The sequence below is a fragment of the Lygodium microphyllum genome, chromosome 17 (genome assembly GCF_053477565.2).
Source record: "Lygodium microphyllum isolate KBCC chromosome 17, Lygodium_microphyllum_v1.1.10, whole genome shotgun sequence".
In the NCBI taxonomy this organism is placed as follows: domain Eukaryota; kingdom Viridiplantae; phylum Streptophyta; class Polypodiopsida; order Schizaeales; family Lygodiaceae; genus Lygodium; species Lygodium microphyllum.
The window spans coordinates 135045471-135117559 of NC_141151.1; the positions used below are offsets into that span (position 1 = coordinate 135045471).

The 72089-nt window shown below is 42.4% G+C and overlaps 1 protein-coding gene across 2 annotated transcripts; it reads left to right on the forward strand.

Moving 5' to 3' along the window:
- Nucleotides 1-16215: 16215 nt before the first annotated feature.
- Nucleotides 16216-50770, forward strand: LOC148022391 (protein MANNAN SYNTHESIS-RELATED 1-like). Of its 2 annotated transcripts, none has more exons than XM_087696740.1 (6): nt 16216-16637; nt 16990-17140; nt 17402-17472; nt 48646-48731; nt 48855-49437; nt 50151-50441. In XM_087696740.1, the coding sequence occupies exons 1-6, from the start codon at nt 16515-16517 to the stop codon at nt 50295-50297; spliced, it is 1161 nt and encodes a 386-aa protein (XP_087552866.1). In that variant the 5' UTR covers nt 16216-16514; the 3' UTR covers nt 50298-50441. The 2 variants fall into 2 exon arrangements, with proteins under 2 accessions (XP_087552866.1, XP_087552865.1); XM_087696739.1 differs by having other exon boundaries at nt 16218-16637; nt 50162-50770.
- The last annotated feature ends 21319 nt before the right edge of the window (nt 50771-72089 follow it).

A 72089-nucleotide genomic window follows, 5' to 3' on the forward strand; every position in this document is an offset into this window, starting at 1 on the left:
ACTCAGGTATGTGAAGTCCACATTGCAGTATGGACTATTTTATGAGACTGGGGTTCAGATACAGTTGCATGGATACACTGATGCTGATTGGGCTGGTAGTATTTCTGATAGACGATCTACCAGTGGATATGTGTTCTCTTTTGGGAGTGCTGCAGTCACTTGGAGCAGCAAGAAACAGCCTACAGTTGCCTTGTCGAGCACAGAGGCTGAGTACAGGGGTGCAGCAATGGCTGCATGTGAGGTAGCTTGGTTGCATAAGCTACTTTATGATATGCATCAGTCTACAGATGGACCAGTTGTCATTTATTGTGACAACATGAGTAGTATACACTTGGCAAATAACCCAGTCTATCATGCTAGAACAAAGCACATTGAGGTGCATTATCACTATGTGCGAGAGAGGGTTTTACTAGGTCTTATTGATCTAGTTTATGTCAGTACAGAGGATCAGGTAGCTGACATATTCATGAAGGCATTGGGCGTAGAGAAGCTGCGCAAGTTCAGAGACCTGCTTGGTGTGCAGGAATTGGGATTGAGCTCGAGGGGGAGTGTTGAGATATCGAGCTCCACTCGTGATACGCCAGCGTGACTGTTGTGTATTTATGTCACCGACTTGTCAGATGCAGATGCGGTTGGTACACCGCCCCTGAATAATAGCTACATGATAGCTATCCTTATCTACTCTAGTTCGTGGCTCAGTTAGTATGCCACCTTAGTTAGTTGAGTTTGGTTTGAGACCCATATCTAGGGTTCTTCTATTTCTTAGTACTTGAGTTCTTTTGGCTTACACAACTAAGAAGAGGAAAACTGTTTTCAGCCTCCACCCTTGTGTGTCTTCTCTCATTGTGCAAGCAAGAAAGCTTCAAGCGAGACTCCTTCCTTCTCTCCCACAATCTTGACACTTCGAATAGTCTGCTTGTCGCTATGCACACCGTAAGAGGTGGCAAACACCACCACCACTACCATTCGATCTCTTCCACCACCTCCCCCCCCCCCCCCCATAATAGCCCTCCTCTCCCCTTTATAACCCCCACATTGTAAGGAATCAGGTGGACACTACTTCATTCTTTCCCCACCCACATAATACCCCCTTACCCTCATAAAACCTCCCTTAAGTGAAAAAGGATGCCACCTCCTTGCCCCCTTTGCTGCACGGGGGATTCACTAGTAGTAATAAGGAGACGTCACCTGTGTGCAAGAAACCCCTTACCTACCCCCTATTTATGGGACCTTACCTTATAAAATGTACCTTCCTTCCCTTAAATAACCCCCCTCCCTTACACTCACGTGGTACCATATGGTAAACTCTAGTGGATCCCCCGGGCTTTGTTAGAGAGAGAGAGAGAGAGAGAGAGAGAGAACCCTTGAGAAGGATCTCCTTCTCTTCCCCTCCTTAGAGGGTTGCCACACACACCTACTCCCCTTTTCCGTGAAATTATCCCCCACCACAGTTTATTTCTCTTCCCAAATTTGGCTTGCTAATCAAGAAAAAAAGCATAGAAGGCTTGTGTGATTCACGTCCAAGGAAGATGAAGATCGAGAATGGCCCCCAAGTGGAAGATGTCACATGCAAATGGCAATCCCGAAACAAAGGCATCGAGCGAGGACATCACTGCCCATCTAACAGCAGTACTGGTTGTAAGTAATGTATTTCCAAATTGATAAATTCTTGCTTTTATTCTTGCATGAGATGCATTAGACCCGTATTATGCCATACGAGAATAGGACATTAAAAAGAATAAACTGCATCGCAAGTATTCGAAAGACTGAATTTCCCAAATGCGCATATCAAGAGAAGTCCATTGTATTTAGATGCTATACGATGAATTCATAAATATATGACTCAAGCATTCCCGTCCTCACAATATAATAAAACATGGCATGAGAGAGCCAGGAAAGTTATGTATTGGCTGTCTATCAGCATTTCAGACTCTATGATTGTGCATATTCAGGATGCAAGTACGCGAAAGGAGGCATGGGATACTTTGTCAGAAATGTATAGCACAAATACGCAAGCCAGGAAAATGCAGCTCAAGCAAGAGTTGCATAATGTGCAAAGAGAAAATATGAGCATCAATGACTACCACATGAAAGTGAAGAAGATTGCAGATGCACTTGCTTCCATTGGGTCGCCAGTGGAAGATGATGATTTAGTTTCTGTGACCTTGAATGGTCTAGGAAAGGATTATGCACAGTTTCGGACATCCATTTCAGTTCGTGAAAGATTTCCTAATTTTGAGGAGCTGATTGCTCTTCTAATTTCTAAGGAGCAAAGAAATGGTGGTGCATCTTCTTCAGGAGGAACTTCAAAAGAAGCTGTCTTCTACTCAAATGCTGGAAGAGGTAGAGGCAGAGGTAGAGGAGGTCGATTTGGAGGCCGTGGCAGAAATCAGAATATGCAGCAAACTCAAGAAAACCAGTCCTATGGAGGAGGACGTGGTAACTCTAGAGGCAGGGGGAGCCAAAGAGGTCGTGGTGGATGGCAAAGAGGCCAAAATGCAAACAGTAATGTTGAATGCTACTACTGTGGTAAAATGGGTCATATGGCTAAAGACTGCTATAAAAAGCAGAATGACATCATGAATGGAAAACTGCAACAAGGGAATTATGCATCTTCTAGCAGACAGGGTGATGATAGAAATGAGCATTTGTTCATGGTGCAGCACATGAACAATTCTGTGACAAGTGCAGAAGAAAGCAATGATGTATGGTATCTTGACTCAGGTGCATCAAACCACATGACAGGTCATGCAGAATGGATGGAGGATGCAAGGAAAATGGAAAAACCAGGATTTGTGGAGACTGGTGATGATGCTGCACATCCTATTGTGCAGATTGGAAAAATTCCCTTGTCTATGCAGGATGGGAAAAAGAAATACATGTCCGATGTATTTCATGTCCCAAATATCACCAAGAATCTGGTTTCTGTCGGTCAAATGGTTGAGCAGGGCTTGCAGGTCAGATTTAATCCTCATGGATGCTTTGTTGAGGATATGAAAAATAAAGGTCGCTTGATAGCAAAAGGAAAGAAGAAGGGCAGAATGTTTACGTTGGATGCAGACATGTCTGAATTGAGTGCAGCAATATTTGCACATGGGACCGGTGTAGTTGCAGATATTGATATATGGCATAAACGCATTGGTCATGTTAATGTACAGCGACTTAAATCAATGCAGGCCCAAAATATTGTTGCAGGATTGCCAAAATTCAAGGTTGCAGAAATGCATAAGGTATGTGAAGCCTGTCAGTTTGGAAAACAGGCAAGGAAACCATTTCCTAGACATGTTCAAGAGAGTGAGAAGCCATTGGAATTAATCCACTCTGATGTGTGGACTACTAAAGCTGCATCTCTTGGAGGATGTCATTATTTTGTCACTTTTATTGATGACTATAGCGGAAAAGTTTGGGTGTATTTTATGAAAAAAGAAAAGTGAAGTTTTTGGGCATTTCAAAACCCTTAAAGCTATGGCTGAAAAAGAAACAGGTCTGCAAATAAAATGCCTAAGGTCAGATGGAGGGGGAGAGTACCTCTCAAATGAGTTTGCAAAGTTCTTGCAGGAGCATGGCATAAAGCAGCAATATTCATGCAGTCATATCCCACAACAAAATGGAATTGCAGAAAGGAAAAACAGGCATATTGGAGAGGTATCTCGTGCCATGCTCAATGAAAAAGACTTGCCAGATTTTTATTGGGCTGAAGCAGTTGCTACAGTAGTCTACATAATGAACAGGACTCCCACTGCAGCAATACATGGAATGACTCCAGAGGAGAGGTATACTGGTAGGAAACCAGATATTTCTCATTTGAAAATTTTTGGTTGCATTGCCTATGTACATGTGCCAGATGAGTTGAGATCCAAGTTGGATCCAAAAGCTGAGAAGTGCATCTTTATTGGTTACTCTCTGCAGCAAAAAGGGTATAGATGCTATAACCCTTCTACTCGTAAGTTTACAGTGAGCAGAGATGTTGTTTTTGATGAGATGAGTAGCTGGTATAAACCAGTAAATGCGATTGATGATGTAGATGCACAAAATGGTAATGCTGTACAAAATTCACAGCAGCAGTCACAAAATATTAGTGGACCTGGAGCGTCCTCTAGTAGTGGTTCACATTCTTCACCATGGACAGGCAGATTGAGATCAGGAGAATCTTCTCAAAGTAATGCAGATAGTGGTATGCAGGTATCACGAAAAGGAAAAGAGAAGGTTGATCAGTCCATGTTTGATGTGAATGCAGGTCATTCTTATGTGGATGGTGAATCCAGTGGCTCAGAATAGAGCATTGATGATGAGTTGGGTATTCCTTCTATTGTTACACCTGGAGTAAGGAAGACCAGGGATGTTTTGAGAGCACCTGGGAGTGAACCTACTTTGCGCAGGTCTACGAGAGCTAGGTATCCTGTGGATAGGCTGAAATATGATGGATTTACAGCCATTCACTATGCATATATGGTCAAAGTGATACAGGAACCAGAACCCACATCTTTTGAGCAAGCCATGGGAAAAGAAAAATGGGAGAAAGCCATGGATGAAGAAATGGATGCCTTGGAAGCAAATGCTACATGGGAGTTAGTACCTTTGCCTAAAGGTAAGAATGCAATTGGCTGTAAGTGGGTTTATAAGGTGAAGCACAATGCAGATGGTTCTGTGAACAGATACAAGGCAAGATTAGTAGTCAAGGGGTATGCACAAACATATGGCATTGACTATAAAGAAACATTCAGTCCAGTTGCAAGGATGGCAACTGTAAGAGCAGTCATTGCTATGGCTGCATCAAAGGGATGGTCTTTACATCAGATGGATGTAAAGAATGCCTTCTTGCATGGTGATTTGCAAGAAGAGGTCTATATGGAGCAGCCACCAGGTTATGTGCATGCTGTTCATCCTGAGTTTGTTTGCAGGTTGAAGAAAGCCTTGTATGGCTTGACGCAAGCACCTAGAGCATGGTCTGACAAGATAGGACAGTATCTTGTCACTATTGGCTTTCAAATTTCCAAGGCAGATTTCTCACTTTATGTGAAAAAACAGAGAAAGGTATTATGCTACTTGTCATTTATGTTGATGATTTGATTATGACAGGTGACAGTGATGAAGATATCCTTCATGTGAAAATGCTATTGAAGCAGAAGTTTGAGATGAAGGATTTGGGAGAGCTGCGTTATTTCTTGGGCATTGAGGTGATTAGATCACCAAGTGGGATACAGCTCTTGCAGAGGCAGTATGGATTGGACATGCTGTCCAAATATGGGATGACAGGCTGTAAGCCTATTTCAGTTCCTTTGGAGCAAAATGTGAAGCTGAGCACAGATGCAGGTGAGCTTCAAGAAGACCCTACTATGTACAAACGCATAGTAGGAAGTTTGATTTATATGACTATTACCAGGCCAGATTTGAGCTATGCTGTTGGATTGGTAAGTCAGTTTATGCAGGCTCCAAGAAAACCACATTTGGATGCGGCTAGACGCATACTCAGGTATGTGAAGTCCACATTGCAGTATGGACTATTTTATGAGACTGGTGTTCAGATACAGTTGCATGGATACACTGATGCTGATTGGGCTGGTAGTATTTCTGATAGACGATCTACCAGTGGATATGTGTTCTCTTTTGGGAGTGCTGCAGTCACTTGGAGCAGCAAGAAACAGCCTACAGTTGCCTTGACGAGCACAGAGGCTGAGTACAGGGGTGCAGCAATGGCTGCATGTGAGGTAGCTTGGTTGCATAAGCTACTTTATGATATGCATCAGTCTACAGATGGACCAGTTGTCATTTATTGTGACAACATGAGTAGTATACACTTGGCAAATAACCCAGTCTATCATGCTAGAACAAAGCACATTGAGGTGCATTATCACTATGTGCGAGAGAGGGTTTTACTAGGTCTTATTGATCTAGTTTATGTCAGCACAGAGAATCAGGTAGCTGACATATTCACGAAGGCATTGGGCGTAGAGAAGCTGCGCAAGTTCAGAGACCTGCTTGGTGTGCAGGAATTGGGATTGAGCTCGAGGGGGAGTGTTGAGATATCGAGCTCCACTCGTGATACACCAGGGTGACTGTTGTGTATTTTTGTCACCGACTTGTCAGTTGCAGATGCGGTTGGTACACCGCCCCTGAATAATAGCTACATGATAGCTATCCTTATCTACTCTAGTTCGTGGCTCAGTTAGTATGCCACCTTAGTTAGTTGAGTTTGGTTTGAGACCCATATCTAGGGTTCTTCTATTTCTTAGTACTTGAGTTCTTTTGGCTTACACAACTAAGAAGAGGAAAACTGTTTTCAGCCTCCACCCTTGTGTATCTTCCCTCATTGTGCAAGCAAGAAAGCTTCAAGCGAGACTCCTTCCTTCTCTCCCACAATCTTGACACTTCGAATAGTCTGCTTGTCGCTATGCACACCGTAAGAGGTGGCAAACACCACCACCACTACCATTCGACCTCTTCCACCACCTCCCCCCCCCCCATAATAGCCCTCCTCTCCCCTTTATAACCCCCCCATTGTAAGGAATCAGGTGGACACTACTTCATTCTTTCCCCACCCACATAATACCCCCTTACCCTCATAAAACCTCCCTTAAGTGAAAAAGGATGCCACCTCCTTGCCCCCTTTGCTGCACGGGGGATTCACTAGTAGTAATAAGGAGACGTCACCTGTGTGCAAGAAACCCCTTACCTACCCCCTATTTATGGGACCTTACCTTATAAAATGTACCTTCCTTCCCTTAAATAACCCCCCTCCCTTACACTCACGTGGTACCATATGGTAAACCCTAGTGGACCCCCCGGGCTTTGCTAGAGAGAGAGAGAGAGAGAGAGAGAGAACCCTTGAGAAGGATCTCCTTCTCTTCCCCTCCTTAGAGGGTTGCCACACACACCTACTCCCCTTTTCCGTGAAATTATCCCCCACCACAGTTTATTTCTCTTCCCAAATTTGGCTTGCTAATCAAGAAAAAAAGCATAGAAGGCTTGTGTGATTCACGTCCAAGGAAGATGAAGATCGAGAATGGCCCCCAAGTGGAAGATGTCACATGCAAATGGCAATCCCGAAACAAAGGCATCGAGCGAGGACATCACTGCCCATCTAACAGCAGTACTGGTTGTAAGTAATGTATTTCCAAATTGATAAATTTTTGCTTTTATTCTTGCATGAGATGCATTAGACCCGTATTATGCCATACGAGAATAGGACATTAAAAAGAATAAACTACATCGCAAGTATTCGAAAGACTGAATTCCCCAAATGCGCATATCAAGAGAAGTCCATTGTATTTAGATGCTATACGATGAATTCATAAATATATGACTCAAGCATTCCCGTCCTCACAATAGTAGGTGCATTTTTCATCACTTAGAAGGTATATGTCGCAACTCGCATGTTTGATGGATTACATGGCAAGCAACTTATTCTAGAAGAGAATCATTTTCTAAGCTCTAGACCTTTGCCCAAGCTCTCGCTAATAGCTCATGCTGATAGATTGGGAATCTTGATGTTGTACTTAACTAGTACAAACAATGATAATAAGGATTAAAGACTAAGATGCCTTGGGATCCGCCCGATAACCACTATGTTTATCAATCCAAATTTGGGGATTGGGCTAGATACAGATAACTCTGGGTCTCAAAGGCAAGCATAGAGCTCAATATGTTAGGGAAACCTGAGGCAAAGGAAAGACTGATGCTTTCATACTTGCTGAGAATAAGGTTAGGTTATCAATCAATATAAGTGCTCAATAGAATTTACATTCTTGCATAGTTTTATGAGACCTTAGCATGTGCCTTAGCCAAAGTAAGTAAAATTTGCATGAAATTGCTTAGATCCCAAGGGGGAGATCAAATACGCGATGGAAAGGTTATCGCGACTATTCCTGCAATGTTTGGAAAAGGATACCATTGTTTTTGATGATTGATTAACATCCTAAATACTTTTTCATTAAACAGATTGTTGGATGTGATTTGGATGGTTATTCCAAGTGCTTGTGTTTCATGGTAAATGTGTGGTAAGGGTTAGTGATAACAAGTTGCCATGGGAAAATAAAATAATGTTTTCTTGGAAGATGATACTAGGCTACTTGCCTTGATTGTGCTTAATTGGATTAATAAAGAAAGGATATTTTGCATGGGTGGATCATCTCCAAGATTGCACCGTGGATTAATCCGAGAGGGCACTGCTCGATTCACAGGCTGAAGGTCCAGAGGTGAAAAGGCCAACCACGAAAGTTGTGTCTCACTCCTAGGTCACTTGGGGTGGTTAGGTGGAGCTCTGGACACATCCCTTGCCTAGTGCGGAATGTAGACTGCCATGAGCCCAACGTCTAGGGCATTGGAAGATCCTATTCTAGATAATGGATGGAATTTATTTGGACTGGGTACTTTTGTCAGAGAGAAGGGAATACATAATTTCTCCTATATGGGTAGGAGACAAAGATTACGTGAAGATAAGTTAAGGAATTTGATTGAACTTATATTGAACTTGTATTCGTGTTTGTGCCATAAATTACGTGAATAAACCCTATTCCCTAAAAGGCCTAATTAAGGAAGCTGATTTTGAATGTCACACATAAATGTGATAGGACCTAATTAGAAACTAAAGCTATCAAAGGAAGCGGGTGGGCGGAACTCCTGACGGGTCCATCCTATGGCAGGGTGGTCCCAAAAAACTAGGAGGCTTCTCACAAGGTTTTACCATCGTTTAGTGACCTTTAGGCAGTGCTAGGTTAGAACCCAATTCATGCCATTTTAGGGGATTGGAATGGGACTATGCAATATGATAGAGAGGTTGAGTGGTGCATCCCTCTCATTTTCCATTCTCTTTGAACCAAGTGTAGCATGGGTTTGCTTCGGCTTGGGTGTCTTTGCGCAAAGTAGGATGTCCAGGACCAAACGCTAGAATACTGTCAGGAGACCTTGACCACTAGGAACTAAGATTTCAGGTCGATCCTAGTGGGTTTGACTACGAATGCTCTATTGCGAGGTAGACTCGAGAAACCTAGGCGACAAACCCCGTAACATTCCATGGAGTGCTGGGCGGTGTCGCTTAGATTCATCTCTCAATGGACCACTAAAAACGTGCCTGGTATGTTGACAGCACGCATGCTACATCTCTCTCCCCCCACTATCTCTTTTCCCTCCATGTAAACTACATGGTAGTGGCCCAACTCTTGCTACACAGGCTGGAGGAGAGGGCCCCCATCACGGCCCCCCCATAGTAGCCCCGTGCTACTGATGCCATCAAATAATCACAAAAGGCCATTAGGGCCACTTGAATCTGGTCACTTCTTGAGGAAATAGTGAGGAAGGGAGGGTGTTCATGACTCCTCTCCAAGAAGAGGAGGAGAGGAACTCCTTGATCCTTCTTCTCTCTCTCTCTCTCTCTCTCTCCTTCCCCCCTCTCTCCCTCCCTCCCTCCCTCCCTCCCTCCCTCCCAGCAGGGGGAAAAAAAGGTGGCATCCTTTGCTTAAAAAGGGGGGGTTTATAGGGGGAAAGGAGTGTTATATGGGGGGGAGGGCATGATGGGGGCCCTCTCCTCCAGCCTAGGCGGCAAGAGTTGGTGGGCCACTACCATGTAGTTTACATGGAGGGAAAAGAGATAGTGGGGGGAGAGAGATGTAATGTGCCCACCTGTTAGCATACCAGGCACATTTTTAGCGGTCCATTGAGAGATAAATCTAAGTGACATCACTTGGCACTCCCATGGAATGTTACAGGGTTTGTTGCCTGGGGTTTCTCGAGTTTGCCTCACAATGGAACGTTTGTGGCCGATGAACCCACTAGGATCAACTTGAAATTTGGGTTAAATTTATGGAGGGCATGCGCCAAACCACCCCCAGCTGGCTGCCAACCCTATACAAGGGGGTTCTAAATAAGCGTGATGGGAATATGGACTGGACCCACCACGAGAGGTATCTCCGTAGATTAGTTTGAATGTAGGAGGATGCTTGGATGCCATGGGGGACTTTATGGCTATAAATTCCTTGCCTCTGGGTCCTACTCAAATGATCTATGTGAAATTGAGATGGAATCTCGAGGCCTTGTTACTAGTGCAAGGGAAAAAACTTGGAGGAAAATAAAATGCATCCTTACGGATCACGAAAAAGGTCCTATGGATGGAACTTGTATCTTAGCTAAAATATTAATATAAAGTTTACTTCCAAGGAACTTGTTGGAATTGTTTTCATGTTAGTGCATGAAATTACGTAAAGGAACATGTGGCTAATAGGTTAATTAAAGAAGCTGCTTATATGTATTACCACTAATGTGTCACGATTGTGGGAGAGAAGGAAGGAGTCTCAATTGTAGCTTTCTTGCTTGCACAATGGGGGAATACACACAAAGATGGAGACTGAAAACAATTTTCCTCTTCTTAGTTGTGTAAGCCAAAAGAACTCTAGTACAAAGAAATAGAAGAACCCTATATATGGGTCTCAAACCAAACTCAACTAACTAAGGTGGCATACTAACTGAGCCACGAACTAGAGTAGATAAGGATAGCTGTCATCTAGCTATTATTCATGGGCGGTGTACCAACCGCATCTGCAACTGACAAGTCGGTGACATAAATGCACAACAGTCACCCTGGCATATCAGGAGTGGAGCTCGATATCTCAACACTCCCCCTCGAGCTCAATTCCAATTCCTGCACACCAAGCAGGTCTCTGAACTTGCGCAGCTTCTCTGCGCCCAATGCTTTTGTAAATATGTCAGCTACCTGATCCTCTGTGCTGACATAAACTAGATCAATAAGACCTAGTAAAACCCTCTCCCGCACATAGTGATAAAGCACCTCAATGTGCTTTGTTCTAGCATGACAGACTGGGTTATTTTCCAAGTGTATACTACTCATGTTGTCACAATAAATGACAACTGGCCCATCTGTAGGCTGATGCATATCATAAAGTAGCTTATGCAACCAAGCTACCTCACATGCAGCCATTGCTGCATCCCTGTACTCAGCCTCTGTGCTCGACGAGGCAATTGTAGGTTGTTTCTTGCTGCTCCAAGTGACTGCAGCACTCCCAAAAGAGAACACATACCCATTGGTAGATCGTCTATCACAAATACTACCAGCCCAATCAGCATCAGTGTATCCATGCAACTGTATATGAACCCTAGTCTCATAAAATAGTTCATACTACAATGTGGACTTCACATACCTGAGTATGCATCTAGCCGCATCTAAATGCGGTTTCCTTGGAGCCTGCATAAATTGACTTACCAATCCAACAACATAGCTCAAATCTGGCCTGGTAATAGTCATATAAATCAAACTTCCTACTATACGTTTGTACATAGTAGGGTCTTCTAGAAGCTCACCTGCATCTGTGCTCAGCTTCACATTTTGCTCCAAAGAAAATGAAATAGGCTTACAGCCTGTCATCCCATATTTGGACAGCATGTCCAATCCATACTACCTCTGCAAGAGCCGTATCCCACTTGGTGATCTAATCACCTCAATGCCCAAGAAATAACGCAGCTCTCCCAAATCCTTCATCTCAAACTTCTGCTTCAATAGCATTTTCACATGAAGGATATCTTCATCACTGTCACTTGTCATAATCAAATCATCAACATAAATGACAAGGAGCATAATATCTTTCTCTGTTTTTCTCACATAAAGTGAGAAATCTGCCTTGAAAATCTGAAAGCCAATAGTGACAAGATACTGTCCTATCTTGTCAGACCATGCTCTAGGTGCTTGCTTCAAGCCATACAAGGCTTTCTTCAACCTGCAAAAAAACTCAGGATGAACAACATGCACATAACTTGGTGGCTGCTCCATATAGACCTCTTCTTGCAAATCACCATGCAAGAAGGCATTCTTTACATCCATCTGATGTAAAGACCATCCCTTTGATGCAGCCATAGCAATGACTGCTCTTACGGTTGCCATCCTTGCAACTGGACTGAATGTTTCTTCATAATCAATGCCATATATTTGTGCATACCCCTTGACTACTAATCTTGCCTTGTATCTATTCACAGAACCATCTGCATTGTGCTTCACCTTATAAACCCACTTACAACCAATTGCATTCTTATCTTTAGGCAAAGGTACCAATTCCCATGTAGCATTTGCTTCCAAGGCATCCATTTCTTCATCCATGGCTTTCTCCCATTTTTCTTTTCCCATGGCTTGCTCAAAAGAAGTGGGTTCTGGTTCGTGTATCACTTTGACCATATATACATAGTGAATAAATCCATCATATTTCAGCCTATCCACAGGATACCTAGCTCTGGTAGACCTGCGCAAAGTAGGTTCACTCCCAGGTGCTCTCAAAACATCCCTGGTCTTTAGGTCTGCAATAATTGCGTCTGCTGTCCTGCCACGGTGCTCGTATCGGGCATGCGCGTCGTAATTGCTTACCATCTGCTGTATAGCATTTGGGAATATACTCAAATCGAGCTCCTCATTAGACCGATGGTCTGAGCTTTCTTCCGTCATGGTCGAATTCTTACGCCCCATTGCGCTGTCGATCAGGTTGAATAGTCTTGAGACAGATCCTCGTCGTTGGCGCTCCTTGCTTGGTCCTACCCTGCACTTCACTTGTTTGTCTATGTCTTGGGTCCTCTTCTATTGGTGGGTTCCTGGAGTGATTTATCTGAGTGAGTTCCTTTGATTATTGAATACAATCCTCAATTTATGGTCACTCGGTGAGTGCGTCGGTTCTCGTGCACTTGTGCCCAATCAGGCTTTCAGCTTTCTTGAGTGTACTTCAAGTGTGGAAATTGAATGTGAGTGCCGCAAGCAATTCCTCGGCGTCTTACTCACTCTCGCTCGTTTCGGGCCTGATAGGCTTTGTTGCTCAAGTTCTGGCCATTCTAGTGGGTTCTAGGGTCAGCGCTGCTTCTTATCGTTCACTAGGGGGGTCGATCACAGGTCCTCCGATTGGGTTTCCGTTCTCAATGCGTTAGGTCGCTGGGGAGTACTCCAGCACTGTCCCCCTGTCCCTTGGTCTTGACTCCTATGTCGGGAACTACCTACAAGGCGTTCGCCATGTTGTCCTGGAGCAGGTTGCGCTTTCAGTCGCTTGTGGGGTCAAGTTTTGATATTTTTTCCTTTTTTTTTTGTGTGTCCGACTCTGGGAATCGGACGTCCGATTTACCAGTGGTCCGATTCTAGTGGTCCGATTTACTAGTGGTCCGATTTTGGGAATCGGACCAGGTGGGTTCGAGTTTGGGCAGTCCGAGTCTTAGAATCGGATGGAGGTTAGGTGTCCGATTTTCAAAAATCGGACAAGTGGTCAGATCGGACGGGGTTGGTCCGAGTGTCCGATTCTGGGTGGTCCGATTATGGACTGGTCCGATTATGGGCTGGTCCGATTCTGGGAATCGGACCGAACAGGGTGGTCCGATTGCTGACGTGTCCTAATTCGTCCGATCGGACGGGGTTGGTCCGAGCGTCCGAGTGTCCGAGTCAGACGGGTTGGTCCGATCGGACGGTTGTCCGAGCGTCGAGTCTCAAAATCAGACGTCTGATTCTGAGAATCGGACACTGAGTCAGGTGTCCGATTCCGCCGGCCCGACGAACTTTCGAGCACAGATTCGTCCAAAATCTCAAGATATCGATGACTATAGACCACAAAATTCACTAGTAATGATATTAGAGTGGTGGGGGAGAGATCGATGTACCTGGGGATCGCCGAATGCAACGTCACTCCGTGCCCTGATCGATTGAACGGTTGTCCAAGCTCTAGCTCTCTCTCTCTCTCTCTCACTCAGCTCGTTGCAAATGAGGATTTCCTTGCCCCTCCAGAACTTATAACCCTGTTGGTCATTCCCCGGATGCTACAGATCACTCTCCTAGCGATTCCTACACATTCAAATGCGCATTTCCTCCATTTTTCCCCTGTTTTCCCCGATTTTCTCCCTGTTTTACAGCACCAAACCCTATGCCTCTCGGGTGTGATTTCCTACTGTTAACCTACTCTAAACACAACATAAATCGAAAGCAAAATACTGAACTAATTTCTCCATGTTTTCCAATCATCAAACAATCAGAATATCCCAAAATACTTACCTGTTTTGAAGATAAAAAACATCCAACTTCCTACCTATCTCAAGCTCTGTTTCGGGGATGAATACCCTACTTCGATGCTCGATATGAGGCGCGCAAGTGCTCAAGCTTGAATCCGTTGGTCCCGGCAACAACGGAACCAAAATGTGGGCGCTTTCGCTCAACCGCCAAGACCCACGGACCGCTTATTGTTTCAAGCGTTCCAAGCGAGCTCTAATGGCTATCTCTCACCTAGCCGACGCGCCGTCGATCCTACGAGTGTAGTGAGCTTACCTTGATGCTCGATCGAGTACCCTCCTCTCTCTTGCACTCCGGTAGTTCCACGTTTCTTGATGCTAGCTCAAGCATCCTCAAGCCTCCTCCATCTCCAAGCTCCATCCTCCATAGCCGCGCGCGCAAGAGAAGAGAAGAGAAGATAAGCGAAGAGAAGAGAAGAGAAGAAGAGGAGAGGAGATGGTGAAGAGCTTCACCCTCTTGATCCCTCACTCTCACACACACTCACTCCCTCACACTCTCACACTTCCTCTCTCAAAAGCACACACAAGCAAGAAGGAGAGAAGAAGAGAGGAAAAAGAAGACTTTTTTTGCCACACACCAAAGAATGAGCTTCTCATTCACTTTTCAACTTTATATACAAAGCCCTAAATCCTTTTTGGGCGGTCATCCCCTTTTCCCTCTTTTACATGGCCGGCCGTAGCCTAGGCCCTTTTTCCCATTTCCCACCATTCTAATTTATCCTATTCCCAACTAATGCGTACACTTTGCACAGGAGTGAGCCTGGCACTCTTTTACAAAGATTCGGGGGTGCTCCCACATTTTAATGGTGCGCCCTTTTTCTCTTTTGTTGTCTCGGGCCAACACCGCGGCTTTCTGAGGGTTGTGCCCGAACATTTAAATTTTTCAGGGATTGGTTACTGGTCAAGGCACCTTTTTCTGCTTTTATCCTGCGCCTTTTTTGCAATTTCCATTTTTTCCATTTTCCACTCCTCTGTGCTGTAGGAAGGACAGTAACAATTGGCAACCTGATGTGTTATTTTCTACTGGATGCAGATGGACCATGAAGACTCTCCTTGTGCTTCACAACAAATAGGGTAAAATGGAGCAAATTCATAAACATGTTTCTTGTGGTTCTTATGTGTAGGATGTTGGTATAGATGCAATGCTCTATGGATTTTTGTAGGGTGCTCTTTTATGCTATCTCTCATGTCTTTGAAGATGATTTGCCATCTCATAGTTTAGGATTCTAGGGATTTTTGCCTATGAAGGCACTTATTAGAGATTTTGTAGATGTTAGAGTATCATCAGCATGTTTTTTGATTGATATGCCTACCCCTTGCCTTTAGAGTATTGAGTTATTTGTTTGGCAATGGTTCTATGTTTTCGTATTCTATGATATTCTATGGATAATCAAAATTTATAATTGATACCTAGCCCTTGCACATTGCCATAAAATGGTTTCACATATCCCACTTAATCAAGGGAATTGGTGGGTTTAGGTCTTAGCTTCCAAGTAGCTTCGATGAGCTTCAATAGTGATTTGGATGAATGGTGGATGGAGAACAATGAGTGTAGAAGGTGCGAGTGCCTTATCTCTTTCCACTTGACCCTATGGTCAAATCCATTTAGCCATCTCGTAACCATTTAGTCTAAAAAGTTAAACCTCATGTAGTGTTTAACTAAGAACCCTACCAATGTGATATGGCCATCATAACTTCTTATTTTTTAGGGTCTTACAACTTGAACACTTAAGAGCATAGGCGGGTAATTGAGAGGTGTAAATTTAAGTGGACTCCAACAAGTTTGCCATGAGAACCCTACCAATGTGATATGCCCATCATAACTTCTTATTTTTCAGGGTCTTAGAACTTGAACACTTAGAGCATAGGCAGGTAATTGAGAGGTGAAAATTTAAGTGAACTCCAACAAGTTTGCCATGAGAAACCATATCATAGCAACTGGGGCTCACATCATTGCCAAGGGATGAATAACACCTTTGATGACCACATTGACTTTTGGCCTCTTTTACAATGTCTAGCAAAAGTGGGAGTTACAACTTACAACATAGGCCTTCCGCCTCGAAACATGCTTCACCACTAGTTGCCAATTGACCTTGGGTTGGAACTTGGTACATGCTAATAGCTATTGCCTAAGAGTTAGATAGATCTATCATCTAACATTAAAAGTTAATAAAAGAATCATTAGCATTGATGTCAGAGAGTATTCAAGGACAATAGAGTAATGTTGAATCCTGATCCGTGTCAACGGTCACCATGAGCATAGAGAGATCGAGCAGCTTTGGAAATTGCAGATTTGAATATCTCGAAAGGGAAATTGTATCACGAGAACTTCACAGATCAAGCAACTTTGGAAATCGCAAAGGGCAATTATCTCTCATAAGAAATTACACATGCATGAAAGTCCTCAGGAATGGAGCCTGTACTCCGGAGAAGGCATTTGAATAGGCATTTGTGCGCCATCGCGGGGTTTTGAAAGAGGTGTGATCATGCAGGTTGATTCGAAGCAGATTTGTGGTGCAGCCTTGAGCATCGGCATGCTGGTCATGCTGCTCAACCTGATCGGCAATGGGCCTCTCTCCCCTGCGACAGAGCGCCTCAACAGCCCCGAGGTATCCTGTCACACTTACACAGAGAGAGAGAGAGAGAGAGTACTGACATCAAAGCTTTTCAGAGAGCTGAACGGCTGAAATGTACGTGTTTTTTAGGGTGCTTGAAACCTTAATCCTTCAAGGAGTGTATCAAAAATTGAGTGATTATGGTCCTCAGAGAGAGAGAGAGAGAGAGAGAGAGAGAGAGAGAGAGAGAGAGAGAGAGAGAGAGCGCTCAATTTTAAACTTTTCAGAGATCTGAAAGCCTGAAATGCACGTGTTTTTCAGAGTGTCTAAAACCTTAGATCTTTCAAGAAGCCTATAAAAAATTTAGTGATTATGGTCAGGAAATGGTTGCATGTTGCCTGTGCAGGAAACTGCTTTGATGGTCTCAGCAGGACATCATATATTTGGAGAGCACACTGGCAAGCCTGCCAAAATGGTAGTACAAGATGAGACCCCAGAAGAGTTGTGGGGGCAACCAGGACCTGTGCTTCATCCATGTTGGAGCAGGTTTATCAAGGGCAAGCATCTTTGCACATGTTGAATAGTACTTACTGTCAATGCTGCACACATTCTGCACATTACCTTGAAAGTTTCTGTTTGTCTGTGTGCACACACATGGGGGTAGGGTGTGTTGTTTTATTAGTTGCGAATTTGAACTACTTGTATAGTGGCAATCATTCTTTATTGGATTCCTTGCTTGAAAACTGGCACCTTAGCTTCAAAAGAAGTACATTCTTAGAAACAAAGGTTTGAACTTTGAATTTTGGCCCTTCTTGCAGCTAGAGAGGGGAAGACTTGGGGTTATGTGCTGGTCGTGCTGTCAAATGGCCCGCAGTATCACCGAATGCAGGTACACAAGATGTTAAGTGTGCTGGATGAAGTTTTTGTAACATGCTTTTTTGACTGTCTTTTGTTTGATTTGACCAAGCAGCAAAATGTTAGTGAACCTTCGTAACTCCCACAGTACATGGGAGATATTTAAACAATCCCTCATGACCAAAATAGAGGTGGACACTATCTCATCAACCCCTATGTGACATGTTGGAAACAAAATGAACCTAAAAGATTTAGTGGGATAGACATTGGTATACCAAAATAAACAAGTGAAGGCAATCAAGAAATGGGAGAGATGGAGGAAACACTTTAGTATTGATGAATAATGTGTGAGACTAAAGGGTGTCTGTGCACAGATGCAAGTGGGTTGCCATACAAGTGGACACAAATGGCTAGGCACCCAAATGACGGACAATCAATCAAGTTATCCAAATCAAGAATCCTTAAGATGAAGGCACTTTGGTATTCCAAAGACTTGGTGGGCTCAAATGAATAGATGCAACTCAATTGGGACCCTATATATAATGAACACGAACTAAATCAATGATGTTACTTGGCAAGTTTGCACCTTGCTGAAAGGAAAATCAACTTTGTTGAAACAACCTTTGTCCAAATCAAATCTTGTATCTTAATAGACTCATGACTTAACATTATAATAAATACCTAGGTCATGGATTTCCCTCAGGAACCACAAAATCCTCGTAGCAGCCTACCAATGAACTAGCTTGGGTTCACTCATAAACCCTCCAAGCAAACCTACAACAAAGCACAAATTAATTAGAGTATTTAGGAGTCGTATCAATGACCCAATCAACAGTTAGTAGTAGATAGCATTTGCCATCGGTGAATTGACATGGACCATAGCCTTTCAGTACAGACCCATGGGAGAGAAAATTGATAAACACCCCTTCATCTCGAAGATGGTCAAAAGCTCTCACACATGCTGCGGCACTTGCATAGTGTAAGTGGTAACACACTATGGCAAAGGGATTGTAAGTAGTGCATTACGGTGAAACAATTGTAAGTAATCTTAAGTGAAGCAAAAAATTCATGATTGGTAGCGTAGCACTTCTAAGTGGTAGCGAATCACTTATGAGTGGTTACACACCTCTTTTAAGTGGTAGTGCAACAATATTAAAATCCCTCTCAGAGTCTACCAAATCTCATGACCTAGAAAGAAGTGGAGAAGTCGCATGTCTGTCATCTCGAACATCTCATGTAGTATCTTCTTCGTTTGCTTGATCTTTTGGTCACGGTCACTTGTCAAGATAAATCTTCCACATAAAGCACAAAGAAAGCATGGCTTCTAGTTGATGTGTGGATCCACAATCGGAGATCAGTAGAGAAACATTGATACTATCATGAGGATATGTATTTTTGACATGTGGTGTAATTGGGATTAGAGTAAATTTATGAGCCCGGGATCCGAGGAAATCATGGGATGTCAAAGGCAAAAGTTTTTATAAGTTATGCCGCACAGGTACTTGGTGGTATTTGGTGTGAGTTGTTGGTCTAGGTCATTCATTTGGCTATAAGTGTCAGTTGTGGTGACACTAGAGAAGTGGCTTTTAATGGTACTTAACACCAATCTGATGGTCAAAGATGGTGCAGAGACACTCAGGAATGGAAGTTGCCTAGCTAATTTAATTATTGGCCAATTAGATTATTTTTCAGGGCACCAAAATAATTATTAGATTAATTTTTAGCATTTGAAGACTGAAAATAATATTTAATTATGTATAATGCTAGAAAAACCATTTGGGAAGGTTGTTACTTATAAAAAATGCCCATACAAGACTGAAAAACGTCTTTAGAGGCTGGAGAGGAATTTTTAGTGGATTTAGCCCGCAAGGCAGGGGAAGGAGATGCTGTTGGTCTGATTTGCAGCCATTGGAGGACCTTCTGAGGCAGCTAGGGGTAGGAGAAGACCAATCAATAGCAGGTGACAGCATCTACAGGCTGTTGAGACAGGGCAGCAGTAATAAATGACCGATTTTCTTTAGTTTTTTGCATCTACAAGCTGTTGAGACAAGGCAAGAGTAGTAAATGACAGATTTTTTTCAGTTCTTCTCAATGAAAGCTTGAATTTTCTCTCTCCTCAGCATTCTCTCTCATCTCCCCGCCTTTCTACAGCCTTGCTTTGAAGATTATAGCATTGAGATCACCAGAGGCTGAGAAATTTCAGATTTCTTTGTTGTAAACCCTAATCTACAACAAAAATTGGGGTTTAGCAGCATCCTTGGGAAGCGTGCTAGAAATTGGAAGCTCCAAGACTTGGATTCAATAGGATTGAAGCAGTTTCAGTCAAATTCAGATGGAGGGACCAGCAAATCAATGAATTTGGGGCATTTTCCATCTCCATTAAAGCAGGTGAAGGCCAATTGATTGCCCGAATCAAGGGGCAAATCAGATTGAAGACTTGTTGGTCATTTTGGACAGTAAGGGGAGTTGGAATACCGAAAGGGATTGGGTGAATCCCATTGTACATCAACTTCTTCTTCAATTAAGTTAAATAAATACCGAAAGGGGCTCCAATTTTGGGGCCAACAGGGTGTCTAATGTCCAAGATTATATGGTAAAGTGTGCATTTTAGTTTTGTGAATTTGTTAATTATTGTAAATAATACTTAATCAAGTTATTTACTACCCTATCTGAGGAGGAAGGCTGGTTATAGATATCGTAACTTCCCTTGGAGAAATGAGTCTATCTTTTGGTTCCAAGCATGTGGAGCCTATTTGAGGCCGTAAAGGGCCTTTTTCAACCTATAAACTTGGTTGTTTGATAAGGGAAATCCAGGAGATTGCTCAACATGGAATGGCCCTGATGATAGTCATTTGAATTGCAAATGCAAAGATATCATGGAAATCCACTCTTGGCCACTGTGCGAACCCTTTAGCAATTAGCCGTGCCTTGTGCTTATGCAGAGTGCCATCATTGTGGTTTTTAGTCTTGAAGACCCACTTAATTTCAATTACCTTTTGATGAATGGGCTGCAGCACAAGATTCCAAGTGCCACTCTACTCAATAGCCTCCAACTCTTGCTCCATACCCTTCTTCCAATGCTATGACTGCAAAACCTTCTTCATGGAGCTGGACTCCCTATCCTATATGGCATGAGTCATCAAACAATAGTTAGTACAAACAAGCTTGGTGGAATGTGCTTGGTTCCTCCAAGATTTCTATGGGCCATCCTACTGCTGCTACTGCTCAAGAACTCCCTCAATCCGTGTATCATGGAGAGTATCACGTAACCAAGGAGGAGGAGGTCGGTACTTTTCTCATTGCTCTACCTCTAATGAAGTTGTTGGAATATTTGCTAGTGTCGACTCAATGGGTGAATCTAGTGGGGAAGCAATCTCCTCCTCCACTGATAGTGGAGCCTTAAGAGCTATAGGCTTTGAAGGCACCAGCTTAGATGCCCAACGCTCACTTGGATCTCAAAGTATGGGATGCTCAACACCCCCCCTATAACTAGAAACTCTTCAACTTGTCTACTCTGTATATCATCTCATGGGCTACATGTTCATGTCCTTTCACCCATGATTCAGGCTCCCTAAGTATTTAAATTGTCATTAAATGTAATTGTTGCCCCAATGTCCTAGGCATTAAGTGATACTAGGGTTAAAATTTTATTTAGGGTTTCCTATGATGGTTAAGTTGTTAGGGTCTCTTTTCATTATAAAAGGGCACTTTGTGCATCATTAGCACATAAGTGTGGCATTATTCTTTTTGGTCGCCTTGAGCATTGTATTCTCTCTTACTCATTAATACATGGACTCTCATTTTGTGATTGAGTTATTGTGCATCGATTGATTCATTTATTATCTTTCATTCTCTATCAATTCATTGTGCAATTACTTTACACTTGGGCCAACAGTGGTATTAGAGCCACTTACCTCCATTGCCATTGCTCCTGATCTTCTTCCTGATAGCCATTGCCATTGAATGCCACACCTCGGTTGGTTCGATGCCCTTTGATCCATTATTGGGGCTCCCTAAGCATTTAAATTGTCAATAAATGCAGCTGGTGTCCCTATGTCTGAGGCACTAAGTGACACCAGGGTTAGGGTTTTATTTAGGGTTTATTGTGATAGTTAAGCCATTAGGGTTTCTTTCATTATAAAAGGACACTTTGTGCATCATAAGCACATACGTGTGGCATTATTTCTTTTGGTCTCCTTGAGTGTTGTATTCTCTCTCACTCATTAATACATTGCCTCTCATTTTGTGATTGAGTTATCGTGCATCAATTAATTCATTCATTATCTTTCATTCTCTCTCAATTAATTGTGCAATTACTTCACACTTGGGCCAACATAGACTTTCCGTGAAATGAGATCATAAAGTTTGTATCCCTATGGTTACACTTGCCTTTTGGAAGTCAGCTTAAACTTTTCTCTCTGCTTCTTTGGGATGTGAATATAGGCATCACACGCGAACATCCTAAAATAAGACGCTTTCAGTTTGAGACCAAAGTAAGCCTCAAAAGGTGTCATAATCAACCATGGCTGATGTAGGTAATTGATTAAGAATATGGACAGTGGTGCACAACAAAAGAAGAAAGAGGAGAGGGTTTTGGCTCGTACGACTCAAAAGGGTTCTACGGACCTGACGTAAACCTTGGTTGAGATGAAGGAGATGGATTGGTGGATGCGCCAAATGTCATGGTCCCTCTAAGGGTGAGGAGATGAACAGCCTCACCAATTAGTCTAGACAGAGTAGTAGCACTCGTTGGAGGGGTGTAAACCTGATTGTACATGATGTGCAAGTACTCCTTAAACTCCTCATTTGTAAGATGACCAAAATGAGAAGAAGAAGATGGTAAAGATGAAGGTGTATCTACCTCCTCCTCGAGACCATAATGCCTTCTCAGAGCCTTCAATGATGGAGAAGCCTGATAGGGCATCATAGGATGCCTAGAAAAAGGTGCTTGAGACATTATGAGTCAGAATCGAGTCACATATGAGTCTTGCACAAAGACTAGCCTCCACAATCATCGCAGGATACTCTTCAGAAGAGCACTGGCTCTGGTACCATGTGAAGATATGCCAGGGTTTGCACTAAGGAAACACATGTAAGACCAAGACTGAAGCACAAAGACTCAAACAAAGACAAGCAAAACTCAAACCCTAAACGCAAAACTCGAAACTAAAACATAGAGAAGAAACTTTGAAGTGAATGAATGCTGTAAATGAATGTAAGTGTGTACAAAATGCCCGAGGGCTGAGCAATGAAGTGTTGGAGAGTGATGTCCATTGGAGATGGATCCCAAGTGTTGTGATCACCAGTTGGAGTGCACGAAGAAAATACAAATGTTGATCACCAGGGAGTCAGGAGATTGAGGTGACAAGAGGGATGATGCTCGGGGTAGAGGGCGGCAGCAAGAAGCTGTAAATGCAGCAATAGACCTGCCACTTGGAGGAGGAATGCCACAACCAATTGTTGCCTGGGAAGGGGAGGGCCAAACCAAGCTCCAAAAGGTCGCCTAGAGGAGTGGATTTCCATTTGATGCTTGGGATTGTAGAGTCCAAACGCAAGTAGCGAGAGGGGTTGATGATAACGAGGATGCCGAACGCAGCCAAGTGTGAGGCATCAGACAATGGGTGCAGCAATGGATGAAGACGCTAGGCATTGGAGGAGGTGTGGAAGGAGTGGTAGTAGATGTGAAGGGTAGACCGCCATGTGGGTGAAGGTTGATGGCTGAAACCTGCACATAAAGAATGAGATTGAATGGTGGGTAGCTTGTCTATTTATAGATGTTTAAGGGTGCCCCAAAAATTAGGGTTTTGGGGGACTATTGAAACTCTCTCAAACCATGCACCAGTTTTGTGTTTTTTAACATTTTCATTAATTAAGTGTGTTTTGGGGCTGTTTAAAGATGCTAATCAGTTGTAAAGTGTGTTTTAGCTCAATACTTGAGTTTCCTCTTGCGGAAGATCAACCAATCCTTACAAGTATTAGAATGCTTCAAATTTCAACTCTTAGAAATACGTCCATCTCATCTTGCTAAAATCATTAACAATGAGCATAAAATACAAACTTCCCTTAAGGGACTCTGCCCTCACTGCCCTCATCGGTTCATGAAACAAGCTCCAATGGCTCCTTTGCCCTTTGCAAAGCCTTGTAGAGAATTGCATCTCTATGCTACTTGTCACAAATGCAAGGCACACATGGCAGATGGCTCGCCCCAATCTTCGGTAATCCACAAACAAGGTGACCATTAGTTGCCTTCCTAAAGTTCTCGTAATGGAGGTGACCAAATTGAGTATTCCATAGCTCGGTTTTAAGATTTGGGTTTTAGAAGAAAGAAGAAAAGAAGTAAAGGCCGATGAAGTTCGCATCTTGTAGACTCCATTCTCCTCATGACCTACACAAAGAACCTATCTCAAATCACCGTCAAGAACTTAGGAGTCCTTGTTGAACTTGACCATAAGGGCAAGTGCACAAAGCTAGCTCATTAAAAGGAGATGATATCCTAAACCTAGCACATAGAGAACCTTTGATTTGTGAGCACCACTATGCCCATTTGGAATACATCGCATATCACCTTTGCCTTTGATGGGGATTGAAGAGTTGTTACCAATGAGAATTTGCCCTATGAAAACAACAGTAGGTTCAAATGACTTCGAACACAACAACACCAATTTAGTCTCCAGAACTAACTATGTCGAGAACCGAGCGAGAGTGGGTAGATTAGCTTGCTCCACAAAGTTTTGACATGGTGGAAGATACTTTTGATCACACAGAAGAAAAGCTATAGAAGCTGTCCACTGAAGAATATCATGTGATCATGGCTTATACACGAAAGAAGATTGAGCTCGATCGAAGGATTGCCCTTCAAGAGAAGCTACTCAATGAAGATATGTATGAATTTCTCTCTTCATTAGTGAAGTATCATACACATGTTCTAGATCCATCTTATCTAGTTTTCCTAAATATCTAGATATTGTCTTCCTAGATATTCTTTCATACTCTTTCGTCCACTCCGGTGCAAGGTACTTTAGATTCGTCTTTTGTTCCTTCTTCTTTTACTTCTGTTGCTTTGCGATATACTGGTAGGAATCATGAGGAAGAAAAAGTACAATCTGTTGACTACGAAAAAGGTTCTCTTGAGGACCAATTCTTCTATGTTAACACACGCCGTGGGGATTTAAAAAAAAAAGCCAGGTACCTCTTCTTCTATTCTTCTTTCTTTTCAGTTTACTTCTCAAAATCAGAATGAATTTGGTGTTCCTATTTCGAATTGCATGGTGCATCATCTTCATTATCATTTCATTTTCAATCATTAAATGGTAAAAATGAACAGAATGCATCTACACCTTTCACACCACAAATTCAAAACCCACCCATTTCACCACATTTTTCCATTGCTTCTGCACTTCTATTTACACCATTTACATTCCCTTTTCACACACCTTATGTTGCACATCACACCACACCAAGGGGTTATGGAAACATAAGCATCGCCTTTAGGACGTCAGCCGAGTGGTGTTCCATCTTTTTCTCACACACTTTTGGGATCATTGCAGCTTGGGTATCCCCCCCAGTCTCTCCCAAGTGTGGATCAGTTGGTACCACAGCTTGCCTCCATGGCATTACCTAGTGGACCTTCTGGTCATTCTGCTGTGTCCCAGTTGAACTTTGGACATGGCTTCCGTGTCCTAGTGCCTCCTTCTCTATCGGCAACTTATGGTAACATTCATGTTCTAGTGCCTCCGCCTCAATCGGCACTCATTGGACACTCACAGCCTAGTTCTGCCTACCCACCTCTTTTTCTTCCTCCTTCCTATCAGCCACTTCCACTACCACTCTCTTACCCTCCCCATCCATCTTACCCCATTTTCATGACACCTCATGGTTCTACCTCATCTTTAGCCAAGCATGCATTCAATGACAAGACTCGTTTCAATGGGTCAAACTTTACCACTTGGTCAAATCTGATGAGACATGTCCTTGACTCACAGAACCTATAAGTATGTTGCTCTCCATTCAGTCCTCAATCTCGTTTGTGCAGGTTTCAGACGTTTTCAGCTTGCTGTCCACACCCCTCTTGCGGAGGACGTCGTAGTCTCAGATGTCCCTTGCTGTCGTCTACAATTTGGCTCCTGCTTCCAATCCTCCACCTCCCATTTGCTGCTGTTTTCAGCTAGGCGACTGTTACTGACCACCTGCACAGCTATCGTACAGCCTGCCACGTCAACATACTACTACCTTTGCAAGCCCCAGCTGTCACCAGCACAGTTTTCTCACTCATGCTGCTGTCGTTGCAGTTTTCTCACTCTTGACTGCTATCGCTGCAATTTTCTCTCATGTTTGCTGTTGCCATCATTTTCTCTCTCCTCATAGCTGCGTTTGATAGTCTTCTCTCTCAGCTTGTCGCAGCAGATTCTCTCTCCACCGCTTGCATTTGCTGTTTTCTCTCTCTTGCAGCCTGCGTTTTTAGTCTTTCTCTCTCTTGCACTGTCATCTGCATCAGATCTAACCTTCCTTGGCTGCGTTTGCTAGTGTTTGACATGTGGAGGTCGCCTCACTGCGATTCGGGATCCGTTCGGAGTAGGGTACACTCTCCAGCTCATTACCCTTGTCGTGATCCTTGAGATACAGGAGTTCAAGGTTCAGTATTCATTCATTGCATAGTGTGTTTATTGCATGAGCATTACATATTCAATATTCATATCATTTCATTTATTCACTCTGTTCATTGTCTCCGAGTCACCCTAATCCCAATTGTGTTCTTTTATCAATTTGTGCTTTGCGATTGTTATTTGTGTTTCTGTGTTAGGGTATTTCTTTACACCCATTGACTGGAGGATTGTGTTTCTCTCCGTTCATTGTGCAGATTCCCCACAGGTGTTGCTGCTTGATTCAGAGAGGACAGTGTAGTTATCTTTTGAGCTTCGGCTCCGCTGTATGAGCTTTTCTTCTCATAGCATGATTCAGAGTATCATCACTGTGTTCTTGTGTTTCTGAGTTTCTTCTCTCTCTCTCTTTTTCTCTCTCTCTCTCTAAGTGTTTGCCGTATACAGTATGTTTCTCCCTACAAACCCTAACGTGTCTCTTGTCTCTTTGTCATTTTTTTGACTGCTAATCCTTTTGACTCTTATTTAATGCTAAGTGGTGTAAAAGGTGTTCACACTTAAATGCACACTTTTACACACAATAGTGTGTGTTCACACATGAGAATAAATAAAGCTAACAAATCACCCTTTGGGTCATGGGTGATTGAACCTGTGATAGGAAACATATGGAAAAGGAAAAAGGAAGGTTTTTCTTTGAAGAGACAGTGTGCTATCTTATATATTAATTTTGGAATGGAGATACATAATTGAGAGAGATACAATATGAGGTAGGTCATGACGTGGTCTACTGACAAGCTTAGGGACCTGATGTAAGACATGGTTCAAAGGTGCCGTGCATGGCTTAAGAGGCTGATCAAAAGTGTGTGTGGCTTAGGGGCATTGGGCACAGGACCAGAGGCCAAGCAACACCATATTGGGTACGTTGTTTATCTTGTTGCTCGTCTTTCTTCCTGTAGCATTGGTCAACAATGTGGCCAATATGCTTGCAATATCGACACTTGGGCGGTTGTTTCTTCGTGTAGAAGGTTGTGGGTGCTATGTCAACATCTTTGTTGCGCCTTTTGTCATTAAAAAGGATGGAGACCATTTCTTCATATTTCATCTCTCAAGCCATCTTGAGAGTTGTCACGGTTTTATGGAATTGTGCTTCTTTCATCAAGCTATTAAGAAGTAAAGCCTTTTTATCATCATCATCATCTAGATGGTTATTGAGAGTGGTCAATTGTTGGTAAAGAAGACTTTAATGATCGAGATGCTCCTTTAGAGTCTCTGAAGGATTGTAATAGATACTAATGAATTGCATCTTCACAAATAAATTGGAATTATTAATCTCTCCCCCAAATGTGGTTTGAAGCCCATCCCACACCTCTTTTGCCGTTTTTGTAAGATCAAGGTGATGAAGAAGGTTGAGGTTGTTAGAGAGGCCGAGCTTGATGATGGTGAGTGCACTTTCATTCTTCTCGAGCCATTCTTGATGAAGTTGTGCATTGCCCTGAACGTGCTCTGGCTTGTTGGTGGAGATGACTCTCCATGCGCCTTCTTGCATAAGTATGGGTTGAATCTTTGTCTTCTAGATGGAGAACCCGATGCTCGAGAGTTTTTCAATTGTGATGCCATATCTCGACATCCCAATGGTAGATGGCATGGAGAGAGCTCAAATTGAAAAAGGGCCCCCAATTTTTATTGGGTAGATGACGATACATTTTGATAAAAATTGCCAATTGTAAGGATGGTGATAGGATCGAAATGCAGCTGAGAGTGCAGTAGACAGTGTGAGAGTGAGAGAGACAGAGTGAAGCACGGCACCCAATCCAATAGATTGAAAGAGTGTAACATGAAAGTACAAAGCACAACCCTTAAACCTTAGGGTTGTAGGGGGTGTTCACACCCAACACACGGTAAGTGCCCATAAGTGTATAACATAAGCACATAAGCACATACGAAAATAAGACTATAAGTCTGGGGGAAAAAACCTCTCCTACTGAGAGTAAAAAGTGCCCGAGTGTCCTATTGATCATTGACACTCCCATATGAGCGTAGGTGTAAGTGAGGCGTGAGTCAAATACCCAACAAACCCCCTTGGAGTGAAGATTGATCAAGATTACAAGGATCATCCGCCACCAAAGGATATCAAATTTAAAGCATCGCGAAATGCTTCAAATTTGTCACGAGGAAGAGCTTTGGTGAAGATGTCTGCCACATTACTGGTGGTAGGATAATAGACAAGGCTGATATCACCTACATGTAGCCTCTCTCTGACAAAGTGATAATGGATCTCAATGTGTTTCGTGCGGGCATGAAACACTGGGTTTCGTGCCACTGCAATGGCACTCTGACTGTCAGTGAACAAAGGAGTAGGCTCCGTAACAGATACATCCAGATCAGCTAGCAAGCGTCTAAGCCATACGCATTCAACTGTGGTAGTGAAAGCTGCCTTGTATTTAGCTTCACATGACGATGTTGCAATAGTGGATTGTTTCTTGCTAAGCCAAGAAATGCAAGAAGAGCCAAGAAAGAAACAATTGCCACTAGTGGAGTGACGTGTATCATAATCACCAGCCCAATCAGAATCACTGTAAGCATGTAACTGCAGTGGTCCCCCCTTGGCATAAAGCAACCCAAGAGATCGAGTACCCTGCAAGTAACGAAAAACACGCTTGACAGCTTGCCAATGTGACATACGTGGCTGATGCATATACCTGCTCAAAGCTGAAACTACAAACTGTATGTCCGGCCTAGTGTTGCATAGGTAGATAAGACATCCAACTGCAGGAGCATATGTATGTATATCAAACAAATCACTGTCATCATGTAATGACAGTTTCAGTCCAGGTTCCATGGGGGTACAAACTGGCTTGCAATCCTGTAAGCCAAACTTCTCAAGAAGTTGCTCAATATACCTTGACTGTGATAGCCCAATACCTCGAGCATCATGTATGAACTGGATGCCCAAGTAGTAATGCAAAACTCCCAAGTCAGACATGTCAAAAGTTTGCTGCAAATTTTGTTTGAATGCTGAAATCTGATCAGCATGTGTTCCAATGAGCAAAAGGTCATCAACATAAAGACATATAATCAGCATAGATCCCCCTTCTTTACATACGTAAAGGGAAGACTTAGATGAGCTGTTTAGAAACCCCTGACCAAGCAAGAAAGCATCTATTTTTGCATACCAAGCTCTAGGAGCTTGTTTCAAACCATATAGTGCCTTTTTTAGCTTGCATACCAAATGTTCTAAGCCTTCAACTGCAAAACCAATGGGCTGCTATACATAAACTTCCTCCTGAAGTTCCCCATGTAAAAATGCAGTCTTGATATCCAGCTGATGCACTGTCCAACCATAATGTGCAGCCAAAGCAATCATAGACCTGATGGTCGTCATACGGGAAGTAGGAGCAAATGTCTCCTCATAGTCAATGCCCTTTTTCTGTGCATAGCCTTTAGCTACAAGCTGTGCCTTGTATTTATCAATGGATCCATCTGCTTTCCTTTTCAGTTTGTAGAACCATTTCGTTCCAATGGCTTTCTTTCCAAATGGCAAAGACACCAAATCCCAAGTTTGATTCTTAGTGATAGAATCTAATTCAGCTTGCATTGCTGCCATCCAATGCACACTGTGTTGTGCATCCTCAAAACATTCAGGCTCTTCATTATCAAAAGTACTTGCTGCCATAACAAACTCCATGGTATGTGCTGAATCATGCAAACGAGTTTGCCTTTTAGTACGACCAGCCATGGGTGCATCCAAAGGACTATCTTGCATAGTCTGCAAATACCATCTAGGTAACTGTCTAGCTTCTTGACTGTGTGCAAGCTCTTGCTGAATTTCAGTTTCAGCATTATGCTGAATATTCCGATCAGCCAATGGCTGAATTTCTGCACTTTCCATAGGAGCAGTTGGCTGAACATTAGGTTCATTTTCTGAAGCTCCAACTGAATCACCAAAAGTAATGGGCAGCAGCCCTTCAAAAACATCACGGGCAGCCTGATATGTGTCCAAACCAGCCAAGGATAATTCTGATTTTTCATCAAAAACAATATCCCTGCTGACAAAAACCTTCTTTGTAACGGGATCATAGAGTCTGTAGCCTTTGCTCTCATTGCTATATCCCATAAAAATGCACTTAACAGCCTTGTTGTCCAACTTTTTTCTAAGTACCTGTGGAATATGGGCATAGGCAAGACACCCAAAGGTACGGACGTGGCCAACAGAAGGTTTATGACTGTTCCAAGCCTCAAAAGGTGTGATGGTCTTCAAGGCTTTGGTGGGGCATCTGTTCAAAATATGGCAAGCACACATGACTGCCTCCATCCAAAAACTATGAGGCAAGCTCTTTGCCTTCATTCAGCATACATTTGGCCATCTCCATGAGTGACCGATTCTTCCTCTCTGCTACCCCATTCTGCTGTGGAGTATAGGCAGTAGTGTACTGATGGACTATGTCTTTCTGCTTCAAAAAGGAATTCAGCATAGAGGACATGTATTCCCCCCCTCGGTCCGAACGGAGAGTCTTAATTTTGCATCCAGATTGATTTTCAACAAGTGCACTGAAAGCCAAAAATGCATCATACACTTCTGACTTCTTTTTCAAACAGTAGACCTAGCAAAAACGTGTAAAGTTATCAATGAATGTCACAAAATAGTAACAACCGCCCAATGACATTGTTTGCATAGGCCCACAAACATCTGAATGCACCAACTGCAATCTGGTTGTTGCTCTGAAAGCAACATCACGGGGAAATGAGAAACGATGTATTTTTCCCAAAATGCATCCCTCGCATAAGTGCTTAGGAGGTCTCTCCAAGAGAGGTAAGCTATCTAGCATTTGAGTACGCTGCAAAAGCATCAAGCTGCCAAAGTTTACATGCCCCAAACGAGCATGCCATAACTCCGCTTGCATCATAGCAGGAGTAAGAGTGGATGTCAAGTATGCCGACTGATCTACTGAAAGAGCATCCAACTCATATAAACAATGACACAAAGATCCTGTCAAGACCAAAGTCATGCGTTCTTTATCTTTAACCATGCAACGGTCATCATCAAATGTGACCTGCAAACCACAACGTACCAAAGAAGAAATAGAAAGCAAATTCTTCTTGATTCTAGGCACAAACAAAGCATCCTGCAGGCGGAGAATAGAGCCATCAATGGTTGTGACCTGAATCTCTCCAATACCACGAACAGGGTATGATGCATTATTGGCACACTGTACAGATTTCCCAACGGGAGGTGCACTAACTGAAGCAAACAGATCTCTGCGAGATGTAATATGTCTAGAAGCACCACTGTCAAAGAACCAAGTGTCAGCATCCTCTGTAGAGCTAAGTGCTCTATCGGCCCAAGAGATGTCATAACTGCAAGTGTAAAAACAATAGTCCCTGTCCACAACAAAGGACGCGGACTCACTAGCAGTGGAAGGAGTATTAGAAACAGACATTCCTGACTTCTTCTTCTTCTCTTTGGCAATGCGCTTTTTGCACTCAGTGATATAGTGGCCTGGCTTCTTACAATAATTACATTTTCCCTTTTTAGCTTGCGTTCCCCCTTGTGTCTGATTCTGTGATGTGCCCGAAGTGCCAGAACTCTGTGGAGCATTTTTCACCTTGCCGTTTTTGCCTTTTTGTCTTGCCACAAAAGCCTGCTCAGAGACTATAGCATCCACACCACTATTTTTCCTTGTTTGCTCCTCCTCTAGAAGCAAACTAACTAGCTGAATAAAAGTGAGTGGGTGCTCGGCAATCCTCATGGTGAGGTTCAATGCAGTATGAAAAGACAAGTACGAAGGAGGTAAGGAATTCAAGGTAGTGGATATCAACTGTGCATCCGAAAAGTACTCATCTACATTCAGGAGCTGCTCCCTCAAGTCCTGAATCTTATTCAAGTGATCCTGCATAGAATCACCCTCATTCATCTTCAAAGTCTCTAACTCTTTCTTCAAGAAAGAGAGCCGAGTCTCATTCTTTCCTGCAAACATATGCTCCAAAGTTAGCCATGCATCTCGTGAAGAAGATGCTGAATGAATGTGAGAGATGATGGACCGCTGAATTGCCAAAGCAATCAGCGACAAGGCCTGTGCATCACGTGTATCCCAAGCTTTTTGAGCTGCAATTCTTGGAGGAAGTGGTTGAGGTGGAGCGGGCTGAGGTCCCCGTTGTCCACGTGCCCCTTGAGGAGGAGGAGTAACGGGAGCTACAACTCCCGGTCGAGTTTCCTCTCCACTGACATAATCCCATAAATTCTTGGCCACTAATACATTCTTCATCATGAATGACCATAGCGAATAATTGTTTCCGTCCAATCTGTCTTCCTTGGATACATACGTAAATACATCACCTCCCTGATTTGCCATGATGACAAATTTCCAAAGACAAATGAGCAATGTCAAAGCAGTAAGGACTAGAAATCTGCAAATTTCCAGAAATTGCAGCAAGCACACGTCTGCAATTAATGTGAAAGGGCGTACTCTGTCAAAAACTGTCTTTAATGCACGCTTCCCAAGGTGCAAACAGTGCTTAGCAACATTGTAATATCAAGAATCCCCAAAATTTCTGCCTCAAATGTGTTCAAAATAGTCTTTCTGTGACTGTAAGTGCAGTTCATATGCAAATGTTCTCAAAATATATAAAAGCCCCAAAATTTCTGATGAATGTGCCCAGAAATTTGCATCTAATTTGTCCCACACATGTATCCTATATGCTGTGCCTGCTGCGTATGAACCCCCTCTTCCAAAACTTTGTTGTGGAATAAAATGAAAAAATATATATTTTTTAATTTTCTAAATTACCTGACGTGGACAGGGCGGACAGTCAGGTCGTAGGCAGGCTGGGCAGTCGGGCGGACGCCTGACGTGGACAGGGCGGACAGTTAGGTCGCAGGCAGACAGGGCAGTCGGGCGGGCGTTTCACGTGGACAGGGCGTGGAGCTGACTGGTAAAACGCGGCGCAGCAGTAGTGAGGCAGCGCCCAGGCCTGGTGACGACTGCGCCTGCAGCTGGCAGACGTGCTGGAGGTAGACGTGCTGGAGGCAGGCGGCGCTCAGGCCTGATGGCCGACGTGCTGGAGGAGGACCTGGCGAGTGAGCTACAAGCTGGGCGCTGACGACTCTGCGCAGGGAGGCTACGCAGGCACAGGTGGCGCCTTCAGCTGACAGTCGATTGCAGACTGGCGACTCTGGGGCAGAACTAGCGGGAGCTGCAGAACTGACGGGAGCCACAGACAGTGGGGGCTACAGTCTGCAGACTGCAGACTGCTCTGATACCAAATGTAAGGATGGTGATAGGATCGAAATGCAGCTGAGAGTGTAGTAGACAGTGTGAGAGTGAGAGAGATAGAGTGAAGCACGACACCCAATCCAATAGACTGAAAGAGTGTAACATGAAAGTACAAAGTACAACCCTTAAACCTTAGGGTTGTAGGGGGTGTTCACACCCGACACACAGTAAGTGCCCATAAGTGTGTAACATAAGCACATAAGCACATACGAAAATAAGACTATAAGTTTGGGGGAAAAAACCTCTCCTACTGAGAGTAAAAAGTGCCCCAGTGTCCTACTAATCACCGACACTCCCATATGAGCGTAGGCGTAAGTGAGGCGTGAGTTAAATACCCAACACCAATTTCGTGTGAACTGCCCCTTAAGAATTTTAAAACTTCAATTAATTTAAGGTTTTAATCAAAACCTTATCTTTGTTCGATGGGGCTGATGATGATTGAGACGTGGAAGGGCAGCTGTGTGCCTGTTAGACTTACATGGGCAGGACAATCGTGACACAGCGTGTGGCTGGATGTGCATGGTCAACGAACAGGTCACCTTTTCAGCCAGGCGTGAGGCGGGGTAGATAGGCTGAGCACAGGTTGAGCCATGTAAGGCAGGTTTCACGTGGAGGACAGGGTGCAGGGCATGCGCACAGACAGGAGGCGATTCACAGATATGATGGACTTCAGGCTCCCGTAGGTCTACAATAGAGTGATCAAGTCAGCCTCGTCCTCTTCCTCTCTTCTTCTTCTTCCGCCTCTTCTCCTCTTCTTCTTCTTCTTCAGGTCAGCCTCTTCTTCTCTTTCTTCTCTTTCGTCTTCTTCAGCTACGGTTGAAGCACCATCAATAGTAGGTTCACAGCCTTCATGCAGGGCAGATTGTGACAAAGGGCAGCGGTTGAGCTGATGGGCAACATTGAACAGACAGCAGCTTAAGTGAAGTTTGGCATTTTGGAGTAGACAAATCGGTCAGCTCTGATACTGCTGTTGGGTATGGAGCTCACATGTGTAACCATTAGGCTATGGCGGAAGGAACTCCATGGGGAGAGAGAGCTCTTGCATGTACACACATACTAAAAGATAGATTGATGAAATAAGTGATATGAAAGTACAAGTGATAGGACTTGAATATATAGGCCAGTATATGTAGCTAACCCTTTGACCCTTATTTAATGCTAAGTGGCATAAAAGGTGTCCATACCTAGACACACACTTCTCCACATAATAATGTGTGTTCACACATGAGAATAAATAAAGCTAATACAATTAATTGTTAGAGAATGAAAGACAGTGAATGAATTAATCAATTCACAATAAGTCAATCACAAAATGAGAAGTGATGAATTAATGAGGGAGAGTACAACGCTCAAGCTGGTCACAATGAAAATTGCGAGACTTATGTGTTAATGATGCACAAAGTGTCTTTTTATGGTAAAATGAAACCCTAAACGGATTAACCATCACAAGAAACCCTAACTAAAACCCTAATGCTAGTGTCACTTAGTGTCTAGGACACTAGGGGCAACAACTACATTTAATGGCAGTTTAAATGCTTAGGGAACTTGGACCATGGATCAAAGGGCATGGCTTTTAAGGTTGGAGTATTCTACCATCAAATTGAACTCTTTGACAACACATTGAAGACAACCTAGGTGCTTTGGCTTGAGCATTGCATGTAAAATGGCCCATTGTACATCCAATACTTGGTGATGTTGTTGCAAGCGATCAACATTGAAATGTGACTTCCTTGACATTGACATTGAGGGGTGATTTTAATGCCATTTAATTGCAAAAGTTAAAGAAATAATCTTAATATTTTAAAAAAATTTAAAAATCAAAATATGACTAGAGTTAGATAGTAGCCATGCACATGCAGTAGATGAAGAGAGAGAGTTAGAAGATGAGAATGGAAGGGCGAAAGCACTTGGGGCAGGGCATCCGCTACACATGAAGCCAACACTTCTACTTCAGATGATGATATAGGTGAAGGAAAAGAAAGAAGATGGGAGTTAGAAGAGAAGAAAGAAGAAAAGAGGGAGGATGAGCTCAACCCAAATCTTGGAACACCTCTACCCCAACAACCCAAAGAAGAAGCGAAGAGCGAGGAGTAGCTTTGCCTAGATCTTAGAACACCTTGATCTCGACAATCCCAACCCCAACAACCAACCAAACTCTCATAGTTCAATGATGATAGTCTAGGAAAAGAGTCGAAGGAGAGAATCATGCAAATATGGGATGAGATAGAAGAATGTGATAGGAAAGAAGAAGAAAAAGATTTATTAGATGGAGCCATAGAAAAGGTCAAGGAAAACATTGAAGAGAGAAGAGCACAACTAAGAAAGATGGGAGTCGAGCAGGATCTATTTGATGAAATGATATCACATATCTATATGCTTTGTGCGTGAATGATACATGGCATTCTTAGCTAGATACACAGCACTTTGGCTATCACATCCCAAAACTGCAGTACCCATAGACATGCCAAGATCCTTAGCAAGTTTGCTCAACCATATAGCTTCCTTAGAAGCTTCAGTAGCTGATATGTATTCAGCTTCAGTGGTACTCAGTGCAACGATGTTCTGCAACCTGGAACACCAAGAAACAGCTCCATCAGCAATTGTAAAGACATACCTGCTGGTGGACCTACGAGTGTCTAAGTCACTTGCCATGTCTGCATCACAATAACCCTGGAAACTAAGTGCATCCTGCCCATAGCAAATACTTTTTCTTTGTGTACCCTTAAGGCATCGAAGAATACACTTGACAGCCTCCCAATGTGTTTTGCCAGGATTTGACATAAACCTACTAACAACTCCCATTGCATGAGCAATGTCTGGACGAGTAGCAACCATAGCATACATAAGAGAGCCACAAGCTGATGCATAAGGAACTCCCTTCATAGCTCCACGTCATCTTTCGGGCTGTTGGCTTTGCTAAGCTTGAGATAAGGAGGTAAGGGTACCCCAAAAGGCTTAGCTTCAGCCATGTTAAATCTGTCCAGTACCTTTCCAATGTACTTTTCTTGAGATAAAAACAACAATTTCTGCATTCTATCTCTACGAATCCTCATGCCCAAAATATGTTTTTCATTTTCCAAATCTTTCATGGAGAAGGCTGATTTCAGCTGATTTTTGAGAGCATCCAAGCTAGTCTTCCTTTTCCCTAGCTAGCAACATATCATCACATACAAAACAAGTATGATGGGCCTGTCATTTGTATTCTTTTTCATGTACAAGCAATGATCTGCATGGCTGCGTGTAAACTCATGAGATAGCATAAAAGTGTCAAACGTTTTGTACCACTGCTGTGGTGCTTGCTTCAATCCATACAGGCTGTGTTTTAGTTTACACACCATTTGCTCTTTTCCAGGAACTACAAAGCCCTTGGGTTGTTTCATGTAGATTTCCTCATCAATGTCACCATGTAAGAAAGCTGTTTTTACATCCATTTGATACAGCTCTAAGTCCAGTACAACAGTGAGAGCAAAAAGCACACGTAGAGTGGTCATTTTCACAATAGGTGAGAAGACCTCTTGGAAGTCAATCCCTTCCTTTTGTGTATACTCTTTCGCAACTAATCTTGCCTTGTACTTGGGTTTCCCATCAACTTTCTTTACTTTGTACACCCATTTGTTTGGAAGTGGCTTGCTTCCCTTCGGCAATGACACAAGATCCCAAGTATCATTTGCATATAGAGATTTAATCTCTTCCTACATAGCAAGCTCCCACTTATTGTTGAACTCACATGACTTGGCCTCTTTGTATGTAAGAGGCTCACCCTCATCTGTAAGCATCCCATAATGCAAGGAGGGGTCAAACCTATGTGGTTTCCTTCTTACACGTGTAGACCTGCGTACCCAATGATCAACCTTTTCAAGAATTGGGTCTACATCTGGAGGTATATTATTTTCAGCATTTATCGGCTTCTGTAAGACATTTTCAGCATGCTGTTCATGCTGTACAGCACCTTCATTTTCATTTCCAGCACCTGGATTTTCATAATCAGCAAGCCTATCTTGCTGTCCGTGACCTCCTTGTGCTTCTATTTGCTGTCCATCATCATCTGGCTAAAAAATAACCGGCTGATTATCAATTTCAGCTTGTGGTACAGCACCATGAGGCTCATTTTCTGAAGTAATAGGTGGCTGCAAACTCTGAAATTTCACTTTTTTCATATCTTCATTAGAGGCTAAAGTACCTTTCAGCAATTTTGCCTCATTAAACACAACATTACGATTGGGAATAATTTTCTTGGACTGAGGTAACCACACTCTGTAGCCAAATTCACCCTCATCACCATAGCCCATGAAAATGCATTTGGTGGATTTTGGGTCAAGTTTGTTCCTCAGCTCATCCCTAATATGCACAAAAGCATCACAGCCAAATATGCATAAATGGTTATATGAGGCCGATTTGCTAGAGCAAACCTCCTCAGGGATGCCATTATTTAAGGACCTGTTTGGAGAGCGGTTGCAAATGTGAACCGTGGTTTTGAGTGCCTCCCCAAAATTCATGAGGGAGATTAGTAGTGTACAACATGCACCTCACTCTTTCACGTAAAGTCCTATTATATCTTTTAGCCACCCCATTTGAAGAAGGGTTGTAAGGGGTTGTAAGCTCCCTCTTAATACCATATAAGTCACAAAAAGACTTGAATTCAGTCGATGTGAACTCACCCCTATTATCAGTTCTCAAGCATTTTAGCTTTCTACCTGTCTGAGTGGTCACAAATGCATGAAAAGTTTTAAAAACAACAAACACTCAACTTTTCTTTTTCAGTAAGTACATCCAAATCTTCTTGGAACAGTCATCAATAAAGGAGACAAAATATGCAGCACTGCCCAACGATTTCACGGGCATACTACATACATCAGAATGCACTAAGTCCAAGACATTGGACTTACGAGAGACACTAGATTAAAAGAAAAATTTTATTTGCTTTCCAAACTGGTCTCATTACAAAAGTCAAGTTTAGAGTCTTTTCCATCAACCCTCTTCAGAGAGGTAAGGATATCAAGTCCTTTTTGGCTCATATGGCCTAAGACTCAAGTGGCTGCATATTTTAGCAACTGCAAGAAACTTGCCATTCAAGGCTTTACAGTGCAAACAATACAAAGTGCCCTTCTTGGTTCCTTTTGCAATTAGCATGGAATCCTTTTCCAATTTCCACAAACCACCACCAAACAGTGTGGTGTAGCCATGGAAGTTAAGCTGACCAACAGATAGTAAACTCTTTTTAATGCCAGTCACATATCTGACATCTTTTAGTACAAGCTCTTGACCATTGTCTAAAGACAAGTATACTATGCCAATCCCATCAATGCTGCAGGCATGGTTATTTCCAAGATACACCTTTTCATAACTGCTTGCATTGAACATAGCAAAACACTTCAAGCAAGGAGTTACATGGAAAGAGGCACCAGAGTCTACAATCCAAGTTTGAGTAACACCATCATCAACTGACAAAAGTGCATAAATCACATCGGCCTTGGTAATTTGCATATCCTGCAAATACATCAGCCTGTGTATGTGAAAGCTCTTCTATGACCACACTAGAGGCCACATTGGCCTTTTCTTTGCCTTTGGTTGTCTTCGATGCATCTGTCTTTTCTTTCTTATTCTTTTTATCTCCTGCATTTTTCTTTCTCTCTTGTTCCTTCTTGTAATACCTACAATCAGGTTTCTTGTGGCCCTTCCAACCACAGTGATAGCAAGTAATGTCACTCTTTTTCTTTCCTTTGCTCTTGCTCCTGTTTCTGTGCCTTGCATTTGTATTTTTCTTTTCAGCCCTGCCTCTTACATTGTAAGCTGAGTTGTTGCCTTCTCTACTAGACATACATCTAATTTCTTCATTCAAGATAGAACCCCTCACTCCATCATAGGAGAGATTGGGGTTATTGTTGAGTGAAACCACCAAGGTCTCCCAAGAGTCAGGCAGCATCATGATCAAAAAGATCGTCCTCAACTTATAATCAAAGTCCAAATTTGCATCTTTGAGTTGATTTAGAATCCTTGTAAATGCACTCAAGTGCTCAGTTGCAGGCTTTGACTCATTTAGTCGCATATTTACCAACTTGCGCATTAAATGCACCTGATTAACAGGTGTGGTGATCTCATAAGTAGTTTTCAGCTTTTCCTATATTGCATAATCTGTATCTAAATTCTAATGTCTGTCAGAATGTCATCAATGACACCCATCTTTATGTAAGCCACAGCCTTTTTATTTACTCTGGTCCAATCTGCATCAGACATTAGTGAGAGTTTATCTTCCTGCAAAGCATCCTCACAATCCTTTAGGAACAAAATGCCCTACATACGGTCTTTCCAAAGGTCAAAGCCATGACCATCAAACCGTTTGATTTCCATCAAACTCTTGATTTATGAAGTGGAAGAGGTTGGGGCCAACTTATCATGAACAACTGCGGAAGCACAAGCTGAACCAGCAAAATACACAGCTGTTCTTCTCAACGAGAAGTAAATATTTGTTGTTTGTACATGAACCAACTACCACACGGGCAAAAATGCAGAAATTTACCAAATTCTGCGCAAATCCCGAAAATTTCAAGTACAAAATTGCATGAATGTCAGCCAATCTGACCCAGTTGAGCAAAAATTTGCCAATACATGAAAAGCCCCAAAGTTCAGGGATCCAATGTTAAGAAATTTTACTCAAAAGAGCGAAATTTCAACAAATTTGGCAAAATCTCCAAATTAATCGAGGTCACCGCTCGAAATGTCTGCAATTTCTGACTCGAAAATCACTGACAGGTATAAATGATGTCAAATTTGGGAAAAGCCCCAAATTTTTGGCTCGAATCTTCGCAGATTGAGATCTGTGCCTCTGGCGTGTGAACTTCTACCAAGGCAAGTAATTGAAAAATTAAAGGATTTTTTTTAAATTTTTAGAAATTTGACAGGGGGATGCATTGACCGTCACGTGACTGACGCGATTTACGTCTGCTGTTGGTTCCCTCCGCCGGTCAATCGTCACTTGATGGCTTCTCGCTACACCCAACTCGCTGTAGCCGTCACTTGGTTCACGCCTGCTAGTCGTGTTCGATTGGTTCACGATGCAAATGTCCAATTGCCAGTCGCCTAGTCGTCTGCCCGTTACGTTGGTCTTCACGTCGACCTGCAGCCATCGTTTGCTGGACCTGCCCTTTGCAGCTGTCGACTGGTTTCTCTGGCACCTAGTCAGCTAGACCCGACTGGCCTTCTGCCTCAAGCTGCCTCCATGACTTGTCAGCTGCGCCTTGGTCCTTGGAAGTGTGTAGAACCTTGGGCTCTGATACCAATTGAAGAGAGAAGAGCACAGCTAAGAGAGATGGGAGCCGAGCAGGAGTGAGCATGAGAGTGTGACGGCTGGAGAGAGTGTGAGCAGAGTGAAAGTATGAATCGATAAGAGTGTACCAACAATGTGTTGGTACACAAAGAATAAAATGTATTTATACTTAGGGCACGCAAAGGGTGCATTCACATATACAATGTGTGTGTACTATACAAAGGGGGTTTAAACCGGGCCTTTATCCCAACAAAGATGAGACAAGAAAAGAGAAAAAAAGAGATAGAAGAGCAAGTAGAGTTAGCTAGGAAGAAACTAGAAGAGAAAGAAAAGCTAGAACAAGATATGAGGAAACAAGTAGAAGAAAATAAGAAGAAGAAAGTTAGGAAAAAGATTAAGTAGAAAGAGACGGAAAAGGCAAGTTAGAAGAACGAGTATGGAGGGCTAGGAAGCCAAAGAAAGAAGATAGGCTAGAACAAGGAGAGCAAGAAAAGATAGACCCAGGTGAAGTAGGCCAAAAAGAAGAAGAAAAGATAGAGAAGAAAGAGAATGAGAATGAGACGAAGCAGAAGGCAAACCAAATGCTAAGAAACGGATGCAAGCCACTAGAGCCAAGATGCGTAATGAGAATGAAGATGCCTCTAAAACCCCCCAAACTCAACTCATGGCTAAGGACGAAGCGAACCAAGCTTTTGATCCAAGGCCACATCCCATCCGAGCCAACTCAGATCATAGGAACCAAGTGTACTTCGGCAATGGAGTCATTGGCTGTTCCTCTGAGCCTAACGAGGCAAACCCTTATGGGCTTGGACAGAATGAGTCAGAGGACAAAGCCTCAAAGAAGGGAGAGCATGAGGGAGTGCTCGCAATATGGTCCAATCAAGGTAACGTAGTGCCATGGAAGGGAACCTTGATAGTTGAGCCTTGGAGAACTCTCCAACTCACTCTTAAGGTGAATGTCTTTGGACTATGGAACCCGTTGGGACCATACTCAATGCTGGCAAAGATTGAGATCTTGGCATTCAAGACGCAAGCAGTGCAAGGAGTTGTCATCCCGATCCTATGGATATGGACGTCACCCCAAGAACTTCAAGGATACCTCTACTTCCGCAAACCAAAATCTGGTCTAAGTGTAACGACTTAGTCCATTTCCCTCCAAGAACCTCAACTCCAAATGAGGCTCAGAAGAGCCAAAGAGGTGCCATGCACCGAGAATGCACCTTCCGTGCAAGAGAAAGCTTGAACCAACCGGTTTGTCTAAGTTCAGAGCAAGCAAGAAAGATCCGGCAAGGAGGTCAAGGAAAACAACCCAAGCTCTTGACTTGGCGGTGAGGGCAAAGTGTCTTGGCAAACGAACCAAGAGACCCAAGTCCCCAAGGCCCAAGGTGACGGCACAAAGAAAGGGAGGAACAACGCAAGGAGGAGCTCAATGGATTGCCTCCCTTAAGGTGTGACACAACATGGCTACAATCGCACCACCACGCCTTGACCCCAATAGTGTAATAACTTGGGACCGCGCTGTTGAGAGTATAGGCATATGAACTCTCCTTATGCAGGAGTGGATAAGGGCAAGCATGTGTGAATGGTCCTGAGAGGAAGGGCAAACCCTAACCCTAGCCAGTTGGGGCTATATAAACAACCCATGGGTCTACATCAATTGATAGAGTGAGGTGACCCAGTTGTACTCATAAGCAACTTTATAAGCAAGACATGTTCTTGTACTTTGTGCCTCCCTCTTGTGCACACACTTCAATGTTGGCTTGCACTCTAATTTTCCACATGGTATCAGAGTCATCTCTGATCTCCTCAACTTCCTTAACATCATCCATCACTAAGTGCACATGAGTCTTCATCTTCTTCATCAAACTCTCCACTTCCATAGCTGCCTGCGATACCCACCTCTGTTGGAGGACTTGGGGAGAGCAGAAGAGAACATTTCAGCTCAAGACCCCTTCTGAAGATCACTTCCCCAGCTCAAGGTGCAGTAGGGTGACACATAAAACCCTGACATTGTGGTCACAGGAGCATGGCATTGTTGCAGATGTAGATTTGGTGCAATTTCTGGCAGCGACCTGCTTCGAGCTGAACCACGAGCAGCATAGGGCGCAATGGAGGTGGCTATTATGGGCCTTTCATAGCCCCCAAGAGGGCCATCTACACCTAAGAGGGTTCAGAGAAATTCTCTCTCTATTGCCCATAATCAACAAAACCCTAACTGTGGGTTTCCTGGCAGCCATAGCTAGGAAGCTTCAAGCTTTCCTATTCTCACTTTTTTCAATCAGGGGATTATCAACAGTGATTCTAATCACTGAAAAACCTCTGGCAGGATCAATTACTGCCTTGTGGAGCTCAAATGCAGAGGTTTTTCTCATCTCATAGGCACTACTAAGCTCGTGAAGTTCAACCTTTATTATGAGTAGAAGAATGGAAGTTGATACAAGTGCTTCTTAGCACTACTGATGTATTTAGTGTGGAAGATCAGAGTTGGAAGCATGAGAGAGTGTGCACAAGAGGGAGGGAGAGAGCTCAAGTACAAGAATAAGATCTTGCTTAGTTAGTTGTTTAAGGTACAACTAGTATACTCTCCTTAAGTGTGAGTGTGCACTTTAGGCTGTTTATATAGCTTCTGGAGGAGTTAGGGTTTCCCCTTGCTCCCCTGTCCTCCAGTCCATTTACATCTAGCTATCCTTATCCTCTCCAGTATAAGGAGAGTTCCCATGCTTTCTCAACACCCCCCTCAATGCTAGGTGGCATTGGATAAAGCATGATAGGATGCCCCCTCTTAATCCACAATGAGATGCCTTTATAAATCAGGCTATAAAAGAAGGTTATAGGTAGAGAGTGTTACAAGACTCAAAAGAGTCAGTCATCTGCGGATTGGGAGGCAAAGTTGGCCTCAAATTCCTTAGGTACTTCTGGAACACTGGGACACTTATTGGTGATATACTCGGTCTTTTTGCATTTATTGCACTTCATTTTATCAGGATATTTCTTTCAACAATCGCTTACAATATATCCTTTTTTGTGACAGAAGGAGCACTTAGTAGAAGCTGTATGGACTCACACTTGCTCACGGGAAATAAATGTTGAAGTCCTTTCAGTATGGTTTCTCTTCTCTTCATCCAGGCATGATTGGATGGTACTTGCCAAGGTTGGGTTCGGGATATTAGTTAGGGTAGTCACAAGAGTTGGAAAAACCTTCTTCATAGACTTCAGAAGGATGGCAATGGCACCTTCATCATGAATTGGTGCTTGAACGGAGGCTAGTTGTGCCATTAGCCTCTTCATATGTGAAATAAACTTGCTTAGATCTTTTCCCTGTTTATATTCCAAGCTAAAAAACTCAATCTTTAGAAAGATCTTGGAGTTCTTCCCTGTAGTGCCGTAGAGCCTTTCAAGTTCATCCCACTTCTCCTTGGCAGTGGAGAGTTGGTCAATATGATGAATTAAAGATTCATCCAAATGAAGCATGATGATGGCCTGAGCCCTTTCATCATCTTCTACATCAAGAGAACTGGATGGGTCAATAGCTTTGGTTCCTTTTATGAAGGGCCAATAGCCTTGTTCCATCATTTTATATTTTACCAAGACTTGCCAAGGATAGAAATCTTTTCCATTGAACTTGCGAATTTGATACCTTACATCTGCATAGGCCATGGCCATTATAGGAAAGTCTTACCTATTGCTTTGAGCAATGGCAGTGTCTAGTCCTTTACAGGTGGCCAAGTACAAACCAAATAGCAGAACTGATAGCCCTACAAAGGATAACCAACTTTAAAGCTGTAGAGATGAAAAAGGTTGGAAATCATACATATGTAATATCTCAAGATAGGATTTTGGAGGTCCTGTTATTCAAACAATCCTTGATTTAAGCTTTATTGTTTTCCTAGGTTTCAATGAGGTGAGCTTTGATTGGACTTCAGGCTTCTCCTGATAATGTGGCCTATTAGAGGAGTTCTTGGTGGAGCACGGCTTATCAATCAACTCTATGCTATGGGATGAATCAGAAGAGAGCAGAATAACACTCATTTCTTTGATTTACCAGCAGCAAACAGTAAGGAGCATTAGTTGAATGCATTAGTAGTGCTAAGAAGTACTCTTACTAGCATCCATTCTAGTACTCATAATGCAGGTTGATCTTTACAAGCTTAATATTGTCCATGGAATGAAAAACACTCTGCATTTAAGCTCCCGAGGGCAGTAACAAATCTTTACAAGTGTTTTTCAGTGATTAAAATCATTGTTGATAATGCCCAGATTGAGAAAATGTAAAAATGAGTAAGCTTGAAGCTCCTGGCTATGACTGCCAGAAACTCACAGTTAGGGTTTTGCTCATAGCAGCTAGTAGAGGAGGAATTTCTTCAAACCCTCTTAGAGGGAGTTGACCCACTAGGGGGGCTATGAAAGCCCTATGGTGGCCCCCATGATTGCGCCGTTGTCAGCAAGCACGAAGCCCTTGAACAGTACGCTGTCAAAACTGCGCTAGATTTCACAATTTGTGCAATGCTGCCCTCCACGACGCCTTATGTCGGTCTCTAATGTGCCACTCCAAGTCGCCCTGAGCTGAAGAGAATATCTCTAGAAGAAGTCAGGAGCTGAAGTGCTCTCCTTTGCTCTCCCCAGGTCCTCCAACAGAGGTGGGTCAAGCTGGCTATGGTGGAAACGAGGGCAAATGAGAAGACAAGATTTCTTCTTGTGCACTTAGGTGTGCAGAAAGGCTGAGGGATCAGAGATGGCTTTGATACCATGTGGAAGATCAGAGTTGGAAGCATGAGAGAGTGTGCACAAGAGGGAGAGAGAGAGAGCTCAAGTACAAGAATAAGATCTTGTCAGTTTTTCAAGGTATAACTAGTACACTCTCCTCAACTGTGAGTGTGTACTTTAGGCTGTTTATATAGCCTCTAGAAGAGTTAGGGTTAGGGTTTCCCCTTGCTCCCTTGTCCTGCGGTCTATTTACACCTAGCCACCCTTATCCTCTCCAATATAAGGAGAGTTTCCATGCTTTCTCAACATTTAGCTGGTGTTTCTTACTGTTTGTTGGTAAATCAGAGAAATGAGTATTATTGTACTCTCCTTTGATTCATCCCATAGTATAGAGTTGATTGATCAGCCTTGTTCTACCAAGAACTCCTCTAATAAGCCACATCATCAGGAGGAGCCAGAAGTGCAGTCTAAGTTCACTTCACAAAATCCAAGGAAAACAATCAAACCCTAAGTTCTATTTGGAAGACTTTCACCCCTGTCAAGTACTCATTAAGTAAAAAATGATGGAGAGAGGTTATTGGCCTCTCATTCAAGGGACTAGAGTTGTTAATTCTACAAATCCTTCTGATGTGGAGAATGATCAACGTGCTCAAGCAATGATCATGTTACACTTAGATGAATCCTTGATTCATCATGTTGATCAGCTCTCCACTGCCAAGGAGAAATGGGATGAGCTTGAAAAGCTCTATGGTGCTACAGGTAAAAACACTAAGATTTTTCTTAAGATAGAATCCTTCAGCTTGGAATATAAAGGAGCAGACTTGGGAAAATTTATTTCTCATATGAAGGGCCTCATAACACAACTTTCTTCAGTGCAAGCACCAATCCATGATGAGGATGCTATTGCCATTCTTTTAAAAGCTGTCAAAAAGGTCTTTCCCACACTTGTAACAACTTTTACTAATATTCCCAATCCTACCTTGGCAAGTACCATCCAATCCTGTTTGGATGAAGAAAAAAGGAATCACAAAGAAGGAATCACCAATTAGGCATCTACTTCAACACCCCATGACCAAGTCTTGGTGCATACAGTTATCAATAAGTGTACTTTTTGTAAGAAGAAAGGGCATATTGTAAACAATTGTTGGAAAAAATACCCAGAAAAGATGAAATGTAATAAATATAAGAAGACATGACATATTACCAGTAAATGTCCTAACTATCTTAAAGTACCTAAGGAATTGGAGGCTAATTTTGTCACCCAATCCATCGATGATCGACTCTTCTAAGTCTTGTATCTTTTGCGCCTATAACCATCCTTGTAGCTTGATCTATAAAGGCATCCTATTTTGGGTTAAGGGGGGGCCTTCTCTTATGCTTTGTATTCCAATGCCACCTTGCATTGGGAGGGGGGGTGTTGAGAGTATAGGCATATGTTACTCTCCTTATGCAGGAGTGGATAAGGGCAGGTAGGTGTGAATGGTCCTGAGGAAAAGGAGAAACCCTAACCCTAGCCAGTTGAGGCTATATAAACAGCCCATGGGTCTACTTCAATTGATAGAGTGAGGTGACCCTAGTTGTACTCATAAGCAACTTTATAAGTAAGACATGTTCTTGTACTTTGTGTCTCCTTTTCCTCTTGTGCAGACACTTCAATATTGGCTTGCACTTTGATTTTCCACACGTGCCTACAAAGCTTGGCATGCAAAGCCATAAGTGCCAAGCCACCTCAAGTTAGGACCATGAAGCCTTCACTCCTCAAATGTAATTGGGTCGAGGGTGGAGTGGAATGAAATAGAATAAAATAACTAAGTCTAGATGGGTAGACCCTGGCCAACTTGATAGAATAAGTGGTGTTAAGACCCCCAAGTCATAGTGTGGCAGACACTGACTGGCTTGATAGAAAAGGCTGCATTAAGACCTCTGCTAATGAGTCAAAGTCCTAGACCGTTAGACATTGATCAGCTTGATAGCATAAGTTGTGTTAAGACCTCGGAATGAGTCAAGAAACCACCCTCAGGTTGATGAGGACAACAATTCATTAAGTGGGGGTGAGTGTAAAGGCATGGGCTTTACAGCTATACCATGGCGTTGGAGCCAAAAACACCTATATAGGGAGTAGTAGTGATTCTAAGCTCTGCTTGGTTTCCACTCTACGTGTGATTCCCTATACTTAATGGTGAACCCTCACATGTGCGGCGTCACGAGGTGTAATCCTGAGATGTGCCTCAATGTTGTAACTTCCGATATCATGAATACAAAGATTCCTTATTGATATATTTTGTATGCCATTCCGCTGTGTCTTTTTGTGCCTCATGACAGGTTATGACTTGAAGTCCCGTGAAGGTAGTGTAAGGGTATGGGCTTTGTAGCTATACCATGGCGTTGGAGCCAGAAACACCTATATAGGGAGTAGTAGTGAGTTTGAGCTCTATTTGGTTTTCACTTTACGTGTGATTTCTTGTGCTCAGTGGTGAACCCTCACATGTGTGGCGTCACGAAGGTGTAGTCCTAAGATGTGCCTCAATGTTGTAACTTTTGATACCATGAATACAAGGATTCCTTATTGATATATCTTGTGTGCCATTCCGCTGTGCCTTTTTGTGCCTCATGACAGGTCATGACTTGAAGTGCCGTGGAAAAACAAAACCAAAAAAAAAGAGGAATTCCATCTGCCTCAGATGTTGGCCTCTGTTTGTGAGCTCCTCTGCTCAATGTCATCTTCCCAAGCAGCGAGTATAGATGAAACTCACTCAGAGTGATCATGGTGTGATGAAGGGAAATTCGAATGCGATGCCCACATTGGAGCACATAGATGGATGTGCAAGCTATGCACTTGTGGGCACATAAGTAGAGTCAATAAGGTGTGTGCTCATTTTTTGGAGGAGCTTGCAAAGGACAGTGCAGCTTACAGATTGCCATCTATGGCCTCCAGCATGTTCAATGTTTTGACTTGACATTTGTATTTACTACTGGCCATTCCACTTGGGTCTGGGCTCTTTCTTGATATACAGTTCAGCCTTCAAGCTCTGTCTATTCTTATGGTTCTTTAGACTTTTTCCTGTAGTATGTACTGAAGCTCATTTTGCAGCATCAAGTGATCTTAATATAGGGTGCAAGTCCATTTGATTTTCACTAGTGCAATGTGGTCTTCAAAGTGATGCTTGTGAAGTGTCTTTGAATCTTGTGAAGTGTTTATCTCAGAATCAGGAAAAAGTACAAATTTCACCCATCTTTAAAGTTAGTATTCCCACCCCATTCCTGGAATCTATGCTGTTCCTCCTGTTTCCTGTTCCTGGTAGCTTAGATGTTATTTGCATGTCCATGAGGTAATTCAAATACTGTAATGTAATGTCTATTCCTATGTGCAGGTTTGTGATGCTGTCATTGTAGCTCGAATACTGGGAGCTACTTTGTTGTTGCCAACACTTAAGGATGCTGCAAAGGAACCAAATGGGTAAGACATTGATGTTGAAAAATTCATTATTTTCAGGGGCAGCAGTCGCATATGAGGCTGGTCTTCTCTCTCTCTACAATTACTGTTTTCTTGTATGTTAACTACCTGCCTTGTGATTGACAGTGATTTTGACAAAATTTATGATGTGAATAACTTCATATCAAGTTTGAAAGATGTGGTCCGAGTTGTAGGACGATTACCAGAAGGTGTGCGGTCAATGACTCCAACCATTGTGAAAGTGCCTTACAAAGTTACTCCAGACTACATTGAAGAGAATATACAACCTATTTTCAAACAGAAATTGATTATTCAGGTCACAAGTTTCTTTCCTGCATCAAATTTGAAGGTGAAAGAGGTACCCAATGAAGAAGTGCAAGCAATCCAGTGCTTGGTGACATATAGTGCCTTGCGCTTTCATTCACAAGTGCAAAAGCTGGGAGAGCGGCTATTAAGTCGATTGCGAGAAGCTGGTGAATCATCAGGTGGTCGTTTTATTGCTCTAGATTTACGGCCAGATGTATTGAGGCAAAAGACCTGTAGCCAATCAGATAGCTCAAAAAATAAGAAATGCTTTGATGCATATGAAGTCGGAGTTTTTTTGCAAAGACTAGGGTTTTCTTCCAACACAGCCATTTATTTGACTCAGTCGAGATGGAATCAAAGCCTTGATCCACTTAAGCAATTCTTCCCAAACATATATACTAAAGTAAGTGCTCTTCTGCAAGATATATACAATTTCCTCACATCTCTTGCTTTCACTTCTTTAGCCACGACCTGTTGGTCATTAGATTATACTTGCTGGACAAGTTTCTGGTTTTCCTGATTGGGTCATGATGGCAGATTCTTGCTGTCCTACTTCCTGTGTTGTCTCACATGATAACAACTATTAGTATGCAACTTAAGCTTACTGGCTGCAATGGATATCATTGTTTTGAATGTTCATTGTACTGAATAAATCAGCAGTCTGCAAGTCACCATCTTTGTGCAACTGTAGAGCTGTCAAGAATCGCAAGGCATTGGTAGGATAATACATTTCCCTTTGTGAAGCTTTGGGTATGTTGCTATATCCTGTTGGCTTGAGAACATTCATGTCATTTTACATAGCACACATTTCTATAGTTGTTGGTCATGATGTTGGGGCCTCCAACATCCACCTGAATGTGATGCTGCCCTTGCAGCAATGAGGTGGTGTAACTAAGCATTTCTGGACCCCCATTAGCTCCGTCTAGGTCTGAACATGATTTAAGGAATGGTCAGGAGTATTGCATTACTGGTACTCGTGAACTCACCATCTGAATGAAACACTAGAACTCAGTTCCTTTTAGTCTTACATCTGCTACTTCACTGTACCATGATTTTCATGACAAAACAGATGAATACTGGCAGCAAGACTCACAGAACAAGCTAACATAATGCCAGCTATTTTGCAGGAGTACAGCATGCCATTCAACGAAGAGAAACAAATCCTTTATTCTGGGAACACACAATTTGAAAGGGCTATTGACTTTTACGTTTGCACTCGAAGCGATGTTTTTGTACCTGCAGTACTGGGTGTTTCTTATGTAAGTATCAGTGGTGAACGGATAGCTATAGGAAAGTTACAAATTTTTGTACCAATGGATAACAAAGGCTCATCAAAATTAGAGGTCTCGAAAGTCACGTCACCATTTGTAACAAAGAAAGATCATGCTGTGTACTCCTGCTTTTGTAATGCTGCTTCAAGCTTGTAAGGCACTGTTCTATCAACAGGAGCTTTGAGTTCAGAGCACTGTAACATTAAAGGAAAAAAAGTTTAGACACTGTTTTATCAATGCAAGCATGAGTTCAAAGCATTGTAACATTAAAGGAACGAAGTTTTGGGGGAGACTCAATGGTGGCATTAGTTTTTGGCAGCATGGAAGAGCATTCTCTGTATAATGGTGTAGGTTTCTAAGTAAGCAGTTAACTTGTGTCAATGTAAACCATGCGGTTATGGAAGCTGAGGACATCTTTTTAAAACTGCACATTGTTGATGTAATAATAATACAAATATACTGCGTGAACTGTTTGCAACAAATTGCTGGTATGTGGCACAAATGGCAATTCCTCACGAGACATGCATGTCATCTCTTTTGGTCTTGTCTTTCATCGTCACCAAATATATTGGACTTCATCATTAACTAAAGAATTTCGAATGCTTGATGCTCCTTTTAATGTTGTCTATAAGGTCGACCTTAATCGAATGCATTTCTAGTAGCCAAAGCAACTCATTTCCTGCATAAAATTGTGAGTATTGTGGGGAGACTCACCTATTGTATCCATTTGGATGAAAATTATAATTTCATAACAAGCCCTCAAACAATCCATGTAGTCTTCCTTCATGTTCAACAAACCAAGAGATTAGAAATAATCGGCTAAAAGAGTTCTAAAACAATTTAATGAACAAGAGCTTAAACTAAGCTAATGAAAGTGGGATGCAAGAAAAGCCAAGGACTTGAAATCTCTCATGAAGTAAATGTTTTGGCTAAGCGATGGATTTAGTTCGGCTCAATAGTAGTAATTGATATTTTTGTATGTTTCGGAAAGATCACGAAAAACAAAATAGGTGTTGCCAAGCCTTGACAACAAAGTGTGCTTGAAAAGGGTTGAAATGGTTTGAAGGGCCAATCCATTTGTCATGTCCATTTGTTATGCCATTCCATCATCGTCCTTGGATCTCTCTCAACATGCACATGTGCATTCTCCACTTTTCTCACATGTTCAAGATGTGCCAACTTAGAGTTGGTTTATTCAATGCTTTTAGAGATATAGTGAAGAAGTAGAAGTGGTTTCATCCTCATCACTTGCATGGACCCATCTTAAATAAGACTTGTAGAGCTATGTCACAAGTTGCTAGAAGCATGCAACTTTGGGCTTGTGAAATGTTTAACATTTTGGAGGTTTGATCTTAGTATATGGGTATGGGTAGGATTAAGAGGATTCATATATGAATGTCTTTTGGATATTTCATGAGGATGTGGTGATTTGCCATATTATATAATGGAATTTGGTGTTGTATCCTTGTTTAGATCTTACATGTGTGCTTATTATTCACCCCACACATGCACATGCTATATAAACTAGACATACACTCGTGTTGACATTCTCACTTTCCTTTTGCCCACGTACTTTAATGATTGGGAATTCAATGTTGGCTTTGGAGCCATCAAAATTGCTAGTTAGAACCAAGATTTGTTACACATACTACTTGGTCCACTGGTCATGAATTGCAAATGGATTGCCTTTGTTCCAATGTTAGGAGATAGCCATATCATTGGCATGGACTTATTATTGTTGGAGAAAACACTTTGATCCACTAGAGGAGCTTCAACAACCAATCCCAATATTGCAAGGTTCACTCTATAATCCTTAATTTAAAGAGAGATTTTTAGATCCCCCTCTAAGATACCTCATGATATGAGGATTTATGTTGGGTTTATGGCTCCCTATAGTGCGTTTGTAGGCCATGATATGGGAGAATAATGTTTGCTAGCTATCCAATTTTTGGGAGACCTTCAAATGCTTTGCCTACTACAAGATATAGGGGAGGTGATATGGCACTTAATGGACTTTGTAGCTATGGAGGTCTTGATTATGTTAACCTATCTGTTGGAAGTCAACAACTATATGTCTAGATATGAACCTCTCATTAGGAATAGTCCAACCCCTTAGTAACCTCCCTTGTATGAATCTTATAATTCATGATATTAATCTATGCTAACAATAGGGAATCTTTGTGGTAGATTTTGCTAGCATCATTAGTAAACATTCCACTTGCAAAATTGAGAGTGCTTGGCACATGAGATGATGGCTCAATGTAGGAAAGATGATTTTAGCCCCTAAGAATTTTGTTATGGGATGAGGTGTTGAACTCATAGTAGGAATCTCTCAAAGAGTTGCATTGCACTTAAAACATAAGCCTTGTAATAGTGTGAGGAATCAACTCTAACTCAAATGTGCATGCATGCTTTAAAGAAAAAAATGAAAAGGATATCACATGTAGTTTGTGCATACTCTTTTGCTCCTACTTTTGTGCGCATCTAACTCAAGTGTTTCTCTGTTTCTTCACTCTTGGTTTATTGCTTCTTTGTTTCTTCTTCTTTTTTTCCCAAGATTATGGTGTGAGGGAGAGGTTCCATGCTCTCCCATTGATTGAGTTTGCCCTTCTTATTGCTTCTTGGTATCACACTTCTCTATTTCCTATCATTCATTGACCTTTCTCAAGTGAAAATTGGATCCATGAGAGGAAGCCTTTTGTATCCTAGTGAGTGCCATGAGAGAGTAGCCCTTGTGGCTAAGCACCCACAATCTATGCCGGCATGGCTCTATGGAGAACAACACCATGAAAGAAAAGCATGTCAAAGGCTTTAACCTATCCCAAAATCTCAAAGAAATTCCATGCTCTAGTGATCCTTATGTAATGCATTGTAGATCCTAAGCTTACTAATATAAGAACTTGTTAGTTCCTAAGATGAGTATTCAAGTGACCTAGTATTTTCAATTGGACACATCCTTTAACTTGCATAACTCGTTTGTTAAGTGGTTTTTGTTTGCACATATATTCATGAATCCAAGGCTCAATATACATAACTCCTTACCATAAGTAATCCATCCATAGTTACCTTGATCGTTCATCTTCTAATAGTTTGAGTAAGCTCATTTGACAAGGTTCTATTATATGCTTATCTATTTATAGTTGTTGTCAATGCTTATATAGAAAGATGGAATTTGTGAATCTTCTTTGAATGTTAATTTGCTAATGTCTTAATTATTTTCTAGAGTTCCCACTCTAGTATAGGAACCCAACATAGATGCCTTTATATTACATCACACATTTCACATCAAATTGTTGACGATTGATGTCTTGTTTGTTTATTTTCATTTGTATGAAGATGTCTAATGAAGTCCCCATAGCTAACACAATGCTACTTAAAATTTATCAAAAGCACAACAATCTATTCTCATAAACATTATGCAAAATTTCTAACCTAACTCTTTAAGGCAGTCCCATACCTAATGAGTTTGCGCAAAGGTTACAACTTCAACAAAGGCACAATAATATATTCTCTCAAGCATAATAAAAAGACATTTAGGAATATAAAAATAATGAAGCAAAGAGTGTGAGACCTATTCAGTGGTTAAGTTGCAACTTAGCTTCTACTTTATGGGCCTTTCAAAATAATTCATAAAATCAATGCCAATAGTCTTAGGCTACCTATTCCTCTTGCTTGGTACATCCACAATGATTTTTACAAAAGCTTTCCACATCCCTACAAACAACTTTTATCAACTCTCCCTATTGTGGCGGTGGTTGGCCCACCATCAATAGATAATGATTCCAAGTTTCTATAATGTGAAGCCATTGTTATCACTATTATGGTACTCAAATCACAATAGATATGCTCAACTCCTTTTTTCTCTAAGTGATGTACTTTTTATTTCCCTTCTTCTTGATGACAAAACATGCTAAATCTATCACACTTTGGGATTGTTTTTACGATGGGGTGTTGGAGCTAGTTTTTGGTAGGTTGGATGATTCATGATGAGCCCCTGAACCTGTTTGGGGCACATGGTAAATAAGAATGTTATAATGGTTTACCTATGTGTGTGTGTGTGTGTGGTCATGTTTTATTGGGAGAAATTTCCTAAGCAGATCCTCGACTTGGTTTCAAGTTTTTTTGTGTAGTATTATTACAAAAGGGTATATATGTATGTGTGACCTACATAATAAGCAAGTAAGGTGAAAAATTCTACGAAGAAGAGCTTTCTTACAGTTGAGACATGTCATGCATCAATTGCATTTAATGGACTAGTAACTTGGAAGGAGCACTTAGTCTAACTAATTTGGATCCTTTTGGTCCATATTGAGTTATTCAAATCTTGCCCCTACATGCTTGAAAGTGAAACCATGTGCTTGCAATTGACTTGATTCAAACTAATGAAGTATTATACATCATATGCATTGACCTTGTTGCAAAAATGCAAAAGTCCAAGTCAAATGACTTATACCCAATTGGAGTTGTGACATGCTAGATTGATTTTAAGAAAGAAGCTTAGAACCAAGGGAAGGTGTTTCCAATATATTTTCAACCTTAGAATCCTAACTATATAGAATCTACCATGTGCCAAATTGCACTCTAGCATGTTGTTTAGTGGATTTCTATGTGGTCCAATCAAGTATCCAAGAACCCGCGCCATACCTAGTCTAAGAAGTGTTATTGTAATTGTTAAAACCTTTAAAAAAATTCATCACTATAGATTCAATACCTCACTTGAGCTCTAAAACTAAAGATTGCAGTCCACAAAAATTATTAATGATTTTAATGCGAATTGACTTTCAAGCAATTTACTCCCTTTTGATTCTAATGAGGAGTTTACTAAAGGCTAATTTAGTATAATAGAACAAAGTCTAACACTTAGATCTCCACTAGCCAATTGTATGTGTTTGTAGTCAAGAAGTCCTACTTGCACCAACTAACCTTAACCCTTCCTTTTCATCATGAGAAAATTAGTCTAAGAGAACCCTAAGTGTTGGAAATCCTATCTAATGTGGATGACCTTCTAAAAGAACCTCAAAAACTCTTGGCTTAAGTAATAAAATAAAAAACCCAATTCTTTGAGTTGATCAAACTTATAGGCCACTATAACAATACTTTAATGACACAAAAAAATTTACAAGTTGCATTAATGAGCCGTTTAGTAGACCTATCCCTTAGCTTGAAGCTCATATTGATATCCCTTGAGATCCAATGGTCCATTCTATGACCAACAATACTTGACCATGCTCTCATGTCACTTTTACTTTGAATGTCATTACAACAAGTCCAAATATCCAATGTGCTTATATGCCCATGCATGATATGAGTCTCCTAAGACAAATCTTAATGCTGGTAGGAACTTGTGGATTCGAATCCCAAACAACAAGTTTGCTTGAGCAGCCTTGAATCCTCCACTTAAATAGTCAAATATATTAAGTAAATACCTCAATCTATCAAACTCTTCAAGAAGGCCTACAATAATGAGACTTTATGGAGTGGCACAAGAAGGAGAGGGAGTGCCTTTTCAAATTGAAACTTAGATGGAACTTTTGGGTTATGCCATGTGAGAAAGTGAAAGGATGAATTTGTTGATGAGGTGGTAAATGCTCACCCCCTCAACACACACATGCATGCATGCACACATGTTTACACGCACACGCACATGCATGCACACGCATGCTGAAAGGGAGTGATGGATCGAAGGTTGGACTCGAGAGCTATTGCGGGAGAGCAAGAAAAAGAAAGGGAGAGACTAGAAATGGGAACTCCAATAGTCACAATGTGTGACCGGGCCTTCCTTTATTCAAATTGTCACTAAAAGAATAAAAAATAAAGTGACGGTGACGGGCGCCCGCCAGCTGCAGTGTGTAGTGGCGGTGACTACCAGTATAGTAATACACAGACGGCTAGGCAGAGGCGCCTTTACCCCCAACAACCTCCCACTTAAAGGCGAATCTGCCCCAGTGAGGAGTGAAAAGAAAAAGAAAAAAGACAGTACAACATGTACACATGTACAACAGGATGAGGAAAGACGTCATCTCATCCCACACCCATCAACATCCCGAGGAAGACAAAGCGCTCTATAGAGAGGCCTTTCGTGAGCAGATCTGCAGGATTTTGGTCAGTCGAGATCTTGACAAGATCAATAGACTTGTCCTCAACGACCCCACGTATGAAGTCGAGATCTTGACAAGTCTATTGATCTTGACAAGATCAATAGACTTGTCCTCAACGGCCCCACGTATGAAGTGATACCTCACCTCAATGTGTTTCGTCTTCGCATGGAAGACCGGATCCTTGGCTAACTGAATAGCACTCATAGAATCCGAATGTAGTGTAGGGATAGCATCAATACCAAGGTCAACAACTAAATGACCCAACCAAATGGCCTCCTTGCAAGCCTCAGTGGCTGCAACATACTCGGCCTCTGTCTGTAGTAGAAAGGGCCTTGCATTTCTGCACCCTGGACATCCAAGAAACAACACTTCCAGCATAGGTGAATACATAGCCGGAAGTGGACTTCCTACTATCTGCATGTCCTGCATAATCAGAGTCAGTGTACCCCACGACTCTTGTATCCTAGCTGCCATAGCATATGCACATATGTGGAGTGCCCTTTAGGTACCTCATGATACCCTTCATGATATCCCAATGCTTCTTGCCAGGTGTAGCCATATAGCGTGCGACAACACCAACTGCAAAGGCAATATCTGGACGAGTGGCTATCATGGCATACATAAGACTGCCCACTACGGATGCATAGGGAATCTTGGCCATCTTGGTCCTCTGCTCATCTCTTTGCAGACAATCAGCCTGTGATACCTTCACATAAGAAGGTAATGGACAACCAATAGGCTTTGCGTCCTGCATGAGGACAAGGACTTTATGAATGTACTCCCTTTGTGACAAGTAGAGGAGTCCATGATGCCTATTGCGTCTAATGTGCATACCAAGTATGTGAGCGGCCTGTCTGAGATCTTTCATCTCAAAGCTCTTCTTAAGCTGAGCCTTAAGAGCATCTAGCTCATCATGAGCTTTCCCTACTATCAGCATATCATTCACATAGAGTACCAAAATCAATAAAGAACCATGACAGGCTTTCTTCGTGTAAAGACACGGATCCATAGCACTCCGGCTGTAGCCCTATGACTGCATAAAGGCATCAAACTTATGATACCACTCCCTAGGTGCATGTTTCAAGCCATAAAGACTTTTCTTCAATTTGCACACTAGGTGCTGCGTGCCAGGTTTTGCAAAGCCCTTAGGCTGCTCCATATAAATCTCATCATGCAAGTCCCCATGTAAGAAAGCCGTCTTGACATCCATTTGGTATAAATCCAAGTCAAGCTGAGCAACCAAAGCCAAGACTAAGCACAGGGTGGTCATCTTAACCACAGGACAAAAGACCTCGTCAAAGTCCACACCATGCTCCTGCTTAAAACCCTTTGCTACAATCTAGCCTTGTATGCCGACTTGGTGTGTCCAGGGGTACTTTTTAGCTTGTACACCCACTTGCATGGCAAAATCTTCTTGCCCGTAGGCAAGGAAACCAAATCCCAAGTGTCATTTTTATGCTGGGAATCTATCTCAGACTACATAGCCCTCTCCCAGGAGTGACTGTCACCCCTGCGCATAGCCTCATCATAAGTGAAAGGCTCTCCTGCATCTGTAACCAAGACATAATGCATTGAGGGTTGAACTCTATCTGGTGGACGTCTGTCTCTAGTAGACTGTCTCACGGCAGGTTCTGTTGCCTGCCCAGCTGCCTGTCCAACACCCTGACCATGAGCATCTACTACAGCTGTAGGCTGTCCAACTGGTTGTGCGGAAGCTCTCGGCTGCTCCTGAAATATGACCTTGCGGATCTCAACAACTCTCTTAGACTACCTATGCATCTTGTCTTCATGGAAGACTACATCATGACTGCGGATGACTTTCTGCGCCTGCGGATCCCAGAGATGGTAACCCATCTCGCTTGCATCCCCATAACCAAGGAAAATGCAATTGACACTCTTGGGATCCAGCTTACTTCTCTTGTCCCTGGGCACATGGCAAAAAGCCTCACATCCAAAGATACGGAGATGCACATAAGAGGGGGGTTTTCCAGTCCATACCTCCTCTGCAACCTAGAAATCCAAACAACTAGAAGGTGATCTGTTTATGACATGCACAGCTATACTAACTGCCTCAGCCCAAAAGCTCTATGGTAGGCTTGCATGACTAAGCATACTGTGTACACGCTCCTAGATGGTTCTATTCATCCGCTCAGCCAAACCATTCTGGGGGGGGGATGTAGGGGGCGGTCAACTGATGCTTAATACCCCTCTCATCACATAACTGCTCAAAAGCACGTGAGATATACTCACCCCCATTATCTGTCCTTAGGCATTTTAGCCTATACCCAGACTGGTTCTCAACCAATGCAGGCCATCTCTGAAACACAGCCAAGACATCATATTTCAGCTTAATGGGATAAGCCCAAACTTTCCATGAAAAATAATCTATGAACGTAACAAAATACTTTGTACCACCCATAGACTGACAAGGCATGGGCCCAGAGATATTCGAATGCACCAATGCCAAGGGTCCACTCATGCGTGGCCTACCAAACTTCTTATGCGTAGACCTAGTCTACATGCCATAAAGACAATGCTCACATGAATCAAAACATGCATAATCAAGGGGCGGTAAGTACTGCAAAACAGAAAGCATTTTCATTCCCTTCAAAGACATATGGCCCAAACAGGCATGCCAAAGAGATACATGTGGGATAGAACCCACAGACAAAACATGATCAAGGGAAGAAGCTGATACAATCAAGGAGTAGAGACTGCCAACCTTGGCACCTCTCGCAATCACAAGTCTTCCATGAGTGATCTTCCATGCAGAGTCTTCAAAAGATACATGATAACTTGAGTCATCAAGCTGTCCAGCTGACAGGAGACTGCGTGTCAAAGCAAGTACATGACGTACATCCTGCATAACAAAACTGCTGCCAAAAGGAAACTGCAGCCTAACATCACCAATGCCCACAATATCAAGAGAGCTGTCATCACCCAAGTGCACAGAACCCAAAACAGTATGGTATGAATGAAACCACTCTCGACAAGGTGTCACGTGAAAGGATGCACCTGAGTTCAAGAGCCAACACTGTGCATACATAGAGTGTATCTATGTCATCTGCGAAGCACTAGAAGAAGCTGCAAGGATATAATCATCATCATCAACATCCTCAGGCTGCATAACATTGATGTCTTCAATTTTAACATTGTACTTTGCAAGTACTATGCTGTGATCAGAAGACTTATCCTTTGTCTTTCCCCTTATCTTTGCGCCTTTCATTGCGCAATTCATGGCATTGTGGCCTAATATGGCCCTTTTTCCCACAATGGTGACAAGTAACATCTGCATTCCTGCCACGGGATTTGCTACATGACTTCCCACGAGACTTGGACTGAGATTTTTGAGAATCCTGTCTACGGCCACTGCCACTGCCATGCTTTCCATATCCATCATTCCTGCCTCTAACTGTCATAGCATGCGACACACGAGAGGCATCCAAATTCTTACGGTTAACCTCTTCTTGCAGAAGAGCACTCTCAACATCAGATAATTTCAAGGTAGTAGTAGAGGCACATAATGCAGTGCGGAATACATCCCATGACTCATTAAGAGTACCAAGCAAGAAGAGAGGAGTGACATCCTCTGCAAAAGTGATGTCCTGCGAAGTCAAGTTCTTGAGTATAGCATGGAACTAGCTCAAGTGAGCAAACATAGTCATATTCTCCTTCATGCGCAGATCCATAAGCTGCTTCAGCCAATACATTTGACTCGCTGGACTTTTCTTAAATGAATCCATCAGTAAGCCAACACACCCACTATGTAATAGGGCAAAGTGTACACAACACTGGAAAGACCTGACACAAAGAGGTGTATGCTCAGGGAGTGCAAAGCCCAAATCAGCCCAAATGCATCTTTGAAGATCACCGCATATCAACCATGCAACATCCAAGTGAAGATCCCAGTCTCAAGTATCTGAATACTCAAGTAGCATAAAGTGCCTGCTCAATGTCTGTCAAGCATATCAAGATGCTCCCACTAGCACAAAAGCCATAAATATCAATCAAAGAAGCTAAAAAATGGCATATGATAGCACCAGTGCCAGAAGATCCAATATCGATCAAGCATCAATAAGACCTCATAAGCATATAGGCCGTGTAGCATCCATACATATCATCCATTACATCAAGTACATCCAAACTATAACTCTGGCAATCTGAGCAATAGCCAAAGTAAGCTCTGGGCAATCAAATGTCAAGACAAAGCAAGGTTCAGTAACATCCAACTCCAAACAATGTAACTAGCATGTAGTAGTGGCATAGGCCAAGCATGTCAAGACCAGTCAAACATAAGGAAAGTACATGCCATAAATACATTAGAGATGATGATTCAAATGCTATGCAAAGCGAGCTGAAGCTCAACCAATGATTTGAGAGCTAATCCGAGCTTTATGTCAATCCTCGAGAGTCACTACATCAATGTATACATCCAAGACATAGCCCGAATCTAATAGGCATATCCAAACATAAGAAAAAGAGCTTCATTCTTAAATATTCCAGCAACAAATAAATGTCCAAAATTGAGAAAACAGTGGCTCAATCCAAGCTCAAAACCATAGACAAACCATAGGCATACTTTCACATATGTATAGGCACCAACCAGGCATAATCAGGCATCAAATGACTATGTATCATGAGCATAAAGTGTAATGACATAGGGCTGCCCTATTTTGGGCTACCTATGGACTGTGTGAAATAGTCAATGACTGAGTAAATTCAGCCCCGAAAGCATCTCACATCATACGTATACATTCGCCTGGCATTAAGGGCGCATTTGGGAGCCGAGCAACCAATGTCAATGCCAACCAAGCATATATATAAAGTGCTAATGTAACACTGTTTGTGGTTGCATGTGAATTGTAGAAAAAAATCTAGAATGAGGTAAATCAGTCCACAAATTAATGCCAATGATAACCACCAATATCAAGCATCAAGGGGGCGTTCCCAAAAGTGCCAAATGAAGTGTTTTCAAACTGCCAAGGGAGGGCTAAAGTAAAAAATGAAATTTTTGCAGGTCTTCATGCTGGTCCAAATGAATCTAGGGCCTGTGGAAGGGCTGGAAAAGGTCAAGGCAAGGTTGGGGGAGTAGTCAAGGACCCCTAGGAGCTCCCTCTTGAAGGGCAAAGTCACCGGTAGAGAGTAGCTATCACAAGAAGCAAGAGGACATGACTGCCCTGCTTCACAAAACATGTGGACTGAAGTAAAATAGCAAAAGAGAGCTCCAATACCTCTAAAGAAATTTCTTGAGGGTGCCCAAATGGGCTAGGTAGGTGGTCAGGAAGCCGGGGAGTGACGGGAGTTTGGGAGAGTTGGCTATGGCTACCTTTCGGGAAGGAGACCCAATGAGTGTAGGTAATCAATAGGAAGCTGAAGGAGTCATGAACCAAGTTGGAATGCTCAAGCAACTATGCTCTGATACTAGTTGAAAGGTGAGAAGGATCGAAGCCTGCTTGGAAGAGCTATGGCAGGAGACCAAGAGCAAGAAAGAGAGAGAGAGACCAAATGGGAACTCCAATAGTCACAATGTGTAATTGGGCTTTCCTTTATTCAAATTGTCACTAAAATAATAAAGAATAAAGTGACAGTGATGGGCACTTGCCACCTGTAGTGTGTAGTGGCGAGTATTATCAGTGTAGTAATACATGGGCGGTAGGCAGAGGCGCATTTACCCCCAACACTCAAGACCTTAGTACCTAAGACAACCTAGACTGAGACTTTCCTCAAACATGCCTAGCCCAACTTGAAGGTGTGGTCCCTACTCCTTATGTAGCTCCACAAGGATAGAATATTAGCTCTTAGCATGACATCCATCCTTCTATCAATTGTTTCCATGAAGACACTCTTCCAAACACCCTTTCATTCCTTCCCCTCCAAATTTTCATGACATTGTTATTCCCCTCAAGAGATTCCATATATCCAAAGATTCTTCATTTAGGCTCCCCTTGTCACCAAATAGTATGATTTTGCAAGGAATGCTTGCATCCAAAATAGCTATGTAAGTCCATTTTCTCATCTTGTTCCAGATTGCTTTGGTTTGTCCACTCCTAGAACAAGTGAGCACTAGATTCAAGTACCCTCTTACATAACATGCCCATGGGTGATCCTTTGAAAATCTTCACGAGCCTGTCCTCGGTGGGAAGTTTGTTGGTTACCACCTTCCACAACACCATCCACAACAGTACATTGATTCTAATGGATGGGGTCGCTACCTAAATTCTTCTTACTCTTCTCTTCTAGGTTCTTTGTTATGTCCAAGGAAATATCTTCCTCTCGTTCTCTACAATGATGGAGATGAAGTCTTTATCCTTTGAAATCGAGTCTTTTTCTTTCTTCCAATTGAGAATTGATTTTCTCGTTTGAGATTCAAGGTCCCTAACAAAAAAAGAGATGTCCTCATACATTGTAGTAGGCCAGTCTTCTGTTTTTCAGGCCAAAATGTTCTCCATCCAAAGGCATTCCCTTGTAGCAATGTGGTATTTGTGTGCTGCTTCTTTTGGGATCATGAATTCCATCTTGACCTAGGTCCACAATTCATGCCACCTATTTATTCCCTTCCTCATTAAGTTCTTTCACAGGCTAGGGCTTTTCTCCCATGGAAAGCACTGAGGACTGAAAGCTTTCTGACATAGGAACACCAATTGATTCAGGGATAGGTCACTCCTACTCCCTTCCTTACCTACCCATTTAGTATCTCAGATTACATTTGCCCAAACATTGGCTAGTGCTTGTGCCACTTCTAAATGAGGTATTTTGATTCTCACTCCTAATAAGAGTGGGCCCATCCAATTCATTCCAATAGGTGTTTTTGTGTTAACCTAGGCTTGACATAACCACTGTTTCATTAAAATAGAGCATAGTTGTTAGCACTCCATTTTTCCTAAAGCTTTAAACACAAGGCGTTTTGCCTTTTTTTTTAAAACCTGAGTCCAATCTATTACTCTATAGCCTCTATTCTCATCCAAGCTCCACAATATCGAGCTTAGCTATCGATCCATTATTTTCCAAATGGTTGCACTAAAACCAATAATTAGTGTGAGAAATATAAACGTTGAGGTCAACATGGTCTTAACAACTACCGATTTACCATTGTGAAAAAAATAGGTTTGGATCTCCACGTCATGAGCTTATATTTGACTTTCTTGGAAAGCCACTCGGCCCTTTGGTTCATGTTGATGACCACTCCCACTAGGCAACCCAGGTACTTGAGCGTCTGTCCCTAAGATAAGACTTTGATACCCAGACTATTGAGCCATTAATTTGGGTCCTTCTAGTTGAGGGGAATGAGCTCAGTTTTGTGCATGCTGATTTTTGAGCTCGATAGCTTGAAGAAGGTGTTGCGTGTTTCCAACAAGTTTATTGATGATTGCTTAGCTAGGACAATATTCGATTTGTCATCAACAAAGAATTGCGCCACAAAGCTATTGTGTTGATTGATAGGCAAATCCTTAATTACCCCGTCATGAATCTTCATCTCTAGGTTATGAAGAAGAGGGTTTTTAACAATTGCGAAAAGCAATGGAGTTGTAGGGCACCCTTGCCTCATTGACCTTGCCAAGCCAAAGAATCGAGAGGTATTTCGATTGACACTTATCACTGCATATGTGTTAATGAAAAGAGTTCTGACCATTTTTGGAAAGCCATTGCCAAAGCACATCTATTACTGATAGTGCTATCTTCAGCATCACTAAGCTTGATGGTACGAATTATGCCTATTGGAAGAGCCAAGTTTAGCAGGTATTGGTGCAAAAATCATAGATAAAGGCACTAAGAGATGCATGATGTATAGCCTGAAACTATGACTAATGATGAATGGGATGATCTTGATGAGTTATGCAAGTCCACCCTCATCTTGTCTCTCACTGAACAAGTGCATTACAATGTGGTTGAGGAAGCACAAAGTGCTTGGTAGCTTGGGGATAAAATCAATAACCTTTATGACAAGAAAAGCCCAGCAAGTCAGATGTATTGGCTGAAATAGTTTATGGACCTGCGCATGAAGGAAAATATGATGATGTCTACTCATTTGAGCTAGTTCCATGCTATTCTCAAGAACTTGACTTCGCAGGGCATTACCTTTAATGATGAGGTTACTCCATTGTTTTTGCTTGGGACTCTAAGTGAGTCATGGGATGTATTTCACACTGCCTTATGTGCTCCTACTACTATTTTGAGCTTGCCTGATGTAGAGAGTGCTCTCTTATAGGAAGAGATCAACCATAAGAACTTGGATGTCTATCGTGTGTCGCATGCTTTGACTGTTAGAGGCATAGATGGTAATGGAAAGAATGACCATGGGAATGACCGTGGCATAGAGACTCGTAGAAGTTTAGGTCTAAGTGACGTAGCAAGTCTCATGGGAGAAATGCTAATGTGGCATGTCATCATTGCAACAAGAAGGGTCATATACGCCCACAATGTCATGAGTTGCACAATGAGAAGCGTAAAGAGAAGGAGAAACACAAAGTACAGGAAAAGTCCTCTAATCGCAGCATGGTACCTACGAAATCCAGTGTGAAAATTGAGGAGATAAATGTCATGCAGAGACTGATGACTCCAATGGGGAGTACATACTAGCAACTAGTTCTTGTGATGCTATGCCATTTACCGAGGTTCACTCTATGTATACACAGTGCTGGCTTTTGGAGTCTAGTGCTTTATTTCATGTTACACCATGCCATGAGTGGTTCCATTCCTACCACATTGTCTCTAGTTCAAATCGCTTGGGTGATGATAGGTCACTTGCTATTGTTGGCATTGGGGATGTACGACTGCAGTTCTCTACTGACAATACTTTTCTATTACGAGATGTACGCCATGTACCTACACTTACATGCAGTCTTATATCTGCATGGTAGCTTGATGATGCTGGGTTTCATGTCTCTTTTGAGGATTCTACCTAGAAGATCACACGTGACAGACTTGTGCTTGCTAGAGGTGCCAAGGCTGGTAGCCTCTATCCTCTTGTAGTTGATGGGTCCTCTATTGACCATGTTTTGTTAGTGGGTTCCATTCCACATGTATCTCTTTGGCATGCCCTTTTGGGCCATATGTCTTTGAATGGAATGAAAATACTTTCTGGTTTTTGCAATACTTACCTCCCCTTGACTATGCATGTTTTGATTCATGTGAGCATTGTCTTTATGGTAAACAGACTAGGAATACGCATAAGAAGTCTGGTAGGATACACATGAGTGACAGACTAGGAATACGCATAAGAAGTCTGGTAGGACACACATGAGTGAGCCCCTAGCATTGGCACATTTGAATATCTGAGGGCCCATGCCCTATCAGTCTATGGGTGGGGCAAAGTATTTTGTGACGTTTATTGATGATTTTTCGCGTAAAGTCTGGGCTTATCCCATTAAGCTTAAGTCAGATGTCTTAGCTGTGTTTTAGAGTTGGCTTGCATTGGTTGAAAACGAGAGTGGGCATAGGCTGAAATGCCTTAGGACTAATAATGGGGGAGAATATGTGTCACATGTCTTTGTGCACCTATGTGACGAGAGGGGTATTAATTGTCAGTTGACCGCCCCCTATACCCCACCCTCGAATGGTTTAGTTGAGTGGATGAATAGAACCATCCAGGAGCGTGTACGCAGTATGCTTAGCCATGTATGCCTACCACAGAGCTTTTGGGTTGAGGCAGTCAATACAGCTGTGCATATCATAAATAGATCACCTTCCAATGGTTTGGATTTCCAAGTTGCAGAGGCGGTGTGGACTAGGAAACCTCTGTATTATGCGCATCTATGTGTCTTTGGATGTGAGGAATTCTACCATGTGCCCAAGGATAAGTGGACTAAGTTGGATCCTAAGAGTGTCAAATGTAGTTTCCTTGGCTATGGAGATGCAGGCGAGATGGGTTACTGCCTATGGGATCCGTAAGTGTGGAAAGTCATCCACAACCATGATGTAGTCTTCCATGAAGACAAGATGCATAGGCAGCCTGAGAAGGTGGTAGAAATACACATGGTTATATTCCAAGAGGAGCCACGTGCTCCTGCACAGCCAAGTGGATAGCCTACAAAAGCAGTTGATACACATGACCAAGGTGTTGGACAGGATGCTAGACATGTAGTACAGCTTGCAGTGAGATGTTCTACTAGAGCTAGACATCCACCTGATAGATTTGTGCCCTTGATGCATTATGTCTTGGTTATAGATGCAAGAGAGCCTCTTACCTATGGCAAGGCTATGTGTAGGGGTGACAATCAATCCTGGGAGAGGGCTATGCACCCTGAGATGGACTCCCTGCATAAGAATATGACTTGGGATTTGGTTGGATTGCCTAACGACAAGAAGGCTTTGTCATGCAAATGGGTGTACAAGCTAAAAAGTACCACTAGGCACCCCAAGCCGGCTTACAAGGCAAGACTTGTTGCTAAGGGTTTTAAACAAGAGAATGGAGTTGAGTTTGATGAATTCTTTTCTCATGTGGTCAAGATGACCACCCTATGCTTGGTTTTGGCCTTAGTCGCACAACTTGACTTGGATATGTATTAGATGGATGTCAAGATTGCATTCTTGCATGGGGACTTGCTGTCAAGATTGTGGGAGAGAAGGAAGGAGTCTCACTTGTAGCTTTCTTGCTTGCACAATGGGGAAATACACACAAAAGGTGGAGGCTGAAAACTGTTTTTCTCTTCTTAGTTGTATAAGCCAAAAGAACTCTCATACAAAGAAATAGAAGAACCCTATATATGGGTCTCAAACCAAACTCAAGTAACTAAGGTGGCATACAACTGAGCCACGAACTAGAGTAGATAAGGATAGCTATCATGTAGCTATTATTCATGGGCGGTGTACCAACCGCGTCTGCAATTGACAAGTCGGTGACATAAATACACAACGGTCACCCTGGTGTATCACGAGTGGAGCTCGATATCTCAACACTCCCCCTCGAGCTCAATCCCAATTCCTGCACACCAAGCAGGCCTTCGTAAATATGTCAGCTACCTGATCCTCTGTGTTGACATAAACTAGATCAATAAGACCTAGTAAAACCCTCTCCCGCACATAGTGATAATGCACCTCAATGTGCTTTGTTCTAGCATGATAGACTGGGTTATTTGCCAAGTGTATACTACTCATGTTGTCACAATAAATGACAACTGGCCCATCTGTAGACTGATGCATATCATAAAGTAGCTTATGCAACCAAGCTACCTCACATGCAGCCATTGCTGCACCCCTATACTCAGTCTCTGTGCTCGACAAGGCAACTGTAGGCTGTTACTTACAGCTCCAAGTGACTGCAACACTCCCAAAAGAGAACACATACCCACTGGTAGATCGTCTATCAGAAATACTACCAACCCAATCAGCATCAGTGTATCCATGCAACTGTATCTGAACCCTAGTCTCATAAAATAGTCCATACTGCAATGTGGACTTCACATACCTGAGTATGTGTCTAGCTGCATCCAAATGCGGTTTCCTTGGAGCCTGCATAAACTGACTTACCAATCCAACAGCATAGCTCAAATCTGGCCTGGTAATAGTCATATAAATCAAGCTTCCTACTATGCGTATGTACATAGTAGGGTCTTCCAGAAGCTCACCTGCATCTGCGCTTAGCTTCACACTCTGCTCCAAAGGAACTGAAATAGGCTTACAGTTTGTCATCCCATATTTGGACAGCATGTCCAATCCATACTACCTCTGCAAGAGCTGTATCCCACTTGGTGATCTAATCACCTCAATGCCCAAGAAATAACACAGCTCTCCCAAATCCTTCATCTCAAACTTCTGCTTCAATAGCATTTTCACATGAAGGATATCTTCATCACTGTCACCTGTCATAATCAAATCATCAACATAAATGACAAGTAGCATAATACCTTTCTCTGTTTTTCTCACATAAAGTGAGAAATCTGCCTTGGAAATCTGAAAGCCAATATGACAAGATACTGTCCTATCTTGTCAGACCATGCTCTAGGTGCTTGCTTCAAGCCATGCAAGGCTTTCTTCAACCTGCAAACAAGCTCAGGATGAACAGCATGCACATAACCCGGTGGCTGCTCCATATAGACATCTTCTTGCAAATCACCATGCAAGAAGGCATTCTTTACATCCATCTGATGTAAAGACCATCCCTTTGTTGCAGCCACAGCAATGACTGCTCTTACGGTTGCCATCCTTGCAACCGGACTGAATGTTTCTTCATAGTCAATGCCATATGTTTGTGCATACCCCTTGACTACTAATCTTGCCTTGTATCTGTTCACAGAACCATCTGCATTGTGCTTCACCTTATAAACCCACTTACAGCCAATTGCATTCTTACCTTTAGGCAAAGGTACCAATTCCCATGTAGCATTTGCTTCCAAGGCATCCATTTCTTCATCCATGGCTTTCTCCCATTTTTCTTTTCCCATGGCTTGCTCAAAAGAAGTGGGTTCTGGTTCCTGTATCACCTTGACCATATATGCATAGTGAATGGCTGTAAATCCATCATATTTCAGCCTATCCACAGGATACCTAACTCTGGTAGACCTGCGCAAAGTGGGTTCACTCCCAGGTGCTCTCAAAACATCCTTGGTCTTCCTTACTCCAGGTGTAACAATAGAAGGAATACCCAACTCATCATCAATGCTCTGTTTTGAGCCACTGGATTCACCATCCACATAAGAGTGACCTGCATTCACATCAAACATGGGTTGATCAACCTTCTCTTTTCCTTTTCGTGATACCTACATACCACTATCTACATTACTTTGAGAAGATTCTCCTGATCTCAATCTGCCTGTCCATGGCGAAGAATGTGAACCACTGCTAGAGGATGCTCCAGGTCCACTAATATTTTGTGACTGCTGCTGTGAATTCTGTGCAGCATTACCATTTTGTGCATCTACATCATCAATCACATTTACTGGTTTATACCAGCTACTCATCTCATCAAAAACAACATCTCTGCTCACTGTAAACTTACGAGTAGAAGGGTTATAGCATCTATACCCTTTTTGCTGCAGAGAGTAACCAATAAAGATGCACTTCTCAGCTTTTGGATCCAACTTGGATCTCAACTCATCTGGCACATGTACATAGGCAATGCAACCAAAAATTTTCAAATGAGAAATATCTGGTTTCCTACCAGTATACCTCTCCTCTGGAGTCATTCCATGTATTACTGCAGTGGGAGTCCTGTTCATTATGTAGACTGCTGTAGCAACTGCTTCAGCCCAATAGAAATCTGGCAAGTCTTTTTCATTGAGCATGGCACGAGATACTTCTCCAATATGCCTGTTTTTCCTTTCTGCAATTCCATTTTGTTGTGGGGTATGATTGCATGAATATTGCTGCTTTATGCCATGCTCCTGCAGGAACCTTGCAAACTCATTTGAGAGGTACTCTCCCCCTCCATCTGACCTTAGGCATTTTATCTGCAGGCCTGTTTCTTTTTCAACCATAGCTTTAAGAGTTTTGAAATGCCCAAAAACTTCACTTTTCTTTTTTATAAAATACACCCAAACTTTTCTGCTATAGTCATCAATAAAAGTGACAAAATAATGACAGCCTCCAAGAGATGCAGCTTTAGTAGTCCACACATCAGAGTGGATTAATTCCAATGGCTTCTCACTCTCTTGAACATGTCTAGGAAATGGTTTCCTTGCCTGTTTTCCAAACTGACAGGCTTCACATACCTTATGCATTTCTGCAACCTTGAATTTGGGCAATCCTGCAACAATATTTTGAGCTTGCATTGATTTAAGTCGATGTACATTAACATGACCAATGTGTTTATGCCAGATATCAATATCTGCAACTACACCGGTCCCATGTGCAAACATTGCTGCACTCAATTCAGACATGTCTGCATCCAACGTAAACATTCTGCCCTTCTTCTTTCCTTTTGCTATCAAGCGACCTTTATTTTTCATATCCTCAACAAAGCATCCATGAGGATTAAATCTGACCTGCAAGCCCTACTCAACCATTTGACCAACAGAAACTAGATTCTTGGTAATATTTGGGACATGAAATACATCGGACATGTATTTCTTTTTCCCATCCTGCATAGACAAGGGAATTTTTCCAATCTGCACAATAAGATGTGCAGTATCATCACCAGTCTCCACAAATCCTGGTTTTTCCATTTTCCTTGCATCCTCCATCCATTCTGTATGACATGTCATGTGGTTTGATGCACCTGAGTCAAGATACCATACATCATTGCTTTCTTCTGCACTTGTCACAGAATTGTTCATGTGCTGCACCATGAATAAATGCTCATTTCTGTCATCACCCTGTCTACTAGAAGATGCATAATTCCCTTGTTGCAGTTTTCCATTCATGATGTCATTCTGCTTTTTATAGCAGTCTTTAGCCATATGACCCATTTTACCACAGTAGTAGCATTCAACATTACTGTTTGCATTTTGACATCTTTGCCATCCACCACGACCTCTTTGGCTCCCCCTTCCTCTAGAGTTACCACGTCCTCCTCCATAGGACTGGTTTTCTTGAGTTTGCTGCATATTCTGATTTCTACCACGGCCTCCAGATCGGCCTCCTGTACCTCTGCCTCTACCTCTTCCAGCATTTGAGTAGAAGACAGCTTCTTTTGAAGTTCCTCCTGAAGAAGATGCACCACCATTTCTCTGCTCCTCAGAAATTAGAAGAGCAATCAACTCCTCAAAATCAGGAAATCTTTCACGAACTGAAATGGATGTCCGAAACTGTGCATAATCCTTTCCTAGACCATTCAAGGTCACAGAAACTAAATCATCATCTTCCACTGGCGACCCAATGGAAGCAAGTGCATCTGCAATCTTCTTCACCTTCATGTGGTAGTCATTGATGCTCATATTTTCTCTTTGCACATTGTGCAACTCTTGCTTGAGCTGCATTTTCCTGGCTTGCGTATTTGTGCTATACATCTTTGACAGAGTATCCCATGCCTCCTTTGGCATACTTGCATCCTGAATATGCACAATCATAGAGTCTGAAATGCTGATAGATAGCCAGTACATAACTTTCCTGGCTCTCTCATGCCATGCTTTGAATGCCTGCATTTGCTGTTGATTGGGAACATCAAGAAGAACTGGTTCTTCTTCATTTCCTGCAACAAATTCCCAATATCCTTTTCCCATAAGGAAATTCGTCATTCTAAACTTCCATGCCTGGAAGTTGTTCTTGTTAAGCTTTTCAGTTACAATCTGTGAAAGAGAATCAGACGCCATTACAGAACACTGCGAAAAATTCTGTCACTGCAAAAACTCAGCTTCACCCTCACAAGGGCAAATCTGCAAAACTGGCGAAAGTGGTATTTGACCACACAGTCACTTCCTAGTGACGATTTTGCATAAACAGGAACCAAGGATGATTCTGAAACTCCCAATCTCTCTGCGCACAAGCATACGATGCAATTTCTACAATAACTTTTCACCGACCTATAGAACAGTGGTCGCACAGCATAAAACAAGGTCTTTTCCTGAGTGCGTGCAGAAAACTTCCGCCTCCAAAACAGGCCCCGAAATGGCCTCAAATCAAAAAAACAGGGTCGTCGAGGGCTAAAGCCCACGCCCGTAGCATATAGTGCCCTCTTGCTTCACCGCGAAGGGCGTCTCAACCTGAGACAATGCACTCTTGCAATTTCCGGCTGTGCTACCTGCAGAGATCTGCTCCCAAAACAGAAAATGAAAGCAACACTGCTCCTCTTACCAGAACACCGCGAGCTTGGC

Bases quoted from the DNA above. Each gene is read 5' to 3' on its own strand.
- LOC148022391 (XM_087696739.1), top strand. From the start codon at position 16,515: ATGCAGGTTGATTCGAAGCAGATTTGTGGTGCAGCCTTGAGCATCGGC. The intron at 17,141-17,401 runs GCAAGCATCTTT...CCCTTCTTGCAG, and splicing joins TTGGAGCAGGTTTATCAAGG to CTAGAGAGGGGAAGACTTGG. The intron at 49,438-50,161 runs GTAAGTGCTCTT...GCTATTTTGCAG, and splicing joins TCCCAAACATATATACTAAA to GAGTACAGCATGCCATTCAA.